Consider the following 62,314-nt stretch of genomic DNA (forward strand, 5'->3'; position numbering starts at 1 on the left):
GAGAATGGTAACAATGTCAAATATGCGAAACTGGAACCACATCCGTGAACTACGGTGGAGACTACAAGTATCGACTATTCTCCGAGGTTCAACTAGGGCTTTCCTCGCAAAATCTGTGTTATTAGATATTTTAGTACCCTTTATATTATTCCCTTACCTCCCTCGCCAGCTTCCCTTAAATCAGTAATCTCGATTCTTTCTGAGGGATCTAAAAATTATTATTTTTTGTGCCACAAGTAAGGCTGCCATACGTCCTGAAAACTGCAGAGTTGCCCTGAAATTTTGCAATGCTAATAGTTTTCCGAATAATTTAAAATACATATGAACATTTCCTGACTATAAAATTATTTTAACTTTCATCATCAACATCATATGAAATATCACCATATCGTGGTCTTGAGGTCAGTTGCTAATGTTTACAACGTTTGTAATATACTATGCTATTTTTTTCCAGATAAGCAAGTGACGACCGATGGAGAGCGATATCACTGCTTCCAGCGTCTGTTGTTTACAAACTTACCTCAATTAGCATGATAGAACGTGGTCACGTCGGTATTAAACTCTGTGATAAAAAATTTGAATCCTTAGAAATAGCATGCAAAATAGAAACCGAAATCAGTCGCTTTTAATATTATTTGATTGCACTGCGTTATGGATATTATAGCTATTAAAAATATCTATAAGCTATGCATAACAGCACGTCTCAATGTCCTGAATTCATTCTTCAACACTATGCAACTGTACTGAATTCAGTTAAACCCTTACGGCCAGCCTTAGTGGCCACAGGGTATGAAGCGAAGAGGGAAACGGGAAGGCAGCAGAGTTAAAATGCCTACAACGGTATGTACCAATCCTCCCGCATCTCTTAGGACCTCCCGTATTTCAGCTCCTTTTCTACAATTTCCAGTTTCCAGTATTTACATGGTCACTGGAACACTTTCTAACTATTTTTTTGGAGTACGTAATGATCTTCAAATTATACATTTAAGTTTGCCACCACAGTAGAGGCACTTGTTAAAAGCTCTAGGGGAGTGCAACTTGGTCAAGAAATCATTCATGATTTGTGAAAATTATTCAATAAAAATGGATGTAATGGTAAAAAATAATATCATATTTTTAAATTTTTAATGGCAAAATGTCTAATTCAAAGAAATCACGGAAGACGACAAGATAGTAACTTTAAACGGGGTCATCCCATAATAAGCAGTGAAATGCAACCATTTCTAGTTTTAAATTCACTGCCTTTCTTGCGCAGTTTAACTATGCTAGATTCTTCATCCACTCCATTAACAGCAAACAAAAGTCGGTACTGCTAGTCCTCAACTAAATCAGGTTGTTTGAAATATTGACAACTGACCAGCCAGTCTTCTCCTTATTTTCGATGTATTTCCTAGATTTCCTTTTGACCGCCATCGCTACCCCTTTGTGGTTTCCTTCCTTTATTATTTTTATTCCAAAAGAGGAGTTTCTCCTAATATGGGGTTCCCGTTATGTAATGTTATTCCATTCAGAGTTTATATTCTTCTATCCACCATGTACTTTGTCATTGCGGAAATAGAAATCTTGAAATCGAAGCTAGATTTCTTCCTTCGTCCAACCTTCGAAGTTATTATTAGACAAATCGATCTACTACTCATAATTTGCAGTAGTGGGGATTGCACAAATTCCGATGTTTTGAGCATTGAACATTCGTCGCAGCATTCTGCTATCCAAACCAAGTTCCACCTACCTAAGAAGGCAAATCAATGAGCCTAGTATCATTTAATTTGCTCAATGATGAGTTTCAATTAGTAAATAGCAACCCACTATTTAAAAGTAATTTTCACCTTTGCCTTAATGTCATATCTTATGATGGCATATCTATTGATGGATATTTGTGCTTGATAGCAAATTTTCAATCCTTCGAGTTTCACTTTATTTGAGTTTTTCCATCTGAATTGGTGAAGTGTCCTATTTTTAATGTGTAAACCCAAACACTCGAGCAAATAAACTTCGTATTTAATTTATCTACTACCATCTATTGCCATTCATATAAAAAAATTGAATTACCATTAAATTTTAGCATTATCATCACATTTACGCATCCATGTTTTTATGAATCATAGAAAATCACTTCAATCTTATGTAATATACCGACACAAAATAAATCGTTACAATTTAATTAAAATATTTCGAATCATGGCTGTAGGCGCAGATAGGGCGATCTAGATCCATTAAAGGATAAAGATCAAGCCAAAGTTCATGAAGTGCTTTTGCAGCGTATTAATTATCATATTGAATTCCCGAGCAAATGTTTCTTATCATTTAATAAACGCCTGTGATGTTTCCGGGGGAAACAATTTCATCAGTTCCACATTTTATCCGTCGAAATTTCCTGAATCAATCATGTATCATACACACTAACTAAGCATTGACAATTATATCATTTTTGGTTAGCACGGATCAAAAATTAATATTTTTTCTTTTCCCTGAGTTCAGGAATTCTAAGGGCTGCTTGTAGTTGAATGATAACAAGGGTATCGCCTTCTCCAGAATTCCATTTGAAAAAATTCCTACTTGTTCCCACAGAGTTTTCTCGTCTCTCGAATTATATTAACATAGAATCGGTTCAGGATTTTTCATAAAAGTTGTTCTTGATTATTTAGGAAACATTCGACACGCCTGAAAAGAATGATTAAGGCGTCTCTCGGCGTCAGGATGTCTCTTGGGGAACGCCCGAATGCCTTAATCATAGTGGATAAACGACGAGAAAACCTCAGATTCCATTCTACCTTGAAAAATATTCGCGAAATGATATAAGTAAAAGGAAAAGTACGGTAAATTACTTGAATGGGGAAATTACTTTGTGCGCTTCGATGGAAAGGTATTCCTAAAGCAAACGCTGAGAACTCTGCATTTTCCCATCGCAAAAAAACCATTTAAAATCAAACAAAAAACTATATATATATTAATCCAAAAGGTTTAAGTTTGGTTTAATAGCAAGGATCTCATTTGAAATCCACATGTCCAGGATTGGTGACGAGTGTCTCTTTGAGACCGTCTGAGGTTGCCCACAACTCAAAGACTTTTGTTGTCATTTGCAAATGAAGCCACGTGAATTTTAAACCCAGGACCTTCATTTCAGCACTCGAATGCTCAATCTCTAAGGCTACAGGCTCAACACCTATGCAAATCTATACAATTGATGTCGACAGAATCCAATTGTTTCAAGCCCCTCAAAATGATTCTCGTCTTTAACTATGAACGTTACAGTTGCAAAGCAAAAGACATCGGTCAGTATCTGCATTATTCCTAACAAATGAATTAAAAATCCCTTAGTATAAATCAAAATCTTTACGTAAGCTGAAGTTTTTACATGCTGAAACATTTCAAACGTAGGTCAAGGAACAGCAGGGTATTTCGAGGATTCATCACTCTCTCTAATCATGATTTTATACAGGGTACATGTTAATGTTAGGTTTAAAAAAGGAAACTCGTGGAAAGCGTCGACTACTCTGAAGCAATTCAGCACTATGCAACGACGCTCAGCTTTCTCGTGGAGAAATCTAGTAAACGAATAATCATATTTTATTCCAGAGCAATCTAAACTTATTTGAATATCCATCCGGATGGACGGTGAGCTTCTAAGATTGTGAGAGGCTCAAGCTTGAATGAATTTTGCATAAGGTAATGCCCAATTTTTCAAATCGCTTCTGCGTGATTCGCCATGAATTCCAAAATAACCAGTATTTCCCGATTCATTGGAATTCGAGGTAAAAATAAAAGGTTCGGCTGGAAAAGTACCACTTCCACATATACTTTTCAAAAGCCTCTTGTAAGAGCAAAATTCAGTTAAAAGCATTTTGCAGATTCCTGAAACGCATAGCATGTAGTACAGAATTCCTATTAAAAACTAAAAAAAACATACAATATGAGTGCCAAATTTGTAATTTATGTTGCACGATCAGAAGTAAACACTGGTTTCATGTAATTGATGACTTACATTATTGGGATTACAACCAACATACGAGAAGAATTTAGAGTGGGTTAGTACTCCAGTCAGTCAGGTCAGTTCGGCAGGTGATGCCAGAGTTTATCCAGCCCAACGGCTAGTGAAATTCACACATCAGGGCTGGGGGGTCAATTTCCTTGAAATATAAAACCTTATATATACAGGTATATATATATATATATATATATATATATATATATATATATATATATATATATATATATATATATATATATATATATATATATATATATTATAATACATGGGTCGCGGTATTCCAGTGGGTAGAGCGTTGGACTGCTGACCAGAGGGTCCCGGGTTCGATTCCCGGGCAAGGCACTCTGGGCACCTGCAGCTCCACCCAAGCTAAAATGTGATTTTTCGGGTACCAGGTCTTCCTGGGAAACCATAACCGGCACAGGGAAAGGAACTGGCCCCCCTACCCTGATGTGTGAATTTCACACGCCGAATAGGGCTTAGTACTGGGTGAACTCTACCATCACCTACCAAACCGACCTTCGGGTTGATTACTGTGTTTATGGCTTTATACATATCTTGTACTATTTATAAGACTTAATTATATTGACATTAGGAACAAGAGTCGGGAACAATTCCTGAACATATTTAATCCACATGTGTTGTATTGAAATATATAGGCAGATGATCATTCGTAGAAATAACTGCAGCATCCTTAGAAAAAGAACCGGAAATCAATTTGCAAACTATAAATATTTTCACCTTGTTGCTGCAATATTCTTCGTCTATTGAGAAAGGTCATTTTCGAGTGAGAAAACGTGAACGCTTCCTCGGTCGTTCTTCTCTTTCAGCGCTTGATCTTTCTCCCAATTTCTAGCATCTTTACGTCCCCGGAAACAGCTATCAATGGAAAAAAATTATCTGTTTGAGCTGAACGGCTATCATAATGTCGCACGAGATAAATCGTGATGTAGTCACGTTGCGAAGGCGCATGCTCTAAAATTTCTTACTTTCTAGAATAGGACATAGAGGGCTGAAACGAGTCTATGCAGTCACCATGGCTCGCACGAAGTTAACTCACCGTGCGTGTGTGTGGGCGATCTCTTCGGATACCTCTCCGAAGCTTTCAAGGAAGTTGCCCCGGGTTACTTGTCTGTCGTTATGCATGTGGCATCTGGAGCAATATTAAGGGCTTTCAGGTATCCTCTCTCATGCCTAATATTTTTCTTTCATGAATCTGGCCCAACTACAGGAGAGGATTGAAATCATTTCCTTTGATCAAAAAACTAAGCGGTAGGTTTTCTGGGACGGAGATATGTCTACCTGAATTGTGTCGTCAGTGCGCATGAAGCCTCTTTTACTAAGGGCGCATACCTGATTCTGACCATGCTAACACTTTCTACAAGGATATGTTTCAATACGGAAACCAAAATCGATGGACTATTGAAAACAATAAACACACGTTCTGCTTCATTTGGAGATGTGGTGAGGGTGGTTTCAGAGAATTTATTCAATGTTAGTAATCATGTGTAAAAAGTTTGCAAAGAAGCGATGTCGGTATCAAAGTTTAAAACAATTCATTTGTGGTGAATTTACAGTTTTTTTGCAAACACGATTTGCAATTTGAACATATTTTTAGAATAAAACCTAGTTTAAAATAAAAATACTTCATTAAAGCCTAATAACGATGATTTCTATATGATTATAAATTTAAAATTAATGCTTCTAGTAGTTTTATTTTTTTACAAAATTTTTAAATTGCGTCGGTGGAAAAATGACAGCTCATGCAAGTAAGAATGAATAAACTCGCCACTAAAATCTTGCCTTAAAAAATATCTTGAAGTGTTTTTCATAACTGTTCACCAACCGAAAAGAAATATTATTGATAAACTGATAATCACAAAGTTTGTTTGATAGGAATAATAAAAAATTCGAAAAACGTTTGCCGAGTTTTGAGGGTCGTGAAATAAGGTATCAAGTCTTGGGATATTGAGAGCCACATTTCTTGTGTGTCCTACACGGTTGTCATCCAGAGGACGCAAGTGATAATGAAAGGGACACTGTATGAAAAAGAGTTTAAAGATTGGATTACGTGCGCTTTAGCTATTCCTATCACGTTTTGCTCGTGAAAAAAGTTCCTTTGCATAATAGACGTAGATACTCAAATTCTATTTTGTACTAGCGGCCCTGCGAGCAAGTTGGGCTACGAAAATTTGGTTGATCTTAAATGGTTAATCAACACTCTCTAATTTATAAATATCTTGAGCATTGAAGCGTTTTAACTATAAATGCCCCTCCAGGCCAGCAAATATTTTAGTTGCGGATTTAAATTTTTCAACCTATACTAGTAAGTCGCATTGCTCAACTTGGAACCCCTTCGGTCGGTGGAAAGAAATCTCTCCCGAGGGATGATCATGAAAGTGTAACCTCAATGACCCTTGACAAAGTCAACGTAAGCAACGCTCTCAAATCTTAAAACGCCTCTGCCGACAATAAGGTTAACAAAAGTTCATCTTGTGCCATTTAATGGGGAAGACCGATCGGAGGAAGAGAAGACCCGGGACTCGCCGTGCGCTGAAGACGACTGCAGGGCAGGGAGAATGCACCGGCAGACACGGTAAGGGGAGTGTTGCGGGAGTCCCAGGTATCCGTCCATCCATCCATGTCCTCCTTCGGGCGGGGGAAGATGGGAAGGGAGGAGAGACGGAAGAGTCGGCCATTCGCCGCACGAGGCGCTGCCCTCCGCCTCACGCAACGTGGAAATCGGTGGAGGGGGCGGTTGCACAGCAACGGGTAAATTGATGGGAGGAAGGAGCAGGCGGGAGGGTGGGTAAGGAAGGAAGGAGTGGGGCTTTCTCGGCACTTTCGTGTGTGTGTGTGCGCGAAGGAGAGGGAATGGAGAGGGGGAGGAAGAAAGTGGGGGCGGGAGGGAGGGAGAGGGTCAGGGGAGGGGCGCAAGCGAGGGTGAGTTGCGGCGGACCCTCTCGGACGGTGACGCAAGACTAGGCGAAAGAGCGGCGGGGGAGGGAGGGAGGGGGGTGGCGTGGAAAAAACGTGCAGGGGAAGGGAGGGAAAGAGGGGGGTGGGTGGGAGTGAGGGGAGTACATTTTTGATAACTGGTTTCCGTCGGGGAGGCGAAAAGGGGGAAAAAAACCCCTTACGCTCGCGCCTTCCCCACATCTCTCTCTCTCTCTCGCTAGCCTCACGAATTTTCCCCGACTCTCCCCCCTCCCCACGCTCACACACCCTTCCTTCCTTCCTTCTTTCTCCTCCTTCACGATGCACTTCCACCACTGCTCCTTCGCGAGAGCTCTCCTCTCCCTCGCCTTCCTTCCTACCCTTCGTTCGGGATGTCGGTTCCCACAGAAAGCACCCCAAAGTCGCAGGCCCCGCACGATTCGGCTTCTCGTGGCCGTACCATTTGGGAGTCATTTTCATAATTTTGAAGAACGAAGCCCCAGATTTTTATCGGAGGACCTTGGACCGGTTCCAATATGCCATTCACTGGGCAGCAGTCACGAGAAAATCTTCGACGCCTCTTAGGTTTTTGACTCGTCCGTTCCTCTCTCCTTCATGCTACACCCCCCGCCACGACTACTACCCACACCCAACTGCATTCCCGACAATACCCGCGCGGCGATCATGCATTCATTCCTGGCTTGCCACATGGTGACTGCGACGAAATTTGAGAACAAAACCTCCGTAAATGATGTGAAAGTGACAAAATCCTTTTTCGCCGACTGGCTTCCACACCTTTTTATATTTAAAATTAGGATTCCAATATCTTAAGTGTGTTTATCAGGGTGAAAACTGAAACTAGAACCAAATGAGTACGGTGAGCACACAAATGAAAAAAACTGCAACGGTTTTTTTTATCATTAAATGCGGGCCATGCAAAAAAAGTGTTTCTCTATACTTAAAAGTACAGAAATATGCCGACTGACATCAAAAACAAACACAGAGACGGAACACCATGCATTAAAGAGATGTGAGGGTTCAGTTTCAGGTGAGTCATTCGCCTTTCGATTTAAGATCAGTAAATTTGGCATGAGAAAAGTATGCCGTGTTTTCTGATAACGTCCCACACAATAATGGGGTGGAAGAATAATGGAGACAAGGAGGAGGAAATTAACAGGGCTAATTTTCCATTCCTGATTTTTAATCTACTAGTGAGGCGGATTTCAAAAATCTAGTATGAATCACCTGACCCTAGAGGAACACGACCTTGACGACTGTGACAAACTCGGAATTATTCTAGTGCCCCGCCGCTGAGCACTTGTGAGAACATGATTGAAGTAGACCAGTAGATAAATCCTAGGGAAAAATTAATCGCCGGGTTGTTGAACCAAGCTCTTTCGCTTTACGCCCTCGTACTAACTTCTTTCCTAGGCTTGCCGTCCACAAAAAAGTGTACATATGTCACTCGTGCGTCGAGAATCTCCGGCAAATGCTGAAAAGGATCTATTCTCTTTCCCAGGGCGGTACGAATATGATTTTTCGTTTCTTATTCAATGAAGGATGAGGTGACCAGTGAATGCACTACATGGCGCAGAAGAAAACAATGGAATCGGTGGTGAAAATTTTGAAAAAACACTCAAGAGGAGACGGGTGGGAGGAGTCAAGGGATAAAAAACCTAGTTAGGGTCTCTCCGCGACAGGTGGAGTATTAGTATGGGAATAATATTGCATCTCAAATATATGTCTTCTTTCTTCCGACTCCCACGGCATTCAAACCCAGACTTTCGGAATGGGAATCCATTGACTAAGTCATAAAAACCCAACAAAAGGTGGATTGCAGCATTAGAGGTAAAAGAAAAAATAGAACCTCTCGTATTGAAATACAATGCCCTCTCAATTAATGTATGAAAATGGTCCGCAATGATTACAAATCCTATTAATAAAAACCGGAATTATTAAAAATTACTGACCGCATGTGACAGTTTAGACGAACGTTAGAATCGTTCCTGGCTGGAGTTTGGCAACTTATGACGAGTTCATCCAAAGAGATGACCGCAGTTTCCAGGAGATTATCTTGGAAGTTAAGCTTGATTTGGATATGTCGCGAAACATCCTATTAGCGAAAAAGCACAACTCGAAAATCATCACTCGAAACATTCACTTCGATCTTCATTTCAGCGGAATTGGAATATAAGAAATAAATACAATGTTTGGTAGATCAATCGATAACATTTCCAAATCCTCATCGTAGTTTTGCGGTTTTCGAGATTGACCGCTAAAATCATTCTCACATACTTTACGAAGCTCAGCATGCTAACAAAAAGTTAAAGAAAACTGCTTCAAACTAGGAGTCGCAAGAATGTTAAGATTTTCACCATATCCCAGAAGTCAATGGCGCGGAACCGGAACGACTCGCAGACCATGGCATTATATATATATATATATATATATATATATATATATATATATATATATATATATATATATATATATATATATATATATATATATATATATAATATTTGGACGGCACATTAGAACACAAATAAAATAGTAACACTTAGAAGGACGCACACTGTAAATTGTTCTACTGTGCCGTCCAAATATTATACTGCTCGAGTGAGTGGTTCTATATCATCGATATATATATATATATATATATATATATATATATATATATATATATATATATATATATATACACGTTCAAGTAAGCGAAAATATTTTGCGTCACTGTGAATTAAAACTGGAAAACGCGAATTCAAATTCTGCGAGAAACGGGTTTTCCGAAATGAATTTTTCAGATCCTCATGGTGAGAAATGAAAACTGTTGAAGAACGTTATTTCCTGTCATGTAGATAGTCAAACGTGATTTAGGAAAAAATAGATGAAATAAAGGTGGCTGAACAGTGAATGTTAAGGAAATATATTTGTTAAATGGTGAGACCGATTGTGCATGTGATGGTGATTGCCGGAGGCATTTGTGCAAGTAAGATGATAATAGGCAGATATTAGCGGAGAGTATATATTCGTACGTAATTGATAATAATGCACACGAGGCTGAATTTCAAGTCATCTAGTGGGCTCACCAAGACGCAAGATATAGATATGGCGGTTGGGTATAAAATAGATGAGTTAACTCTTAGAATAAACCACCGTGAACAAAAACCTTCGGTACTGGGAAGACGTAGGAGTTCATCCTCTGGTAAGATCTCTAAAAAACTCTGCGAATTCTCACTAAGGTGCCGTGGCTTGGCGAGGGGCGCCACAGAACAATAGGCTGCCAATTTCCCAGAGGATGCTGCTGCAGCCCTCTTTTATGTGCCTTTATACGAGTAAAGGTGGAGATCACAATGGTCGGCACATCAATATACATTACACTGCAGGCGTGGTCATCATTTTGCAGACAACTGTGTGTATTTTATGTAGCCAGAAACCGCCATATTACCATCCTGAGGACCAGCAGTAACTAATGCTTCTTCTCAACTGTTATTTGACTTTAACAAAAACGTGACGGAAGCCTTTCGAGTAAAACATTCCGAAGGTAAACCAGTCCCCCAATCGGATTTCTCGAGAGAGAGAGTACATCATTCAAATGTGTCAATCATTTAAGAATTGGGACTTGGGATGTTCGGTCACTCCGAGCATCCGGTAGGTTAGAGAATGTGAAGGACATCTTAGGTGTAGATGAAAGGCTCTGAGGAATGAGACTTTTCGATCGGTTTCTACAGAATACTTCGCTCAAGCTCCATGAATGGTAATGCGGGGACGATAATGCGGAAGAGTGCTGCAATACAACGTAAGAATCATCCCATTAGAATGGACATTAGGAAGTTTTTTATCAAAACTTATGCATGGGTTTTCTCTTCAATGAATGTGAGGCGTGTGCACTAGAAGCAGTAGGGAAAAAAAAGACGTAGTCAATAGAAATTTGGTATTACCGAATAATGACAAAATTAAAATAGATAGATAAAGTAACATATGAAGAAGCACATCGAAGAGTGAGTGAAAAATAATTCCAAGGAGGGCACTTAAAATAAGAAAAGTGAAACTAAGTGGACAAAAACTGGGGCACGAAAGTTTATTGAAGATTGTAAATAAAAGGAACGAAGAGGAGAGGGATTACACACAAAGTAGGGCCAAGGATGAACTACGAAAAGCAGGTGATGACCGATGTCAGCGGAAGGAGCTACGAGTAAATGAAAAGTGATAGGCAGATTGGAAGAGGATAGTCGATACAACTAGTCCTCGGCTGATGAATCCATAATTATGATGATGAAAAACGTCAATCTGAACCTTCGACCGAGGTATATCTACGTTATTTGCGAGACAATAATGAATAATTGTGGGTCTTAGCCTACAGTTCAATAGATACGCTGGGCATTTTAAACATTGCAAAGTTAGTCTTCTTATTAGTCTTCATGGGGTAGACCTCACTTTGAAGATGACGAACGCAATGTCTTGTAATTATTTCATTGACAGAATGTTTAATTTTTCTCGTTTCCGAAATTCTAGCACCTAAAAATGTCATCATATAAAAGGGGCACCGATACAAACTTGAAAGGCTTAAAGGAAGATGGTCCTCTGCGGCAAAATTTAAACTTGAGAATCATCCTACGCCCTTTCATATGGGCATTGTATGGGGTCGCATTCTTCGTTGGCATGTATATTGAAGATGTAAAATGCCCTCAGCTGTCTTTGGGAGTACCAAGTACTTCGATTTCAGCACTCCCAGGGCATTTTATGCTTCAATCATCACTACCATTAGAACTATTATCACAATGATAACTACTATTTTAAGTATCCACTTTGACATATAGCGATCATTTTTATTTAATTTAGGGATACTTACTATATATATTAAAAATATTTATATATCTTAGGAACAGGGAGGGTTGCAGATAGAGGAGCTCTGGAGGGAATATCTTCGTCGCTATTTGTCTCCTCTTGACGGATCATTCAAAGAACTTCAGTTTAGCGTCCCATCTGACAGACTGCCCATTGCGATTGAAGTGCCCATCAGGCAGCACCTTAAACTAGGTATCAGAATTCCACTACAGGAATCGCCACGGGACGTGGAGGTGCTGTAGATCGCAATAGAAGCGGGCAAAAATTTTGCTTAACCTCGCATGGGTCATGGCTATTGAACTACATTTCCATATTCAATCGTTTGTATCATATGACTTAACGCTTCTAAAAAAAGAAACTCAACGCAGAAGAAATGAGAAAGCAAGGTCGTGCATTTTGGACATTTCCAGAGAAATATGCTAAATACACCTCGTGTTTTGCCCTTTTCGGAATATTACCAGATGAGCCGGATGGCGATACGTTGTAAATTAATACTCGCTACCGAATATATTTCATAAATATTATTTTTTTATTTTGCAGTAATTTTAAAACAACCATGTGTTGGCAATTTTACATCGGAAGATAAACATAACACTGACGACTAGGATAACCGCAAACACCAAGCAATTGATGGATGAAAACCCACCTTGGCGGGAATCGAAACGGCGACATCTAAGGTAGCAGGCAAGGACGTTACACCACCGCCACCCGGGCCGGCACACCCAAAATAAATTCTACATAAAAAGGGGTGACATCAGATTAATAGGATTCATGTCGTCATATAGTTTCGTGCATTCCAAATGGGTGCATAAATTTATAATCAGTTGATGGCGGATTTTCCTTTTTGCGTTATCGTATCGTTACGCGCCATACGATTTCCCCCCTGTCGATCACGCATCTTACGACATAGCCTCAAAGATTCAAGGTATCTCGAGGACATTTTTACAGGTATGTAAGGTTCCGTGGGATATAATGAGGAGAAAGGTGATAGCGTTAGTTATCCAATACGTTAATACAGTAAGATGCGCTCTATGCGCTCGTTAGGAATATCTACATGCATCTGAATGATCGCACCCAAGAGTTGCCACCACTTACCGACTGATCCCGAGTCTCCGGGTCGAAAAATATTTTTCGTTTTTGAACACCGAAAGAATGTAGGTGCAATCAACGAATCAAATTAACCATAATTGTCGGCCAATTTCGCGATTCGTTATTCACTGCCGATACTTTTTCAGCCAATCAGGGAAAGCATTCAAGTCAAATAACTGTAGGATGTTTCCAATTCGATTCGTGGCGGCGTATGCTACAAATAGTGAAGATAATGCCTAATTTATGTTCTGGATAGAAGCAGATCCTTCGGTGAAATTTATTTATACACGTATTTCACACCCAGGTGGCAGCGAAAATTTCAAAGAAGTTCAGATTACTTTGTTGCCACACAAAACCTCTCGAGATACTAAAAAATTGCGGAGAGCTCATTTAATTACAAATCCATTACGGGTAGGCTAATTTTTCGTAGCATTTAGTTGTCAATGGAAAAAGGTCCTTTAATATGTTTCAATCCAAAACCTACCTTGAACGGAAGACCAAATAATAATATACTTCACCTCCTCACGCCGAAACCAATGCCGTCCGATATAACTAAAATGGTTTGGCTCCTTTGTAAAGATTTGTTGAGCTCTGCAATCAATGAGATAATTTGTATCATTCAATATGGGCAGATCATTATGGCAGGGCAAAAGTCATAAGTAATAGGAATTGTGTCGGTAAAAATCCGTTATCGTCTTCAGATCATTAGAGCGACAAACCACTCAATGGGTTCCAGGATTTGCCACCTCATTCGACGAAAGAAATACTGTGTAACGAATGCTCTCCAAAAACGGAACTGGAGTTTTTCAGAGCAATCCTTCATCCCCGAGAGTTGAATCCGGACCCTTGGTATGGGAGTACAGTACAATAACATTAGATGCATTCATTGCCTTTAGTATATCGTTGTTGGCAATTGAAACAGGCGCATCTTCCAAGTCAAATATAGACGATAAGAGCAGTACTTCTGGAGTATCCATTTTATTACAATTCATCCGCTAGCCAAATTTGAATGAAGAGTTCATCCTATTTATCGTAGAAAAATATGAGCGTTCAATGGCTTAGTTTCATTTGACGGGAGGGACTTTTTTATAATTTCATGAATATTGCTAAAGTTGCTATTTTGCATTTTGAATAGGCGATAAGCATTTGAAGCCCATCGTGGTAAATTTTAATGAAGGGAAGAGACAAAGTTCAAAAGGCATTGAATTTTTTTTAGTCTCTCGCTCTGATGGTGGCGATGACGCATTCAATAAACGATGGAAAACAAATCGATAAGGATGGAGTTTTTTGTCATGGGAATATTTTCCACGAAAGTATGAAAGTCCAACACTTTAATTCCCTGTTTATTTTGCATGTGATGCATCAAGTGCTTCGGAAGCATTCCTACCTCCTAACTTTCATATGAAGCAAATGGGCGAAGGGCATACAGCATCCTCCAGGCAATCGTTGAGTTTTGTATCAATTTACTCTCCGAAAGTTGGTGCTCTGGCCAGCCGCCCATTTCACCATTATGGTACAGCCGGCCCTGGTCGTGCGATCCAAATCGACTCTCCGGATATAGACTGGGAATCGTACGATTTACGAGCGTATCCACAGCCAGCGTAAGGTGACGCGAATACGTTCTCCGCTTTGAATCGTCCACAACTCAAGTCTGAGCCCCTCTTCCCATCTCGCCGACCGGATTTCTTCGAGACATCATTATCGGAAACGGATGAGCGGAAATGAGGAGGCGACGCGGCAATGCAAAGCCCGCTTGCGGAAATGCAGTGAAGAGCGCAGGGAACACCGTTCAATTCCATGCGAGGTGGCGTCAGCTGGCTCTCCGCTTTCGGGGACCTGCACACCCCCCGCCGTCTGGCAGGCAGCCTACCTTCCTGCCCTGCCACCCTTCTCCTTCCCTCTCCCACTCTCCCCTCATCAGCTCGGGGGAATTGGATCACTTCACTCCCGGCCATGATTTTATTCCATTTGAACTACGTAGCACACGAGTGAGCTGAAAATCTAAGATCGCGCTGACCGGGGCAATGCTTCGCCTACGAAATACTATTACCATTACGATTTGGATAAATGTATTAATAGACTTATTTTACGAACATAGATAGCAAACTTTATTAATAGACTTATTTTACGATAGCAAACTTTACCAAAAGACTTTGAAAACTGAACGCTTAGCAAGCTGGAATACGTGTACAATATGCTATTATGCTGAAACGTGAAGGAAGCGAAAAAATTAATGTGTGTTTCTGCAACATATTCAAACTCTACAAACGTTCCCCAACCGACAATATGGGGTAAAGCCTTTCAAGGTGAGATCCTATGACAACATTTCTTGATTTCAAGTACCCCACAAAAACGCCTGCTGACATGGGTCTTTCGAAATGTACACTCCTACATACAATTGCTTTCGATTGTAGCACTATCAAAGTACAGAGTTTATAATATTAAAGTTATTCAAAGTCATACTAATGCTAAAATAATAGTTGAAGGATATAAGGAATGTTAATTGCGTATAAAATCTTCAGCTGTTCTAAAAATACGAGTACTTACAATTATGTACTTTGAAAAATTTCTCACAATTTAAAATCATAATTGCCGTCACTTCCTCTTCCGGGGTAAATGTTATAAAATATAGACAAACATGAATAAAAAAAGTAGCATCTGCAATGTTACCGCTCATTTTTCCAAAGAAACTTTCGTCCGATGTGCCAAATGCAATTGCCATTTCGTAATATGCTGTTTCCCATAGTTAGATCATTTCTATTGGTTAACTTTCTTTATTCCTCATCACGAAACAGAGTTCACATACTCCGTGTTGCGGCTGTCTACTCAGACCGACTGCTCTGCGTAGATCGGCCAATAAAACATGAGATCTGACAAATAGAAGATATCGGAATGACATATATCCATATGACTTATGAAAATCAAATTAATAATGTAAATGAGATTACAAGGCTTCCATCCACATAAATAAAGGTCTGATCTTATTTGAAATGGAATGAAACTGAAGAACTAAAATGAATAGTCTAAGTAAAACGAAAAAGATTTTGAGAAACTTTATGCTCAGTTAAGCGGTCAACCACCAACACAGGCCCCTTAATTCCATCCCTCGTATTTTCATTTAATTTCTTGATTAGAATCGCCGAAACTCGAACTCGAGAAAGCTCAGAATAAGCAGTGTCATCGGATTTTTTGAGTCAAAACAACTTGATTAAGAGTAGCGTGAAGGATGTTGGACAGTATACGACATGGCCCTGATGAAAGACGAAAAACAGGAAGACATAAAGGAGAAGAAGCGGCAACAAATGAGTTTAGCAGCACGGGCAATCGACTGGGAAGCTGTAGCAAATCACTCATAGTATTTATGAATGATGATTTCACTTGAATTACAATGTCCCCATATTTAGGCAAAGGATTTACAAGATATTAAAGAAAATAACTAGTTAAAAAGCTCTGCAAAAAAATATGAATGAATAATGCGCAAACACCGCGTATTATCTCAATATAAATTGCGTATGACCACAAACTCGATGAATCAGGACTCCGGCGAATAATTAATCAATGAGAAGATTCGTCTACGGAACCGGAACTCCACCCAATGTGTCCTAAGGGTTCCGGATACTCCGGCGGCAAGCACCATGCAAGCCAGGTGGTCCAGTCGAACCCGCCTGGTAATCACGGTGCAACGCGGCGTGCGACCTATACCACGAAACCACAACTGACCCTGTGAAGTAAACTAAGCGGTCGGCGAGTATTTATTTATTTATCGACTTAATTGGGCGAGGTTGAGGCCTTTACTCCCTTCTTCCACCTAACCCTTACATTACAGACATTACATTGAAGACAATCACATATAACCAAGCCCTAGATGGAGGAAAATCCACCTAGGTGAGAATCGAACCGACCTCTGAGTTGGTAGGCGAGGACGTTACCCCGCCACCACCGAGGCCAGCCAGTACGTTGGTGTATGTAAAGTGAGGCGCAATCTATATGTGACAGCGGAAGCGATTTTGAGTATTTCCCTCCATACGGACGTAAGACGGAGATTTGGCAACGCAAACATTCAATTGAACACTTCTAACGCTTACCTCGAGTATGATACACGCAATACGTAGTGCAGCGTGACACATTCATGTAAAACGGCAGGATACATTATTTTTAGCAAATCAAAAATTTGCATCCCTCTAGAATTACTAGTACTTTTCTCTTCACTATTCGTATGTTACAAACTGATATCCCTTTCGTCCGATGTTTTAAGTCCATTTTTAAGATTTTTAGTCTCTCACATAGTGTCCTGAAAACACTGTCCTATTGTTATTTCCTTTGAGACGGCTTTATTAGTGTTCTCATAATGCATACATCCTTTTAATATTAGTTATCATACTTGTGTATAGATTGGAATTATTTTAACTTGTCCTAGATCTCGATATTGGGTTTTCCAGAAATAGTATTTATTCCCAGTGGGTCAGATCCTACTTGATGCCAGTTTGAGGGGGCCGAACACCACGTTTTTGCTTATCCCCCGTTCCAGCAGGTTAAAATGAGAGACCAATTGCCTGAATTTCGCAGGCGGGAAATCATTGTTCGGCTGTGGGCGGAAGCGAGCGGCTGGAGCCTTCTGGTAGATGCATACGAAGAGCCCGCCGTTTCCACCCTCAAGTTTTCAGCCCTTGGCGCAGACGCAACAAAGAAGATAGGAAAAAAAAATAAGTTGTCTTTTCGTTCATTTTTTTGTGTGCGTGGAACGCGAAGTGTGGGGTGGAGAGGCGGTTGGTTGGTGGAGGGGAAGGAACTCTCGGTTAGGGGTTATAAGGTTGGGAAGTGAGTGGGAGGGAGGGAAGAGGAAAATGGGGGTGTGTGTTCGTATTTCCACCTACCCACCCCTGCCTCCTCCGCTTCGCCTGCCCTTCGGCCGCCGACGCACAAATCGTGCATGCATGCATCTCGGCGACGTGGTGTGGTAGTGCACAGCCCCGCCGAGGGCGGCGCTTAGTCTCGGATGAGTGATCGGCTGCGCGGGCGTTCTCTACCGTACGAATCCAGATATCACGCTACAAAGAATGATTTTTGTTTAATAAAACTATCTCTCAACAGAAGCATTGGATGGTAGAGAAGTGTGAACTTCATGTTTTGATTTGTTACACATCCTCGAGACTCTTTCGGGACAAGGCTAGTTTCTAGTCAGTGGATTAGTTATCATGTGACACAGTAATTCCCTCACTATTGTTCCTTATTGTTTGATGTTTTCTGAAACTTTCCTGGAGAAATATTTTTTAGAGTGCTCAGTGACCAATATGAATCCCAGTGTGAGAATCGAGTTTCCTTTGCCTCTCAGGCGAAAAAAAACAGCTGGCCAGCTACCCTTTTTATCTGTTGTTCAATTCCATGGGGGTAAGTTTCCAGGAAGGGAACAAGGTTGCAGAGAACCCACAATATATGGGAAAACTTTCCCACTCCATAACACCTGATGCTATTGATGAAATTTTTCCGCATTAGAAAAAAACAGATAATTTAGTATTGAGGGTGTCAATAGTTAAGTAATGAAGAGGGGGGTGGTTAAAGGTTTTTCAAGAGATGTAGAAATCTTTGACGACCCTGTCTTCTTTGAGGAAACAAAGACTTCAAAGGGGAACAAATGTATGAAAATTTCATTCAAAGCAAAGGATGGGGGAAAGGACTCCACTGTGGATGGAGTGAGTTTAATCTTCCACTTGGTGATAAACTGAGGTGATACTGATCTTCCTGTCTAGTTGGGTAAGATTAGAAAAAAACGGCTGCTCAAAACAGCTACAAGTTACCTAAGAAATTCAGTGGAAGATACACTTACAGCTAGTTCATAAAAAATATTGTATGGCATGCCTATGGCAAAACCAGTAGTGAAGCTGGCTACTGTACAACCCTGGTGAGATTATAGCTTACCTAATAGAAGCTAAGCCCTCCAGTGCGTGAAATTTACACATCAGAGTATGGGGGCCAATCACTTTCCCTGTGCAAAATTCCGTATCCCAGAAAGTTCTGATAACAGGAAAAATCACTCATAGCTGAAGGTGAGGGGACCCAGAGGCATCATTCAAAATTAAACCCTGGCTCTTTCATTAACAGCCAAATTTTCAAAACAAAAATTTCAATCCCCACATGATTGTACCCTATATATTCATTATAATTTTCAAGAGATAATGCCAAAAAATTTTGAATCTATCCTTCCAGATCAAAATATTAGTAAGAGATATTTTACTCACATACACATAATACATATGCACTGTATATTAGTATTTAATATATGTTCTTATTTGGATAAAACTCGAGATTCTATTAAATGCATGGGCATCACATCATATTAATGCTTGTTTGACAGCTATCAGCTTCTGTATAGAGCACCAATATTTCCACACAAGCCTTTTCACTGTTAATGAATTTCTTCAGACTAACACTAGTGACTTGATAGTAACATAAAATGTACATAAAAATATATATAGGTACTCTTTTTTGTGTTTTTAATATTTTTTAAGATATCTATTTTACTATGTAACCATCTAATGATAAATAAAGATTATGAATGTTTGTCTCAGGAAGCAAACATGGCAGTATATTACAATATATGCTCCCTGCAGTACATGAAAGTAATAGTTTGATAGGCTGACCAGGATATGTAAAAATTTTGATTTCCTACATCATTGTGATAAAAATGAGGAGGATATTTAGTATAAAGAGGATAATTCCACACCTGAATATTGGTGATTTTCATTCAACTGCTTTCAGTTGCACCACCATTGGATCATAATTTATTAAAGACGCCAACAGTTTTAAGCTACATTTGAGCACACTATCTTCCTGACTAACTGCACCTAATTCATATTTAACATGAACCCCTAAAAATAAGTCTAATCTGCAACAACCTTCATTCTCAAATGCCTACCTTCAATCTTATTTTTGCTTTTTTCCAGAAATATTATTTTGATATGCCCTCTTATATTTGATGAAGTGCCAACCTAACAGCGTTGACTCTAATGCCGCAATATAAGAGATGCAGAAACAAAACAGAGTCAATGGCATCATCTAGCAGCTCCAGTTGCATATTAATCAGTTCAACATCTGTTAGGTTCAGGAACATAGCTTAGTACTTTCTTGTTTATTCCATAAAAATCATCAAAAAATATTATTTAATTGACTAAATACTGTAAATGATTAACTATGCTATCCCACTCCTTAACCATAAAATACATATGCCTTTTCTCAATAGCCTTCAATTTATCATAGCTCCTATTTTTTTAAAAAGGTTTACAATTGAATACATAAGACCTCACTGACCATGTGAGTTAGAAGCTTAAAACTGTACCCAATCAGTGTAGAGAGGCAAGATTTTTAAAGCACCATTAGTGCATATTTACAATATACTTGCATAGGCTTGGTCATGCACATGCATAGAAATAAAGGTATGATATGAAATTGAACCTCCTAGCAAACTTTGGATGAGACTAATTTTTAGAAGATTTAAAATGTAACATGATAAGTCCTTGAGTCCTTTGAAATGCATAGATGGTTGCATCCGAAAAACAATATAAAATATGTCTGAGTGGCAAATAGAATGTATGTATTTGTTTGTCAAATCTTAGGGATCTAATTGAGGAGGCAAAAACACAGATATTCACTTATGCCATACACTGAGCATAGTTAGCATATACTTTTCATAGTATTATGGAATGATGTAATATTTTTGCCTCATGATTTCAGCATATAGATGAAACTAATCCAGCAATGCAAATGAAGTCGGAAGGTTGGAAGGCAGAAGGGAGAGGAGGAGCCAAAGTCAAATGGAACTTTCTTCCCAGCCATTATCTTCCAGCATAGGTGCTTAGTATTTTTAGCATATACTTTTCATAGTATTATGGAATGATGTAATATTTTTGCCTCATGATTTCAGCATATAGATGAAACTAATCCAGCAATGCAAATGAAGTCGGAAGGTTGGAAGGCAGAAGGGAGAGGAGGAGCCAAAGTCAAATGGAACTTTCTTCCCAGCCATTATCTTCCAGCATAGGTGCTTAGTATTTAAATAGTTTGGTTGAGAAAATAAATCATTGTGCCCCTGAAATTTGTAAGAGTACCAAATATCTACAAGGGGTTCTCTCAAACACTTCCATGGTGCTTAACGTTGAGAGCTGTAGACTTTTCCAGGAGTTCCCTGTATTAATAGTCTTCAAATTATAACATGTTTTTCTATCAATCCAGATAATTCCTTCAGGAATGGCAGACCTGGTCTGAGGATGGCAATAAAATCACCTTGACGAAAAACCACTAATGCTGGAGATACCCATAAAAACCTTTGATTCCCTTCACTCAGCATCCCCTCATAGATAGCTAGGGGTTATGCCCCCTTTTAATTTTCTCATTATTCTCCCTCTCTTATATACACTTGCCAGTCTGTTTAATTCCTTCTTTCCTCATTTCCTGTATTCAATTCATTCAATTATTTCCATACAATGCCTCAAACACTGCAGTCTCATGGCAAACTTACTTTACACAGACAACTGAGTTTTGTCTCGATTACCATAGACAATATTTGTTTTAAGGAGCAGCCATGTTGCTCAAATAAGATAGAAAATTACCCTACTCACCAATCAGTTGAAATTATTTTCACTTAGATGTGATGCCTCTCTTGGGATGCCAAAACCACTAGTTTGATTCAAAATTATTTCACCAAGATCTTGCACCAATGAAGAATATTGCAGCATGTCAGGGCTGACTTGTGGAGGAGTATATAGTTTTCAAGGTCAGGTTTATGAAAAGACTGAATATTTACTGTAATGAAAATCAATATCCAAACTATGAGATGAGTTAAAACATTCCACACTTGATTGTGCAGTCATCATATACTATATAAAAATATAACTTTTATTACTGTGAAAATGAAAATAGTAATCAGCATTTAATTTAAAGCTAACATCCATATTTAATATAACAGTGACATCAACTGTACCCATTACAGTGAGACCTTTTAAAATGCCACTGCTTAACATGCTATTCCATGACAGATGCTTATATACCACTGAATTTTTTGAATTAGCATTGTCTATCACTAGTACAACTCATTTTTCCGTCTCTGATAGATTTACAAAGGAAAGTTGAAAAAATAAATTAGCATAGATAAACTTCAACACAATCCTTCGTCTCTGACCCAATGGTATCTTGTTTAGTAAGTTATTAAAGAAATATATTCATTCATTATATCATGCCCATCCAGATACTACATTTCACAGTTACAAACATTAATTCCAAGTAACTCAGAGGAAGAAATATATTGGGTACATGATCAAATCAATTAGAGGAAATAATTTGGGAGGAAACATTTGTAAACGATTGGGGATAAGGACACAATGGCAGTTGAAGGGAGGGACAGGGGTGTTGTAGGGTACTATGATTTAGGTATAAGCAACGACTGTGAGGAGAAAGTAATAGAGTTATGTAGGGGATAGGGTTTAATCATTATGACAATTTGGTTTGAATGCCACAATAGACATATGTATTGTTGGAGAACACCTACAGATTCAGAGGGATCTCACTTAGACTATATTATGGCTAGGCCAAGATTTTGGAGCAGTATCATCAATTTGCCGTTTCCTAAGAGCAGTTATGGATTCAGATCATAATTTAGAACTACTGAAGTATAATATCAGATTAAAGAAGATAAATTAGAGAAGATAATGATGAAACTGAATTTAGAAAATGATATTGAAAACCACAAACAAAACTAGGAATAATAACTAAGAAAAGAACAAGGGAACCATGGATTGTAGATGTGATGACTAGGATAATAGAGAGAGAGGTAAATGGAAGAGTGTAAAGACAACATGGCACGGAGGAGAAATATGTAATACACTGAGGTTGGGAACTAATAGGTTAAAAGATGCATGGTCAAGGAGATTGCATAGTTTACAAAGGGAGAAATGGGTGCATTGTACAGAAAGGTGAAAACTCTATCAGGGTATTTGAAGGAAAAATGATGAATACCATCAAAGATAAGGTAGGAATATTATTATTCAACTCAGAAAATATTCAAGAGAGATGGAAAGAATGGGATAAGCCAGCAAGTTCAGAGCTAGAAAGAGAATATATCGTAGATGAGGTAGCTTACAACCAGACATTATTGATTGTCAGATAGAAAAGGTTTAAGAGAATTGAAATCAAATAAAGCTATGTGGATAGATTGAATTCTTGCTGAATTATGGAAGATTCAGGAAAACATGGAAGAAAGAGTTTTCATGGGCTAATTCATGGTATCAATGAGGGAGGAATTTGGCCAGATGATTTTGTTAGAGGGGATCGAGATGGTGCGGGGGCTAACGTACTGGCTTCCCACCCTGAGGGCGCGGGTTCAAATCCCGGCGGTGTTGAATATTTTTCAGAGGTATCTCGATCCCTACTTGAGGTGCTTTGTGGAGGGCACTTTGAGTGAGTACGGCGTCCGTCGGATGGGACGTTAAGCTGCGGACCCCTTGGTGCCTTTCGTAAAGAGTAGGCTAATGCCGACGCCGGGTTTCTCTCCACCCTTTCCTGTCCATCCCCTATGGCGCAAATGACCTTAGCTGTCGGTCGCCTCCCCTCAAAACTACTACTGATTTTGTTAGATCAATGCTAGTTCCCATCCCAAAAACAAGAAATACAGCCATTGTAAGGGTAATGGAATAATAAATTTGATTTCAAAGACAGCCAAAGTGGTACTCAGGATCATCCATTAGAGAACGGAGAGAAGGGCAACTTAGGGGATGATCATTTTGGGTTCCCGGAGGGGATTGTGCGATCCCATAATAGTAATGAGGTCATTATTAGAAAGAAACGTGGTATAATAAGAATGCATTGGCATTTTGTGGATTTTGAGAAGGCATTTCAAAGAGTTAATTGGGTGGAATTAATGGATGTATGACAAGAGAAAGGACTAGATTGAAGGAATGGATGACTTATCTAGAACCTTCACAACTCAGACATCTCAGTTGGGTGAAGTGGATGGGCAAGTGTCGAGAAGATTAGTAAGACAGAGGCAATCATAATCATTCCTGCTTTTTGAATTAGGAAAAAGAGACAGGATTGCTGGAGATAGAAATGAAAGTCAGTGGGAAATCTGTGAAATCAATTAGGTTTACGAATGTTCAAGCTTTGATTTGTCAGTGATCTAAATGGTTGCAAGCATTGCTCAGCCTATTGAAAAATCAATGGAATAGGTATGGGATGAGTATAAAGGTTTACAAAGCAAAGGTCAAGATAAATATGAGAAGAAGGACAGATAAATCAAACTGGCAGCAGGAGTACCAGTTTACCTATCTCAATAGCATTTGGACCAAAATGGTCAAAATAGTATGATGTAAGAACAAGAATTGCATTAGCCAAAGAAGCTTTCACATGGAGGGAAATCATGAAATTGATATTGAGTAAGGATGTTAAGAAATGGCTAGTCAAAACTTTGATATGGAGCATGGTTTTGTATGGAATGGACATGAGGTCATTGAAGCAGGATAATATGAATAGATTGGAGGCATTTGAAATATGGGTGTGGAGAAGGATGGAGAAAGGGAAAATTACAGAAAAGAAAACAAACAAGGAAGTGCTAGTCATGGTGTGGGAGGATGGGGACTGTCGCAGGAAATCCTCAAGCCTCATGTGCAGTGGTAAATGGTTCAGTGGAAAATGAATTTTGCCTCAAGTTTAATAAGTAATACCACAAAGCCATTAGTACATCTTAAAAACTTATTTACTACTACTCATGTGATATGTACCAAAAGATACTCATAAACTGGCAATCAAAATTTAGTACTCAGAGCTTAGTGGTGATACCAAGATAGAGACAACAAAACCTGTCTTGGAAACAGTAATTATTGGATTCCTGGTACACATGCCTCGTTAATGTACTTCTTTTCTATCAATTGGACTAGGACTGATCTAGAGGACAAGGCATTTACACTTTTCATTTTCAAGGCATCATAAGGCCAAAATTTTAAAATGTCTTTTTTCTTCATTGAATTAATGTTCATGAAGGACTTGAATGGCTCTAGTTAGATCACAATTTGAATATGTATCGGTTGTTTAACACTCATATTATAATTCGCATATAACATCCTTATTATGTGAAATGCAAACGTTCATTAAGTGTATATCACATAGGCAATTGATAATGGCTTACATAATACTATGCTTCAAAATTAGTCAAATACCTGTTTAGATAAATTCAGACAAAAATGCAGGCTTTTTTTCCCACAAAAAATGAAACTACTCATAAATTTGGTAGATTAAGCAAACTTTAAAAAAGTTTTTGCTTTTGTGTCTTGTGTGATAGAGTCGTGAAATATGTTTTATTCATAACCATAAAAATTCTTGCATTTCACATGAGTATATGTGTATCTTTGTATTTTATAAGGTTAAACATTTATTCTGGATGTTTGTTGCATTTTAAATGCATCACCAATAGTATCTTAATACCGAAAATAGGATATTTCAAAATAGTAACAGTTTAATAAAATAAATAAATAATTAGATCATGGCTTACTTTTTGTTCGATCATCACTGAATTGATAGAATCGGATGAACTCCAAAAAATTAAATTGCAAAAGTATAATTAAATTCACTTTGATTAAGTTATTTGCGGTTTATGCTTGCTAATTCTAGCTAAACAGATTCTATGTAAGGTACTTTATACGGTAAAATGTCTGCACACAACAAATTTTCGCGCGAATTCCGGAGAGTAGATTTATCTAGTGATTGAGCAAAAACATTTACTTTGTTAGAATATTTTTCGCTCAATATGGCTATATATCAAAGTCTTTCATTGATCACTTTCAGAAAAGGATTAGAACATGGCATTTAAATTCAATACACATGATGAAAATGGTGGAAATAGGTCCTGCTCGTAGGAAATGCCACTTTTACAATTTATTATTTTAATTTTGAACTTTTTTCGAAATGTAAGTAATACCGAGTTTTTTCTCAAATAATTCAATTAAAAAATATATTATCTAAACATTTAATTTTTCGCGCATTATCTACTTACGTGATAATAGCAGGCTAACAATTACTTTTATATCATCCGCTGGTTTTGGCCTTGATGATGTAACAAACACGAAGCAATTTTCACCACATCGGTGTCATTTGCCGCGTATTTTAAGTGAAGGTTACCGCTAATTATAACTTGGTAAACATTGGTTAACTTTGAATTTTACGATTATGCGCATTTTCAATTTAAAAAAACTTGACCCAGGATCAGAAAATTCATTTTTACTACACTTTTAATTATTTCGAAAGACATTACGTTTGAAGCCGTCATGTGTTTCATAAAACAATGGCTTCGGCAATTTCCAATACCAATCTATATTTTATGCATATCGACTTCTGTTAGTATTCATTTGCTTATTAAGTATTTTATACGTCCATAAAACATTATTATGATATAACTCTTTAAAAATACCTTAAAACACGTGAATTTTAAAGCCTAACCTTAATACAGTAAGGCTTTCAAAGCCCATGGCGTATTCATGAGATGATGGGTAAAAGCGAACCGAAGAATTAAGATACTACTCAACAATCGTTTATTAGAGCAATTTACAAATAAAAATTCAATAAACTATGATAGTTAACAAAGTTCAGCCATTAATATTGAACTTAAAAGTACAAATCCTTAACTCTATTCCTAAGTCCAGGGTCCATACATGTAACGTATTTATTTCTTTGACACCAAGCTAAAAGAAAGCATTATGTGCACGGAAATTCCTATTTTTAATTTCTCCACACAGTAAAAGGATATTGTTTGAATGGAAAAAATTTACCTTGGGACTACGGAAACATATTTTCGAAGATCCCTGAGCACATTTTGACCATTTTCCGAATTATATCTGTATAAATGCCAATAAGCAAGGTTATTGTTAGTACGACAACTCGAAAACTATTATCATGAGCAGGCAAATTATCTACTTAACATATTCATCAAGAGGAAATGATACGCACTGCACCAACATTTGCCACTGTACACAGCTGAAATTAAGTATTTCGTTTTTCTATCCTCATAGAATGATGATAGCCTTAAGCATTATTTATGAGTGCAATAGGAAAGTTTTTGCAAGAACATTCAATAGTGGCTTATTGTTTGAATTGCATTCTTACCTTATTGAAATAAGATTATTACAAAATACATGTGCTACTTTGCCTTCTGAAAAATAACAAAAAGGACACATTGAAATATTATAAATTACAATGGAACAATTTCAGAGTGTAAAAATCATTTGCCTTGACCGGGATCAGCACCCGGATGCCTCGATGTCTGGGTGAGTGCTTTAGCAGGTTTATGCTATCAAGGCGTCCTCTTAAACTCTGAAATTTTCCCGGCCAAGGGGAATGATTTTTACACGGAAATTGTTGCATTGAAATGCACATTAGCAGATGTCTCTGTTTAAAGTTACTGTTGCAGAATCTCCCGCATTTTCTTGGAACTATTAATTACACTGGAGTGAACCTTTAATTATGGTCAAAGGGCAAGGGTGACCATGGAAATTAAAACCACAGTGATCAGCCCAAGTTCTGAGGAATGGGGTGACATTTTCCATGTAAGTGCGGAGTAAATCCGCTGATAAAATACATGAATGTTATTTGTGAGAATTCATCTGAAGGGATGGGCTGGGTACCTTGTTATGTTATACATAGAGAGGAATGGCTAATAAATTTAGTCTGCAAAATTTTAATGTAGGCAAAGATAAACTTTGTTCAACTAAAACAGGAAGTTCTAATAATTGTGATTGTTAAATAACACCCTTTCCATTATATTTAGTGTTTTCAGGTCTTAAATAACAATAATCCTCCTATATATTTATTTTAAAGAGGAAAAGAGCAAATGCGTATAAAGTGCAACTAGATGAAAAGAAATCAAATGGAGAATAACCTTTCAACTAGAAAATAATTTTTCTTAGACAAACCTTTAATTGCGTCATTAATAGAAAGGAAAACATTTGCAAAAATTTACAAATGTTTTTGACTATGTTTCAAATGAGAGTCCTTCACACACATCTGCAGGAAACAGATGTAGATATAAAGTTAATTACTTTGAAGTTATATGCATATGCAATTCTTAATGGGTGAGTGGATCGTTATACCATTTGCTTCATTATGAGAAAAAGTTAATTAACATGCTTCTACACGGTCCCTCAGGTGGAAACAATGATATTAGCAAGGCTATTTGTTTTGCAATGATACCAATATCAAGAATTTTCCTTACCTAGAAAGTGTGAAAATATTTTATGCTTGCTAAGTGACACAATTTTGATGAAACCACCTTTGATTTATTGACCTATATGCCATCATCAATGGCAATGAAATTACACTGACTCTGATAAAATTTGCTGCTATGATAATGAATGAACTGATATTGTTCATTGTTATTGATATCTTCAATTCTCTAAAATGGCGGATGTACCTAGGTACTTCTAAAAAAAAAGTCTGCAGTCAGAGAGCACGGTATCATCAATAGAAATTATTTGATCTGTGTTCAGTTGATCATTAGAGCAGTTTTATTCATTAAAACCCAATTCTCCAATAATGAATTTGAATAATTTATAACTATGACATTCAAAACATTCTTAGCCATGCGTCTCACTGAAGAAGCAATGAAGCAGCAGAGGAGATTGTGAGAGAAACCATACTCTGCCTATGAATAGGTACAAGTAGAAAAAATGATGTACATCTTTAAAACATTTTGAGTGGTAATAAGTGCTGTGGTGTGATTTTGTAGCCAAGGGACATGGTGAAGCCTCCAAACAAACTTCCTCTTTTCAACTTGAGGATTTATTGTCATTTTACAACATAGTCTAGATAAAATCAGTTACCAATCATATAGCATAAATTTGAGTTGAGAACAAATATTTTCCATATAATGTCTTCGTGTTTAAAGTAAAATTATCAAGTTGTATGAATTATCCAATACAATTATTAGAATTACTTACTTCTGTTCACATAAACTTCTCTCCTTATCTTCTGAACATTCATTTTAAAGCCACTAGTTTTCCTTTAGCAGAATGCAATGTTAACCATTTTTCCCTAAGCATTATTTATAATAAAATGACAGAATGAGAGAGCAAAGCAAAACTGAACAACAATGGAAAAAAATGAATCAAACTTGTTTATGAAAGGATTGGATTCAGTAGTTCTCAAGCCAAAGCAACAGTTTTGTGATCTCAATCTACAATCTTATTTATAGAAAACCTTTTCAGTTGTGAATGACTGATCGTAGCACTTTTCCACTTGATTAAATTTTTATTTTACGACTGGGTTTTGATGCAAAACATCATCATCAGGTCCTGATGATGATGACGTATTGATGAGCTACATTGAGCTACATGAGTCTGAAGTCACTGGAAAAGTGAAGTTTATTTATTTTAAAATTGTCAAAACATCTGCGGATGATGGAAGAAGGAGCTGGATAAACAGACAAGAGGATTGAAAAGAATGCTCTTAGGAGTGCAGAAGCCCCCCATCCACCAGTTTGTAACAGTTTTCCTCAGTTGTATTAACATGACTCAAACACCTTCCTACCTTCTCGCTTCCTTGTTCAAAGCCATTATTAAAGATTGGATCCAATATTGACACAATCCTTCAATTGAGAGAAACTGGTGAAAGTGAGTAGATGTTCCTATGTCTGTTTGTTCCCCCCAAGGGGCACAAAACACTGTGAATAAATATTACTTGCATTTTATCAGGAAGGACAGAATTTCATAATCTACTATTATTAGGAGAGAACTAACTCAATTTCATTAACCTCAAGGGACACTTGAGATCTTTCTTCAAGAAGCTGCATGCCCTATATAGTCTTAGTTCTATTACATCCATACTCTACTGAAGGGGAATATTAGGCTGTCCTTTATTTGAAGGTGACTTCTGTGGGAGGCTTTACCATGCTCAGGCTTCACTGAGGCGAAACTGCAAAACCAATAATAAGAAAGCCAAAGATTTTACCAAATAAAAATGTTTAAATCCAGAACATTTTTATTTTTTACAACACATACAAGCCTTAAATCTCAGTCAGCTTCTAGATAGCCCCAGAGCAGACATATATTTGGAGCAAAAATGATCATTCATATCATTATATAGTTATATAATCAATATGTCATTTTATTTATGGAGAATCTTAATCATATTTCCTTCTTCTTTAGAGTTGGATGCATGCAATATGTGGTACTTTCCTATGGAAAGAGAAAAATATGTTATCCCCAGAAAGCATTTGGACCACTTACTTTATCTTAGGTATGTTTGTGTTTAGCTGAGCAAAACACTTAGTTTAGTGGCCAAATGAAAAGTATTTCCAGTTACATTGCTTCCAAAGATATAAATACCAATTTAAAATCAGCTGCCATCTCCAATAGACAAGATATTGGCAAATTAATTTACAAAAAGAGTAAAAACCATTTGACAGTTGTAGATAAATTAACTGCTACTTGATAAAAATTGATTATCATAAATGATACAGGCTGAAATTTCCTCTTTCCATATCACACATACATTTTGGTGTTGAGTATGTATGGCTTTACTTTGGTTGGTTAATGCATGGGTACTTTTTCACAAAGTTAACAATTTCATTAATCCTGGATAAATTTAGTTTTACAATTTACTGTCTGCAAAATGATTTTTATGACCATTTTATGGCTTCCAATTACATTAATTTACTTTTTGATCATGAACTTGATGAATGCACTTCCCATCATTTTTTTATCCCAAAGTTGGATAAAAATTTGGTTTCTAATTTGACTAATGTTGCAAATAAGTAACATTTTTTAAAGTAAGGAAAAATAACCCTTAACTCAGCTATACTACAAGTAGCTGTATATGTCATCATTCACACTACCTCAATACACGTATACTTTTATTAATGCAAGAGATTATTGCTAATAAATTCACTTACGAGCACCCTAATTGCATTTCCCTGGCATAATCTGTTTGTCCATATGGAAGATGTGCCTTCCAGGCAATCCATTTCCACAACCATGACTTGTCAGGTCCCATATCTTTGGTGACTGGGAATATGGTTTGTATTCAAAACTCTGGGTTCCATTTCCAGCATTGAAACCAATCTGTTAGTTTTGTGGAAAGAAAATAAAAGCCACAATTATCCAAGTGGTTATTAAAGTTGAAGAATTTTATGATTTCACATTTCCATTATGAAAGGAAAATTACAGACAGGAAGGGAGATGAGAAACAACAGTGAAAGGAGAAATGTAACCACCAAAAAAGGTAGCTGCGACTTCTGGCAAGTTGGCTGAAGGCACAGGTCATAGATGGGTTGATAGAGAACATTCCTTTCCAATCTCTAACCTCTCCCCGCACCAATATGACTGCCCATCACCCCATTACCCTTTGGCTATGTAATATAAAATTACATTTCTTAATACTAGTGTGATACACTTGTCACTCAGAGTAACTCTCCTTATGGATTTCAATGGACATCATTCAGAATGGACTTTGCACAAAATTTCCCCTTTCTGGTCAACCGCCTACCTTATTTACCGCTGCTTACTACTGCCATCTTCCATACATAAGCATTCCAACAATCATTCCAATTCTGTCACTCAGTCCATGAACCATACAATAATTGGGCATGTACACACTATGCATCTTTACAGCCCTCATCAAAATTTTAACTATAAGTACCCCCAATCTCCTCTTCAATGTTGAAAATATTCTAGAGAGAGCACTTTTCTCCCTTGAAAGTTTCCGCAAAAAATCTCTAATAAAGCTTTCTACTCTTTACAGCCCCCATCTTCTGTATGGTCTGCCAATACCACGGTGTATCTTGATCCCCAACCCTCCTCTTCCATCGCTACATTTGTCCGAAGTCTTAAATCTTTCTTCAATTCCATTAACCCCAAGTGAAATATCATACCTAAGCAAAGGTGTTTCCTTCTCACCAATCCCCAAAATCAGCTATGTCACAATTGTAACTGATACCTCGATTCCATTATTTAAGATTGAAGGCTTTATGGAATACTCAACCTATATGTTATTAAGAGGCTAGGAGTGTCAATATCACAATACTTCAATTCTGAGACCCATCACCCTACGATCTGAAACCTTTTCTTCCCAATCATCCAGAAGAGATCTTTATCAAAATGCAAATGCTCCTATGCAAAATCTCTAGTCCTTCCTTTTTCAATTGCTTAAAACCCAAGACAACCTTTCCACATTTGAATCATATGCTCTGAAAAATTCATCAACAATCCCAACACTATCATCAGATAAAGGCTCCTCTTGATGGCACCACCTCATACACAGCCACCCTGACTGACCTAAACCCTATCTTTCAAAAAGAAGTCATAACCTTTCTTTGACAGAAATCCTTGTGAAGGTCTATCTGACGAAGACATCTGAACTCGCCCCGCATCTAATCCTAGGACCCCTCTGTTCTACATTCTTCCAAAAAACATTCCTGGCTGATCCATTGTTTCTTCCAGTAATTCCCCTTAGGAATGCATCTCTGCATTTGTTGACTACCAACTCCAGTCCCTTGTCCAATCCCTGTTACCATACATAAGACACAATTTCCTAGCTAAACTTAATTCTATCTGCTTTCACCAGAATATGGGCATGATAATGACCCCTATTGATGTGACCTCCCTATCTATACATCTATCCCCCATGAAGAAGGTCTATCCCCTCTACAACATTTCCTTTCCAAGCACCCAACTTCACAAGTTCCTAGCACAGATTTCCTTTTACAACTTACACAATTCATTTTCACATGAAATTATTTCACATTAATTAATATTCACCACATTCATATCAAAGTTTGTACCATGGGAAGTAGATTCAGTTCTTCATATGCCATTGGACAGAATTTTCTTTCCCAACACATCCTGAAACCCTTATTCTGGCTAAGATACATTTGTGATATTTTTCTCATCTGGCAACATGGTATGGACATCCCTAAAGCCTTTATCTCTTCCCTCAATACAAAACCCTTTTGTTTCCTTCACATCCACCATTTCCTCCACTCAAATCACAATTTTAGACGTCCAAATCTCCCTCCTAAACAACATATTCCAGGCAGCAGTCCACATCAAACCCACTAATAAACAACTGCATCTTCACTTCAATAGTGGTCATCCTCTCCATGGTAAGAAGTCAATCAAATGTTCTCTTCCTCTCTAAGGCCACTGCATCTGCTATAATTGTGAATCAATACGATAACTCCCTAAAAAAATTCCTGTCTAGGCATCATGCCTCTCTTATCCGACGTGGTTATCTGAACTTCCTCCAGCACAAAATATCCAAAAACATACATGCAGCCCTAAAATTTATGGGGAAAATGACACTTTGTAAATTTGCAAACCTTCTTCATGCAGCTCCTAAAGATTATTCTTAGAGATCTTTACTTGATCCTCTCCAACAATAAAACCACTGCTAACCTTTACAAATACCCTTCTGTAACATTTAAACATCTAGGAAATCTTTCAAATGTTCTTAAAACCACCGGCCCCTCCCTAAATCCACTCCACTTCCTAAAAGTTCTCAGACTCCATACAATTGTGTCAGGTGCAAAACCTGCTCCATCCTTGTCACAAATTCGCTCCCTCAAGGACACCTTCCTAAATATCTCCCATCCCTTCTGGCTTCTTTGTGAATTTCAAAAGGTGACATTTACCTCCTACATGGTAAACTCTGCCTAGTTTTTTGTACTGGCCAATTCGCCCCCTCAATATTAGCATTAACAATCACAGAGCATACTGTGACCCATCCACCTCCCTCCCAGTTCCCCAACATACAGTAACCCATGGTCAAAGTTTTGCTTATTGCTACAATGTATCTTTTATTTCCTACCTCCTGTCAACAGCCCGACCTATCCAATTAAATCCTAACAAATAATGCTAGAATTGTATGCACATTTTAATTTACAGGGACAACAATTTGAGCTTGAAGTGGAATTCAAATAAATGACTCGGAAATTGTAGTCCTATGAGTGAAGAACAACTTCTTGCGGTAACATATCTTGACGTTTACACTGAATTTAAAAAACGATTCAAATGTTTTAATTTATAATAATGAGAGAACAACCAGCACCAGATCAAGAGCAAATATATTCATCTTTCATTTATTGAATGCAAATGTTTCTGAAAACAAATATGTAAATATTACCTAATGTTATGGAAACTGTAATTATATTCTGTAAAAACTTTTGATTCATTCCCTAAGTTCAGAAAAGTAAGCCTTCTGGCTGATATTCATAGAAATCAAATGTAAAGTGTGTATCACGAATTATAAGTGTGTTAGCAATTACTGAGAGAGCAATTACTAACAAATAAAGCTTCTTGAACCTCATTTATTGAAAGGAAAATATGTGAGGAAAATGCCCATTTTGTCCATTCAACATTTGTATGCATAGTTTTACAATACTAAATGAGATAACTGCATCTAAGTGACACAAGCTGGGGCTGCTGAATGCAGATTTTAAAATGCAATATTCTATCATATTTCAACCCAGCCTGAAAGAACCTGCAAAGGTTTGTGGGTATATTTGTAATTTTTTAACCCTCTTAGTGCTGTCCTTCCAGTGGTACTAGTGAAAAGTGTGGAGGGTAATTTATACAAATGGATCATCTGAGGAGGAAATATTTTGAAGTCATTTTTAAAGATATCCTTATGTAGTTCTTTTACTGCATATTAACTGAATAAGTTAATATTTATTTATGACTTTTACATTGTCTTACAAAATAATTGTTATTGTTTAGGTCTACTAATCATGAACATTGGCTTACGACAATATATTGATTGACCCACCGCACTTTTCACCTGATATGCAAAAGCCATTATATCAACCTGTCACACTAAAAGGGTTAATAAATTTATAAAAATTTCCCCAAAAATCACTTACAAAAGCTGGAAAACCACCGAGGCCTGTTGCAGTGTCACCACCAGCCTCTGTGTGAGTAGTCCATGTGATCAGTTCATAGTTGAATATGGCATAGGAAGTCACTTCGTCTGTTGTTACAACCATTTGAAAGGTATTAGTCTAGAAAACATTAAATTTTGTCATTATTATTTTCTCAATACCATTTAAAATTGGGACAAATTTAAAATTACTTCAGGGATTTACTGTCCCAACTAGATATACCCAAATAAACGAACCTTGTGGAGACTTGAGGCAATACCTCCAGCAAATGACACATTCTTCCATGTCACAATCACCACGTGCTTGGGGATAAATGTCTCAGCACCAACATTTCCTTCTCGAATGTCCCGCAATACTCTCTCTCGTACCTCAACTCCAAATTGGTCAGTCCTGTGCTCCAGATTACTCTCTACTCGATAGTACACACCTGGCATCCGCTGATCAGCATCTGTGGGGCTTAATAGCCCTAAAAAATAGTGTATCAGCATCATGCACCCTTCATGTTCAAACTACATGTGACAGAACAAAGGAAAATGGGAGATTAACTTCAAAAGGCAAACATTTAAAAAAATACTGAAACAAACAGCTAAAACATGGTCATTTTTTTTCATTGTAAGGTTGTATAGACTGTTCCCACAAGTTCTGAGGAAGGTTGCCAGTGATCCCTCAGCCTTTTCTTGAAATCTTAATAGTCACAAACATAGCAAAGACAAGAATAGGCACTTTTAATTTTCCAAAATTTCAATTAATTTACCTTAAATGTGTTGTTTAAAGAATGAAAAAATTCCAACTGCCATTTTTTAAATAATTTTTGGGAATGTTCCTTTTTTTCCAATGATCACATGTTTCCAATATTACAAAATAAAAATAATCTAGTAAGCAAGAAATAGGATAGTAGATGCTAGGATAAAAAATAAAATACAACATTTTTTGTAAAAAATGAACAGTTTTTAAGTAATGAATTGCTTCTGTTTCCACTTTCATATTTTAATATCCAAATTCATAATTACATTTTTGTAAGTTTTTGGCTTGATTTTTAATTCCAGCCCATTTTTTTATTCTTATGAAATAGATTATTACTTCGAATAACATAATAATAGATGCACAGACATTCATAATAATATAATAATAAGATACTTGTACCAAAAATTACAAATTGCACTTCCCTTCCTCCCACATTGTACTCAAAACCTTCTGGATACTGGGAAGGCCCTCAGCTTATAAATTACTTATTTTTTGCAGTGGCCTCAGCATATTTCTTCCACTCACAGTATCCCTTCTTTTCCTTCTCACTTCTCCCTTACCATTTCTTCTTAACCATTTCCTTTGGTGAACAGATATCCTGTCACTTCTTGGTATTCATTGTTCCCTATGAAGTATCATTTAATTCTCTTTCATACTTATCAAATCCCCACCTTATGTGTCAAACTAAATTCCTAAAAATAACAAGTAGACGAGACATAGTGAGTGGTGGGCATCTAAGGACTCTCACGACACCAATCCTTGGCTCTCTCTCTCTCTCCTTTTTCTTCATCCCGTCTCCACTCAACTTCCATGTATGAAAGCAAAGCTTAGAATAAAACTCCCAAGGCTCAAACCCTGTAAATTGCCATGACACACTTTTCCACCTAAATAGGCAAAACATATTTAGGTGGGCCTTATCCTCTTTTCTCAAACCAATTATTACCTTTCAAATTATATGTCATAATATGTCCATGTTGCAGAATGACTAATGGACAGTGATGTGAGGGTACTGTTAAAGTTCTTTGTTGGATAGCTGAGATATTGGATTTTGGAAATCAAACAGACACTATATCACGTGGTGCTATTAGTCTAAATGGGTGCCTGATTAAAATGCTATAATCGTCATAATTTCATAATTGACCTCATTAATTTCATAATTTACACCATTACCTTAAGTCTCCTGTCTTAAACTGTAGCAACAAAGGCTTCTAAGTGAGTAACCACTTCTTCATGGTCAATCAATTTTTCTTCAGCACCATCACTCCCTACTACAACACTTTTTCCAACAAACTTTTTTGAAATTCATTTGGGGCTAGAACGAGGTTTCCAACAAAATGGGAAAATATGGTTTCATCTCATGTTTTGTTCATGTGTGACCTTCTTGGAGAAGGTAGAGAGCTTCTCTCTATTGAGAGCTTCTCTCTTCTCTCTAATATTTTCCACCAATTGATATGATAGATTTCAAAATGACCAAGTATTCAATGAAGTTACAATCATTTTCAATACTTACCATATACCCTTGAAATTTGAAAAAATGTGGCTTGAAAGTTCTGTTGCACCAAACTAACTCTTAGTACATTTCAAAATTCAATGGTACTTCTAATTCATACTTCCATCATTATTCACCGAGGGAATATTGACAGTGAATATTTTGCATTAATTAAAATCTATAAATGAATACCTATGGGTATGGCATTACATCTAGTCTATAGCAACTCTCAAGAAAACATGAGTTCAACCAACAATTTTTTCATGCCAGCAATTTGAGAATCAAATATGGGAAAAAATATTGTAAATGATGAAAGCTTTAGAAATTTGTATGCTGCTACTAGAAATATAAAAAGGTATAAGTGTATGGGAGGAGAGAAAAATCGGTAGCTGATGAAAACCTTCATACATGTATAGGTAGGAAGAAAAATAAGTCAAAGGAAATATTATTTTGATCCACAATCAATACAATTGGAGGCTTATTTTTCCTTGGTAGTCATATCAAATTTGTGTTTAGGCTATCGTTTGATTGGATTAATATTATAAAATGAAAAACCATCACAGCTAAGAAATAACTTTTATTACCAATGTAATTCGAAAATATACATTTTATGATTTATCAGCTAGTTCTATGAAAGGATTCCCAAGCAAAGCAACAAAGAAATACCATGTAAAAAGTTTTGATTGATCTTTATGCTGAGTACGTAAACAAAAACATTCCCATTCAATTGAAGATTCTTTTACTAGTTGCATAAGTGATGTTTGGAAAACAGGAGGTCACCTTATTTAGTTCAAATGTTGAACATGTAAACAATTTTAATTCCCAGCCCTATATACTTAACAACATTATTGAAAATGTAAAACAAATACTTGATGAGCTTACCTATTCTGCATTTGCTGAAGAAAACTCCAATGAATGATGGATCATTCTTATTTGGCCATTCCTTGATTGGGAATACAAGTGGATAGGTGTAGTGTTCAGGGGGATCACTGAATTCCAGGTATCCATTTAGGTTCACCTAAAAAAATTGAATTTATGTTTATGAAAACCAAAATATAAATTCCAGGGTTAAAAGTTAACTATGTATGATTTTATGATGAAAAAATTGTCCCTACCTCCCACAAATCCTTTATATTTAATATGTACACATAGTTATGGTCAATACCATTATGTATTAAGAATATCCACAAACATGCTTCTAAATTTTAAATATGGAAATTGAATAACTGAATACTTTTTCATTAGTGCTCTCTTCCATACAAGTTAAAATGAAAATAGGCGGCTCATGATATCATAAAAGTTTTATAATTGTAAGAATTTAAACAAGAAATTTTAGTATTTAAAATTGTAATTAACATCAATATTTTTTAATAATATTTGCTATATATATATATATATATATATATATATATATATATATATATATATATATATATATATATATATATAATTATAATCAGCATGCAAATAAATGTTGTTACTATGTTAATGACATATTTAAAAATGTTGTTGAATGAATCTGCACTTCTGTGAGGAGTTGGGAGTAATTTATCTCAAAAGTAAAATAAATTATGTATGACAAAAATCATAATGAAATATATTAATAATATTTTCGATATACCTTAGTCCTTCTGGAAAAACCTCTCTCCTCAAACCTTATTTCAATTTCTGATAGACCAGTATCCCTGTTGAATCAGTTGCGGAAAACAAGGTCCACTACAACAGCCACATATGACAAGGTGAACCAAATCTTTTTAGGATTGGATGATAGAACTGAAACTTATGAATTATTTTTTGATTTCACTACAGATTTTGACTGCATCAATCATCAGCTACTCTTGTATACACTGAAACGCATAAGAGGCACATCCTACAAATGAATTGGATCATATCTAAGTGAACGGCATCCGCATGTGGAGCTCTCAAGAAATGGCTCCAAATTTGTTTCTCCTGGTAGAGAAGTAACACTGTGTGTTGTTCCCTAGGATTCTGCATTTGGCCCTAATTTATTTTTAATTTATATTAATGATCTACCTGATAGGTTTAAGTCCATTAAGGGAATAAACCCGTTACTGTATGCTGACAATGCAAATATTATTGTGTCAGCCTCCTCAGTGGACAGTTTGACAGAAAGAGCAGCTGTAGTTGCTCAGATTTTCAATGAATGGTGTCTTCTTTACTTCCTAAAACCTAATTTAAACAGGCCCAGCCTGATTTATTTTACTAAGAAAAACAAAGTTTCCACGGCAATCTCAGTAGATGCAGCTGGCTCAGTAGATGATGCTGGTGCAGCATTCCCCAAATTTCCAGTATCCAATTCCTGGGAGTTATTCTGCATAGAAACATGTCTTGGGAGGAACACATTTTCAAATTACGTAGAAAGTTAAGTTCTCTTTGCTTCCCCATTAGAAATATTAGATATTCTGTAAATTTAGAGGTCCTTCCTTCATTTACAATGGTGAATTTTATTATCATGTTACTTTTAGTATCCTCTTCTGGTGTGCCTATCCCCGTGAGGGCATAATCTTCAAAATCCAAAAGAGGATTATACGTATTATGAGCAATGCTCCTTGCGATGCACCATGTAAAACTCTCTTCAGAAGACTTGGTTTATTACCAGTACCTTGCACATATACATTTTATGTCATCTTGCATGTAAAGGGTAATATTTCTCAGTACAAGGTCAACCACAATTACCATAGCCACTATACAGGGACCTGCACCAGCCATTTATCAGAACACCCAATACTGCTCATGGGCCCAAAGCAATGGGCTCAAGGTTATTCAATAAACTTTCCCATGAAATCAAATATGAAAAAAAGTACCCATTTTCAAGGAAAAGCTGTTCAACCTATCAAAAAATAATATGTTCTATTCTGCAAATGAATACCTGGAATTGTCGCTACCCATCAATTCCGGCTTAACCGAATAAAATATGCAATTATACTAGTGTATTGGTGTGTGTGTGTGTGTGTGGTGTGTGTATATATATATAGTATTTTCTCTAAAATTGTGAAGTTTAAATCTGACGTGTCCTATATTTGTGTATGGATGAATACAGGTATACAAAAAATTTCTGCACATATTAATACATTATTATTATTATTATTATTATTAATATGCCTCATTATCTGCTACAGATGGCAGACCAATGTTCAAGACCTTCCAAGCCAAAATCAAGGATTACAACTCAGTCATCAAGCCCAAAGCTACATATGGACCAGAATTCTTAATGATGAAGAAGAAAGGATATCTATGAGAACTGGAGACAAAAGAAAAGGAAATTCTGGGGAAAATCTTAGGGCCATTGAAAGAAACAAAAAACATTTGGATTGAGAGAGAAAAAATAGTATTTATATAGAACTACCAAGAAAATCACAGATACAATGAGAAAAGAGAGATTAATTCCATGCACACCTAAAGTAATTAAATGAAAATATATTAACCAAAGAAATTTTACCTATTTTAAAGAATTAAAAAAATGTAACACGATGAATGGAAGAGACCAAAAAGGATTGGAATAACAGAGGAAGTAATCAACAACAGGGAGAAATGTAGAGAACTGATACATGTAGCACAAGATTTACTGTAGACAAACCAGAACAAAGAGGTTGCGGACTGAAGAACAGAGACGAAAAGTAGGGGAGAATATGAGATATTTCTGAGGAGATAAAAAGAAGGAAAGTCTTCAGTTGATTGTGGTCCATAGTTGGCCAAATTTCATTTCAATAAATAAACATATATATTTACATTATATACTGAAATTTGAGGTCTAAATTTGGGCAATTTCCCATGGTTCAAACTTGCATTTGGATATAGATCGAGAGGATTTTCCACATGAAGATTAACTTACCCGTGTGTAGTTGAAACTGAAACCAAAGAAAGGTAGCTTGAAGGTAAAATTCTTATTGCCTTGAGGAGAAGAGCTATGAATGGTAGTCTGATAATCTCCATGGTTATTGTCACCTCCTTGGTCGAAATACCAATACATTAGCTCATTCTGAATCTCCTTCAACCTTTTCTCTGTGATCACATACCCCTCATCACGAGGAGCTATATGTCCTGGAGGAGCTACTCGGCTATGTAGATAATCTAAACATGAAGACAGAAAACATGGGGATTCTGTATCACTTGATACTTTATTATTATTAATAATAATTAATATTATTGATAATTAATGATGACTGATTTTTAAACCAGAATTACTTCAATATTATCAAGACATGAAAAACTATGGGGATAACCAAACATTGAATATCACATTCATTCTTCAAACTTTTCAATTGCATCCTGACATGAATTTCATAATTTCAGGCATGATATGGTAGAGTTGGAGTATGTTAATGACAAAATAGTAATTACACTTTTTCACTAGTTAAATTTTTTGTAATGAGCTTAAAGATATGCTTTCTTGGTGGAATTGCACTACCTACAAGTATAACTTAAATAAGTTTCAGAGTGACTTTTCACTAAGCCGTCAACAGATGTCATAAAATGACTCTTTGAATAACATTAAGCTTTCATAATAGAGCTAAATAGTCTCTATTTTTTAAAATTAGATTCTTTTCTAAATCCTAAAATTTTGTTAGCTCGTCCGCATATTTCCCTTATGTTTCACCCGAGAGAGGTCATCAGTGAGGGTAACACCTAAGTATCTAATCAAATCTTCAGTTTCTGGTTTGTTATACCTGTGCTCCAGTATTCCGTTCACTTTCTCTTTTGGTTATGATGATGATAATGTAAAAAATCATCGAATTAATACCACAAATTTTACATGACTTAACAGCGTGAAGGCTTCAGCTGTGACGAGAAAACCATTGCGGACCCCTGTGCTACTGTCCAGGGTTACATCTTTGGAGCGTGAGTGGTTGCTGGAATTCGAGGGGCAATGGCAACTGACGCATGACCATTCTGAAGACAAATCCGAAAACATTGAAATGTGAAAAACTGAAGAATTGAGGGAAAGTTCCTTAGGCTACTTCTAAAGGAACTCAACATGGCAAGATCCGCCCCGTGTGAAAATACGTGTACTGTAAAACACTGAACAATGTGTCAATCAGTCAAATTGGCCATCATGCAATCTTTCCTGGCAACCTTTCGTGAAGATTTTCTTCTTCCTCTTTAGTTCCCGCATACTATTTGATAGTTAACGCCTGCAAAGGGCTCTAAGTATTAAACATAGTCCTGTGCGAGTGGAAGTTATCCATCATTCTGTCAGCGGTGGCATTGTATCACATCAGATTTCTCACTAGGTAAGAAAAATGCAATTTGTGTAATGTTTAATTGGAATTGCTTTTAATGGGGGCCTCATTGGCAATCAATGAAAATAACGCTTTAATTGTGTGATAGTAGAAATATTTATTTTCGGTTACCAACTTATTTTAACCCTAGAGACTCTACGGGTCGAATGGAAACTTTGTCGAGTCCAGTGCGGTACGGTGGCTATCGTACTGGCTTTCCACCTAGAGGTCCCGAGTTCAAATCCCGGCGGTGTTGAATATTTTTCAGTGATTCATTTCAAAGATTCCTGCTTGAGTTGCTTTGGGGAGGGCATTTTGAGTGAGTACGCCGTCCGTCGGTTGCGACGTTAAGCTGCGGACCCCTTGGCGACTTTCGTAAAGAGCAGGCAGGCAGGCCGGTCTCTCTCCACCCTTCATCCTTTTCCATCCATCCCTAAAGGCGCAAATGGCCTTAGCTTTTGGTCGCCTCCCCTAAATACTACTACTACGAAAGTGTCTTTTGGTCATCTGCTTCATCAGTTGCTGTTATCAGTGAGTCAAGCGCCGCTATCGTGCACAGGTGTTATCGTTGAATGTGAGTCATCCTAATCGTGGTTTCAACGATGATAAAACGTCGCCGTCAACACTTCAAGGAATAATCTCACTTTTGGTTAGGAAAAAATTCTTCAGTCGACGAAATACTGATTTTCATTCGCAAATTTGTGAATTGACACTGAACGCATGTATTGTTGCCCGCGGATAAAATTGCACTTTGATCTCACGAAAAACAGCTTGAGAGGAAATAAATATCGCATGAAAACAGGAGGCCTTACTTTCCCTGCAACTGAGACGGTTTTTCTGTTCCAATCCAGTTCCATCGACTCATTATTAAGATGACCTTTTGAAATAGTAAATGAAAAATACAACAGATTTTGCTATTATTTGGAGCTGAGGGTGCAAAGAGGCTCGGCGGAACTAGAATTGAGATGAAAACCGGTTTTCATTTACCATCAGGCGAAAAATCTTACGGAGGACTACTATTAAATGCTTAAAACAAACAGATTTTCTGCATGAGCTGTTGATAGAACCTTTGCTTTCGTTAGGGAGCCACTCCCTTACCCTTGAACTCCTTGACCTTCGCAGCAGGTACTTTCTCAGTAGGGGATGGTTTGACCTCATCCGCCACCACCGCCTGGATCAGCATGGCAAGCAGAAGGCAAACTACGCCGACGCCGTTCCACCGCAACATTGTTCACTTTGACAGAGCACACTACCGAATCAATGAAAGACAGGCAACCTTTCAACGATCCACGTTGTCATCAACTGCGATATCTCTCTTATATACGCTCTGGGGAAGTTGAAAAGGCGGGGAAATGGAAGGTGTGTCCACAGAGTCACCGCAGCGAGGATGGGGGAAAGGAGAGATACGAAGTCTTCGTTGATAAAATTGACTTCGGGGGTCAGGAATGCTCCCTAAAATCTCCAGGTATTAGGTATTTTAGAGCGTTTTTAAACTACAGTCGCTCGCGGAAATTATTTGCACTCGAAATTTACCATCGGAAATCATTCCTGATTGCTTAGTATCTAATTTCAGTGCCGCTTTAATCGACTTCCCGAGCAGTCCCATACGATCCTACCGTAATCTCCCAGGGGATCGAGATGGTGCGGGGGCTAACGTACTGGCTTCCCACCCTGAGGGCGCGGGTTCAAATCCCGGCGGTGTTGAATATTTTTCAGAGGTATCTCGATCCCTACTTGAGGGGCTTTGTGGAGGGCACTTTGAGTGAGTACGCCGTCCGTCGGATGGGACGTTAAGCCGCGGACCCCTTGGCGCCTTTCGTAAAGAGTAGGCTAATGCCGACGCCGGGTTTCTCTCCACCCTTCATCCTTTCCTGTCCTTACCCTATGGCGCAAATGACCTTAGCTGTCGGTCGCCTCCCCTCAAAACTACTACTACCCGTAATCTCATGGGTACTCGAAGTGTTTCCAAGTAATACGGCAAAGGGGAACCGAGATTGGTTATAATTTTTAGTTACACAAGATTAATGATTGATCGGAAGGTCAACTCAAAGTTCCAGGTTATATTTACACCTTTGAGCTTTTGATACCTGAAAATTGCTTTTCTTTTTGCGAAATGACGAATTTAAATTTTGCATGGTTCCTGTGCAATGATCGACGAAAGAAAGATATGTCCGGAAACGAACCGTGTAATAGGATATACTTTACACTCTCATACTTCATTTCGTGGGATTATTTGATGTCCATATTGAAAGAGTTTGTAATTTTCCACAGATCTTTTTTGATTCAGAGGGTTAACTTCTTAGACCTGACAATAACCATAAAAGAAAATAGACATGAATTCTTTGTTTTCAGGAAACCCACATATACGGATTATATAATTCCCAATAATTTCGCCCACCATTTTTCACACAAATATGCAGCCCTTCACTCGATGATACAGCGGCTCCTGCATACCCCCATTTCCCCTACGAACTTCAATAAGGAACTCAGAACAATTTCAAATATAGCCACCAGCAATGGATACAACCTAAACCTGGTCGGAAAAATAATGCAAAAAAAAGCGGAAAACAATGGCCTTTAGTCAAATTTCCCCCTCTCAGCCCTCCACTTCTTTCGACTTCAAGTGGTGTTCGATCCCTTTCCTAGGAGATATCTCCTATAAAATCTCAAAGCGCCTTCTAACTACACTCCAATAAATATATAAATATATAAAAAAAAATAAATCAGGCATCTACAACCTTAAATGCGATAATTGCGACACTTATTATGTCGGTCAAACTGGGAAGAATTTCAAAACACGTGGCCAATAACACGCCAGGGGTCACAAAAAGGAACACCGCAATTCCCTCTTTGCAAAAAACCTCTTAGATTGTAATCATAATTGCAATTTTATCCCAGAAATACTATATGTTCTCCCTAAAGGATTGAAAATGGACGATCTAGAGCTAATCGAGATTCGAAGGCACTTGGCAGATCCCAATATTACACTTTGTAATGAGCAATTATACGCCCATCCCTTCCCTCTACTTTACGAAAAATTGACCTCGAGGCTAAACAAACCCAACGGTTCAACGTACTCAGTCGCATCTACGCCATGACCAGACCGTACGGCACGACATAACCCAAACAACACCGTTCTTCCGTTTTGTTTTCTCTTTCCTCGACCACCGACTTTCACTTCCGAAAAATTACCCGACCCTACACAGCCACCCCTCTCCCCGAGGGTAAACAAATCCAACGGTTCTAAGCAGCCGTTCGCTCCTAGCCCCCCCCCCCCACCAATAAACCTGGACCAGACCCAATGCTTAGTCATTACCAAGGCGCCACCACCGCTTATTCCTTTAACCGAAAAAGCCATGACCACCGTCCCAGAAAACCCGCCCTCCCCGAACCAACTTCCCCCCTCCCTCCTCTGTACGATGGGTATATATTTTAACAGCTGTGTGTCACTTGTACCTGATGATTCCGCAAGTCGGTGAAACGCGTTGCACTGTGAAATTAAGTCTGTGGAAAATTACGAACTCCTGTAATATGGTTTCATAGAAGTTTCTACTTTGGAAAATTCAGAAATAATACTTGAAAAAAAAAAAAAGAAAACGGTGATAGACAAAACTGAATGCGTATAGGTGTTTTTTACATTCCATTCTACTCTAGGCACATTACTTAAACGTGTCGACAATATTAATCGTAGTATTGTGAAGGATGATATTTTTGAGGATTCAATTTATGTTAATATCAATATTTCCAATGGACTCAGGTTTATTTTGATATTCCCTGTGAGACACCATGATGTTGTCTTCTTTTGTTGAATACCCTGGAGTAAAAAGACTTTCCTCTCGGTTGCATCAAGAGAAAAGTTGAATTACACATAAAAGAGTTCGTATGGGAACATGAGCTGTTAAAACTATATTAGAGGCTGGAAAGAAGACACATTATAAGTTTATATTGAATGCATATAAATTAAATGCGGCAAGAGTAGGTACATCATGACAAATGACATGTGATGTGACGAGTACGAAAATACGTACATGTCAACCTGATACTATTCAGGATAGGGATTTTATCAAAAGGTCTAATCAGGATGCAAGTACTTATAGCATGTATGCCTCATCAACGCACTAGAAAGGATGTATGAAGAAGGAAATTTAAAAGGGATGTATGATAAGGATGAAAAGGTATATGAAGGAGGTTAGGATTGCTGAAGGATAATTCATGGGTCACTGAAATGCCGTTATCGAAGAGGGAGGAGGAATGGAAGAGTGGTTGGAATATCTGGATTAGGTGAAATAAATGAAAGGGGAAGAGGCTGGTCAAATTTAAAGGGAAAGAAATGTTCAAAACAAAAATCTGGTTTAAAAATCACAAAAGAAGGAGATACATATGGTCACCGGGATATCATACTTACAAAATATACCATATTTTGCTTGAGGACAGTTATAGAAATTCTGTGAAGAAAGCAAATGTATTATTGTCAGCACTGGTATGCAGTAGCACTTGCTGGTGATTCCGTACTACTCCTGAATATTTTCCAAGGGATTTGCCGTCCTGAACTGCGTTACGACATCATCATTAGTCAAGAAGCTAATGAGCATTAAACCAAGAGAAATCGATTGTGGAATATAGTTCTGGCTCTTTTACACCGCATTACTACAGTTTTGTAATAGGATTCATTTCTGCATTATAGTTAGCGATAGCTATGGACGTGCAGTAAAAAACAAGCAAGTTATTTCTGATCAGAACCGATAGCACCACTTTCAGATGTTGATACTCTTTTCCCAATCATCATGCGACTTTATCTTATCCACCCACGTAACTTAAAGCTTCGGCGGATTTCTTAATTGCAACAGGTCAGTATGACGGCGTCATCGACTCACACAGAGCTCAATGTTCCTTTTGGATAGCAAATGAGGTGATTATCAGTCATACAGAGTAAAAATAAATTTGAAGATTGTTCACGATTGAGGTATAGGTGTAGGCTACTTCAAGTAAGGACTACAGAGCGATAAGTTTGACATCCCACGCAGCTAAAGTTGTTCTCAGGACCATCAACAAGAGGATGGAGAGTAGGGCAAATGATTACTTAGGGGATGATCAGTTTGGGTCCTGGAAAGGGGGAGTCACGCGTGATACCATTGCAGTAATGAGAGTAATCATTACTAGTAATTGCAGTAATGGAGGGGAATATAGAATACAATCAGGACGTATTTGCCTGTTTCGTAAATTTCGAAAAGGCGCTTGATAGAGTGAATTGGGAAAAACTAATGAGTATTCTGCAGAAAATAGGAATAGATTGGAGGGAAGGGAGGCTAATCCGCAACCTGTACATGTCTCAGACTGCTCAGGCGCGAGTGGGGAACGGGGAGTCCGGATGGACAGGGTTAGGAAGAGGAGTAAGGCAGGGTTGCCCATTATCACCGGTTCTGTTCAATGTATATGTGGAGGACTTGATTAAATAGGCATGGGAGGAACAGGATATAGGAATGAAAATCGATGGGGCATTCGTAAAATCAGTTAGGTTTTTGTGGATGACCGAGCCTTAGTTTGTCAGTCGTCCAAGGAATTGCAATCTCTGTATTTTTAGCATTAGTATATTTAGTACCCTGCAAGTAACTGCTAAGGTGTGTGGCAGGGGGTGAATACACATTAGACTAACTTTAACCCGAATATTTTTACCCCTACTCGGACAGTGTTACTCTGATCCCTTATTGTTCGTGAAAAAAATGACAATTTATATCTTTCTGCACAGAAGCACAATCTATCTGTGCTTTAAACTCTGCTGAGCGCATTGAACACTCAGTACGATAGGTATGGGATGAGAATAAATGTAAATAAAACAAAGTTTATGCGATTTTTAGGAAGAGGAAGGATAAGCCGAATAGGAAGGCAAAAACTAGTAGAAATAGTTTACCTATCTGGGAAGTGTCATGTACCAAAATGGTCGAAGTAGTTGGGACATAAGGATAAGAATTGCGTTCGGCAAAGAAATTTTCTCAAGGAGGAGGTTGATTACAGGGACTTTAAGTAAGAATATTAATAAAAGGCTCGTCAAAATCTTGATATGAAGCGTAGTTGTGTATGGTGCGGAAACATTAAAGCAGGATGATAGGTGTAGCTTGGAGGCTTTAGAAATGTGTGGAGAAGGATGGAGAAGGTGAAGTGGACTGAATGGAAAACAAATGAAGACGTAGTAGGTATGGTTGGGGGAGAAGAGGGGATTGTTGGGATAAATCCAAAGGATGCAGGAAAAATGAATGCAGAGTATTCTAATCGACAGTGGGATGTTGTAGACTGGTAGCGGGGAGAATGTTAGGCCAGCGGGGATGGGCCAGGCATAGGATAAACTGCACTCCAATCAATTGTTGACAAACTTGAAGAACTAATCACGAAATAGAAGTCACTCCTAAAATTTATATGTGTTAATACATTAATAAAGCATATTATCGGAAGTATAGTTCTAAAACATTTTAGCGTGAGCACAATATTTCATCAGTGCGCAATATTGGGTTTGATTCTAACCCCCATTCCTTAGACCGCTCCAATACCTAGTATAAATCTATTTATTTATTAATTTTAGTACCCCGCAAGCCCCGTAAGGTGTGTGGAAAGGGTGAATACCCATCAGACTAATTTTGACCCGAATATGATCCTACCGCGGTCAGACAATATTATTCTGATCTCTTATCGTTCGGCGAAATAATGACATCTTTAATCTGTCTGTTCTACAATTAATATCTCTAAATTTACTAACATGATCTCTTCTACCGTAATACAATGGAGGTAATAATACATTTTCAACATCACTGCTAAAGAGACGTCCTTCCAATTTATGCAAGAGATTTAATCTGTAATTTAACCTTCGCTCCACGAGTGATTGCCAGCCTGGCTGCTCTAATATTTTGGATATGCTGCTAATCGCTTGAGAACAGCCCGCAATCTTCCAGTGTCATAGTTCTCCGTAAACCACTGTCTTATACAAAAAATTTAAGGCTCCTGCAAACGTGATAACTTAGGTCGTCAATGTATATATTTGTGTCAAAAGTACTTAGCCTCATGTAATCACCCCCTGCCACACACCCTAGCTGTGGCCTGCAGGATTTCATGTATAGTACACACACACATATACATATATAATATTGTATCTAAGCGTGATAACATTGTATCTAAGCGATGTAACAAAAAAAGCATCTTTAAGAAAAAGTTCTCTTCTTCCTAAAACGCAATATAGAGGAAATCAAAATATCTAGTCCCAAAATGAGCCGCATGAAATGAAATTAAGTTTGTCCTCAGCGTATTCCAGTAGTTGAAAATCAAGTCCCCGCGGAACTGCACTTTTTCTCTTTATTGAACGAGAGGAGCCGGGGCACAGACGAACAATTGGCTGCGTTAGCAAGGGTGCAGCTTCTGTACGATAAATATATGTGAAATATAAACACCTATGCAGTGGTTCAACCAGGCATAAGAACATATTTCATAGATTTCCTTTGGGTCTAATACTAAGTAGCAAGTGAAGGCCAATGCCAGGATACTCGCGAAGAGATTTCGTCAAACGAAGAATTTCATGCCGCCTTGTCCTCTGTGCAATGGGAAGGAGACATTGATAATTTAGATCGACACGTCAACAAAGCAGACTCGAGTGATAAATAGATGAGTGGAGATGGTGATAAATTACTCAGTTTTTAATTGCGAACGTCAGCTCAGGTGCGTATAAAGTAAGATGAAGAGCTAAAAAAACAAATATAAAGTGAGAATAAAGCTTATTTCTACATTGTCGTTTGAAGAACTATTACACCTAACTCTTTCGTAGATTTTTTCATTTAATCTTCTCATCGCGCATAATCCTCAGCAATATATACAAGCATTAATTCATTACGCATCATTCCGTATCAATTCCAAAATATTTTTCTTGAATTGTGTTGGAATGACCTTTAACTTGACAACTGACAATGCTGAGGACCTGGTGAAACCATGAAGAATAATGTACATTAGTAAAAATAAAAGAAAATAAATAAAAACGAGGGCCGATTAACAAAAAAGTTCAAAAGATTATTTACATTTCCAGAATCAATTACGGTGCAGAGCTCAATACGATGAAAATGATTACCAGAGTTTTAAATCAAAAGAAACTGCGGGAAATGCCGCCACAGTAACTTTAATATTTTACTAGAGCTATAATTAGAAATAGTAAACCACGATATGAAAGTCATTTGAATTTCAGCAAGTAAGTTGGATTACTGAGGTAATGCCCGTAAGGTACATGGCAATCACTCCATCCAGCTCCTAGTCATTCATTCTGCAAAAAAGTATGCGGGGCATCTATGTACTAAGGAGCTTTTCAATTTATAACTGACGAGTGACATGAAATTTTGCTATCAAGCTACGTTTATCGTGGCCTTAGGCTCGAGAAGTAGATAAGTGTTCACGAGAGAAATGAGACTGTAACGTAGGTAAGCCATTTTACTCAATACCCACACTTTAAAAATTCCGTAAATAGATGGCCAGATAATCTTGACAATGGCTTCACACTCGGAACTGTTCCACAAATAAATATTTTTCTCATTAAATGCGCCTATGAAGTATATTAATTACTATTTACACAACCATGTCGGAGAAAATTGTTGAGGATTGTTTATCTTAAGATAGACCAATGACGCCAAATGAAATCACGTGTTATTGCTGTTGGAAGGCCTGCCTTCATAAATGCAACTGCAGATAAACTAGAATGATAGCGGAGTTCAGTGGCATTCAAAAGTACGCACTTTAGAATCCGTCGTCGATGCAATAAAATCCCTACCCCTCATCAGCACTCATCTTTGCAAGTCGAAAAATGTCCTGCGGTATCAATGGAATTCCCCGAAAGAGGCGGAGATGTTGATTCGTTGCTAATGAGAATTCCGGGATCGTTTAAGTCCCTGGAATATAAATAGATCGAACAATTAACTTCTCTATTCACATTTCGGCAGTTAAAAATAAACCCATGTCCCTCTTAGGCCTTATATACCGCTAAATCAGAGAGAATTGTTGTCATATTTTTCAACAATTGTTCTGTCACGCATCACTAATGGCTCCACCGCGTTTGGTCGATACCAATTACGTTTAATCGCTAAAATCTCACTAGAGTCATTTATTTATTAAGGAATCTTTTGAAACATTTGAGTCACATACTTCCAAAATGCGTCCATCTATGTCAGTTTATCTATTCTCACCATTGTAATCTCCCCAATCAAAGACTGAAAAATAGTCAAAATATTTTATATACCACTCCTGACTCCATCAATGGCTGTCTTGAACTCCTTTCTGTCATAAATTTCAGATTGCCATCACTACCCACCCATACATACCACACTACACATACTACATATCACTACACCCGTGGCATTTCTCCGTGTGCCCGCTCCCAGGTAAGCCTTCGCCAAACGTTCGCTTCTCTTCCGCCTCACCTCTTCACCCCTGAATTCACTTTCAGATAGCACTAATCCATTTTCACTGTGCTCAAACAACCCACTAGCCTCGTCCCATTTACTCATCGAAAAACTCATTGCATCAACTTCTCACTTCACCAACAACGGGCGATAATATTCTTGATTTGTTAGCAACGAATATTCCCGAAAAAGGCTTAACTATAGAAACTATAAATGGAATTAGTGACTAAAGGACAGTAAATGCTAAATTTTCGCTGTATGGGGTCCGAAATAAGAAGCATAAAAGGAAAATTTACTTGTTTTAAGAAGGGGACTATAATGGTCTAAAGTGCGTGCTACAGAATCAATTTGCTAGTTTTAAGAATATAGTAATTACCGAAATACTGGGGATACGTGGAATCACTTCCTTGAGATTACGCGCTCAGCAGTCAACAAGTTCATTCCCAGTTAATTTATAAAAGATAGCAAAGAACCTAGATGGTACAATGCGGATACTAGATAGGCATTACGACGTCAAAGGCCATGTCATGCCAAGATGAAAAATAGTAGGGATATCAAAAACAATGAGATCGCTTATGGTTCTGAGGTGTCCAGGGCGAATGCCAAGAATGAATTTCGGAAAGCGTTAAGTTAATTCAAAAGGAAAAGGTTAGCGCAAAATTTGAAAGAGAATCCAAAAACATTTTGGTCTTACGTCAGAGAAGTACAGGGAAATAAGTCAATTGTTGAATCACTCAAAAATAATAAGGGCGAAAGAGTAACCAGCAGTTTGGAAAAGACTAACTTATTAAATTCCTTCTTTCAAAGCCTCTTCATAAATATCCCACCGAAAGCCTCCGATAGCTTACCAAATCGCGCCGGTCAACCGATGCCCAAAATTGAAATCTCATATAATGGAATAGAACGTTTGCGGAAAAATATTAAGCCTAATAAATCCTCCGGACGCGATGAAATACCCAATCGTATATTTAAGGACCTAGCTTAGGAAATTGCGCCGTATCTATAAATAATATTTAAGAAGTCGCTGGTAGATCTCTAGGTTCCCAGAGATTGGAAAACGGCTAACGTAACACAAATAATTGAAAACGGAGAAGAGGGGGCACCGAACACTTACAGACATATTTCTCTCACATCCATTTCGTGCAAGGTTATGGAACATATGGTTGCTAGTTCGATCGTGAGACAACTCGATAGTCAGAAGTTATAAATGAAAAATCAGGATGGGTTCCGAAAAGGTAGATTCTGCAAGATGAAACTTGCCCTTTTTGTTCATGATACTCTTATTCCGGGAGAGAGCAATGCTCCAGTGGACGCGATTTTTCTAGATTTTAAGGAAGCCTTCGACAAAGCACCTCATATTAAACTACTCGCAAAGCTAGAAGCATATGGCATGGATAAAAATATTCGAGTTTGGATTAAAGACTTCTTAAATGGTCGGGTTTAAAGAGAAGTGATAGATGGAAGCAGCTCAAATGCAGTAGAAGTTACTTCAGGTGCTCCCCAGGGAAGTGTCTTCGGACCTCTTTTATTCATACTTTACGTTAACGACATTGACTCCGCAGTCACTAGTCATCATCATTAGTATTTCAATCCTAGGATTGGTTTACTGCAGCTTCTACATTCAGCTTTATGCGAATGCAAGTATACATTTTCTTAAGAGAATAATGTGGTAGTCCCCGTCGCCTGCCACATCGCAATACTGCGGCCGATACTGTGTACTTCACTCTCGCCCCCAGCTGTTGTAGCTAATGCCGGGTCGACCCACTCGGTCTGCGCCACTTGTGCCTGATGGTGAAACTACTACCTTTCATCATGGGTTCAGAGATCTATTTTTCTCGTTGCCTCATTCCGAAAAACCATTAAATTTTTTTTCTGAACTGAAAAACGTTCATCGGTCCCGGGAATCGAAGTAGCGACCTCCAGAACCAGCTCTACAGGCAGACACTACCTTAGGTCTACTCCCGCCCCACAATTATGAGTAAGATACGTTTATTTGCCGATTATGCAGTGGTTTACCGTGATATACATGGTCCTGAGGACAGCAGCTTTGTCAGATGACCTTCATGCTATACGACGCTGGGGCGAAACTTGGCAATTAGAATTAAACTTAGAAAATAATTTATTAATAATTTTTTGGAAAAAGAGCAATTCCCTCCCGAACGCCTACTGCATTGGGAACACCGAAATGGACCGTGTAGACTCAACTAAATACCTAGGCGTTACCCTCACTCACGATCTCTCCTGAGTGAAACATGCGGGGAATATGTGGACAAGCTAACAAAAAATTAGGATTTATTAGAAGAGTACTAGGTTAATGTGATGAAAAGTTCAAAGAGAAATGTTATCTGTCGTTGGTTAGGCCAAATTTAGAATATGCTGCAAGTATATGGGATCCTCACGAAGTTGGATTAATTGTCGAATTGGATCGCGTGCAGCGTAGAGGAGCTAGATTTGTAAAACATAGTAGCGTATCCAAAATTTTGGAGCGGCTAGGCTGCGAATCATTCACGGGGTGAAGGTTAAATTACAGACTGAAGCTCTTGCATAAATTGGGAGTCTCTTTAGCAGTGATGTTGAAAATATATTATTTCCCCATCGCATCGTAGGGGTGATCATGTTGATGAAATTAGGTAGATTAAGTGAAGAACAGATTCATTTAAGATGCCATTTTTTCCACGAACGATAGGGGATCATAATAAGACCGCGGTAGGGTCATGTTCGGGTAAAATTATTCTGGTGTGTATTCGCCCTCTGCAACACACCCTAGCGGTGGCTTGCAGGGTATATAAATATAAAAAGCTCCCTCCCAGTCTACCCTTTCGCACTTTCCGATCCTGTACAACCCTTGTTGTTATTTTAATTCATGCGACTACTTTTTTCTGTTCCCTTCCTGTATGTTTCCGTTATTATTAATTATTTGGTATTCTACCGATTAAGGTAGGTTTCGGATGGACACAGGTCACACAACGGTACAACGACGATCCTCTTGCCTTTCCTAATAAAACACAACCTGATATTCAAACCTAAAATAAGCCCCTCTTCAATTCCGCATACTTTCTTCCCCCCTTTATGCCGTCCAATATGTCGAACCTATTCCTGCACCTTCCTCGTCTGCGTAACGTTCACCCCTCTATCACATTCTTCAATATGCCAATGCAGTGCCTAGTATTTCCTACCTACTTAACATTTCTTACAACAAATCCCGTTCCTCTTCACGATTCCTAGCACTTTCTCGTTTGTTTCCCTTTTTCCATACTCGTGTATCTTTTCCATCCTTCTCCACTCCCGCATTCCAAAGGTCTCCAATCTACGCCTACCATCTTTCTTCGAAGTCTATGGTCCCCTGCAGCACAAAACTATGCTCCTCATCAAATTTTTTGCTAAAATTTCCTTAAAATTCTTACTCAGCGTTCCTGTCGACAATTCCTTCCTCCTTGTGAAAGCTCCGTTACTTAACGCAATTCTTCTCTTTGTATCCCTACTACTTTGACCATTTTGGTCCAAAACATTTCCGAGAAACAAGTATGTGACCTGTGCCACCTGCTCTAGTTTTTTCAATCTTATTTTAACGTTTAACTTAGTCTTTCTCGCCCATTTTTTAATAAATTATCATTAAATTTTGTCCATTGTTGTGTAATTCGAGAGGGCTCCGCTTATATTTCACAAAACTTTTACAGCCCCCGCGGCAGCAGCCCGCTAACTGGTATTTGCGAATGCAGAGCAGTCATAACTGAAGCGACTCATTATTAAGATGAATTTTTGAAATAGTAAATGAAAAATACAACATATTTCGCTAGTATTTGGAGCTGAGGGTACAAGGAGGCTGGGCGGAAATAGAGTTGAGATGAAAACCGGTTTTCATTTGCCATCAGGCGAAAAATCTTACGGAGAACTACTACTAAATGCTTAAAACATGGGTTACTACCGGTGCTATGTGAAAATACCTAATATTATTGCCCTCGATCCCAGTTCCTAGTATTCTTGACGATTACATCTCACCGCCCGACGATGCTTCGAGATTGGAGCTGCGAAGGGTTGCTGTATTTTCGGGGTGACACTTTCGCATATTCGTCTTTCAGCGGGTTGTGGTTCTGAATTAGCACTCCTCCTATCTTTCTGCCAGCTCAAGCAGAGTCGTGAAAAGGCTAGGTGATCCCCTCCTCAGTTGCCGTGGGGGCGTCTGCTTATAGGAACAATACTTTCCTTCCCAACGTGCGGCACTGCGAATTTGCAACTCCGCGGTACGGTGCAGAGGGGTGCGGTAGTACTGAAAGCATTGGTCATATTGAGTAAGAGGTGAATGAGAGATTTGCATGCAATTTTGCCTGGATTTTCTCGGTCGCTGGTTACATACGTGGGCTCAGAATTATTGAGAAAATTGTTTTTGCCAAAAAATGCAGAATTGAATAGATTATTTAGCAAATTCAATAAAAATTTCCCTAATTGCTAACTCGGAATATCTTTTTGCTTTCGTTGATAAGAAATCTACGATCGGGATTCCGGAAAAATATTTTTGCGGAAAAAACATGCAAAAGTGATGAAATTATTCAGTGAATTCAATAAAAATGTAAATTTTTGTAACTAATCGCCGATTAGCATTTTATTCAGAAAGGTTTAGATTATCCATAGAATTTTATGGGGCTTATAAATAAAAAGATAGACTGAAATAAATTCACGAAAACATAACTATCGGACAAGACGCTTGAACAATTAAATCAATTTGTCGTGATATTCACGAAGTAATAAGGTTTTTTTGCATTTATTTGAGTATGATGCCCATATCGTTATACACACCAAGTACGAAAACTAAACTCTACACAATTCTATTACTTCTTTTAAGAATAACTAATTGTCTAAGGAAAATTTATGTTTTCTGCAAACACTGTTCACGCGATTAGCAAAAAAGTGGCTCGTCAATTTAAAAACATAAATATATTAATTTCTTCTACGTATCTTCCTGCTGCGAATGCATTTTGCAGAATCAAAACATCTTGTAATATCCAAGTTTGGCATGGATATCAGTGTACTACACTGCTACTTCCACGTCGGGCGCTTTCACAACGATTTATGCGAATAGGTTCACATTTATCTACCTCCTTGCAGTGTCCTCGTGCACTCTGATCCTTACTGGTGCCAACTTCCATCATAAAATTTTGTTTCGTAAGGAATTTAAATTTTCTTCCATGATGAATGCTTTCAGTATTGTTGTGCCACTGTGTTGCGCTACAGAAGGAACCGGCTTGGCCGAACCGATTGCATCTATTATGCATCTGTGAATCGAGATAATGACACAACCAGATTAATAAAAATTATAAAACGGATGGACGCACGTTTTCGCTCAATTTTGAATCCATCTGTGCTATTCACGAGTCACTAGCATAGGAGGAATCCTTGTAAACTCTTAGCGAGTGAGTGAGTGCAATTCACAACAGTTTAATACACCAGAGTGATTGCGAACGTGAACTGGATCTTTTTATTTTTTACTTTTAATTCAATTTGTTTTTCATCCATGTGTAAGTGCAACGGGTCCCTGGCATAGGATATATCCTTGCAAACCCTGAGTGTGGTTATGAATGCGATTCACGAAAGTGACTGTTATATCTTAACACACCCTTGTGATCGAGTGGTTTTAAGTTCGTTTCCTTATTTATTTAGTTTGCATGTGATTGAGTCACTGTTTCCAAAACACACTCTAGTGGCCTAGTGAGTGTTTCCTATCTCCCCCTTACTTGTAACTTCGTTTTTACCTACCCCTCTTAAACAAACCTAGTGCCAATCAAGTTTACGGTGGCTATTTCGTTTTCCAATACATTGATTTAGAAAATTTGTCAATCTCGCAGTCATGAAGAATAAAAGGTGTCAGTATGTGCCTTTGTATAATAATGCATTCAAGTTTAGAAGGCGTGGATTCAGGAGACGACTCATAAATGTCTCATGTGTACATATTTACACCGTTTACCGTTGTTTAACAGAAAATTTTTCATACATTTAAAGTGTATAACAACAGTGTACACTCGCAAATGTCATTCTCAGTTCAACAGACATCCGCTTGTTCCACCAACCTTTTCACCCTTAAACACAGGCTAATGAAACTCCCATTTAATTAGAAAGAGCAGACATACATATTATAAAATCAGCAGTTAACAAAAGAGTTTTGAAGTAAAACTGTACTAAACTTGTGAGAGGCAACATTTTTACCCGAATGTTTCCAAAAAGAAACCAAATTGAACAAGGTCCTTGCTCAACCTTCCATGTTGATTATTGCGCCAAAGTTGTTCCCGTATTTTCGCGTAAAGCCTAATAACTTTGAACATCTATCATATACGCCCTCATTAACGTGTAAAATACCAATTAACATGTGATAAAACGGTAGTTTTTGTAAAGTGATGAGAAATGAAGAAAATACTGTACCTAATTTGTAGTTGCTGCATGGTGGTTAACAAAATTTCCTCCTGCAAGTTATCATTCAATTGTTGATACGATAATGCAATATCAGTGTCATTAAATCTTTATCAAAGTACTAAAAATCAGTTGAATTAAAAAATATTTTCTTCTTTTATGGACCATTTAGTGGCACAATAACCGCAGTCGTCACATGTACTTTCAAATATCCTGCTAGATATGGCGGCTATATGGACAAAAGCCAAGCGAATTTCGTTACATAGATGTCACCAGCTTCGCTCTTTTTCCGTGAAGAACGTGTACTGAGGTAACGTTAGCAAGTAAGTGAATGTTTAAAATCCTTTGTCATCCATCACAAATTCTTGTTTTCTCTATATGTTTTGTTGTGTCTCAATAAGAATATGTGTATACCTTTTTCTTTTCACGATATTTGTTGATATTATGACTAATTATAGTTGTTGTATCCATTGTTATTAGTGGCATGGACTTCCACGTTGTGTTTACTTACATTTGGATTATTGCTTTTGAATTCTAGCATGACGAAGCCTAAAGGTGATAAAAAGGGCAAATCTGCCATAAATGAGGTTGTTACAAGAGAGTACACCATAAATCTTCATAAGAGGTTGCACGGCGTTGGCTTTAAGAAGCGGGCCCCTCGAGCCATTAAAGAAATAAGGAAGTTTGCCGTGAAGCAGATGGGCACCCCTGATGTTCGAGTAGATACTAGGCTGAATAAACAAGTTTGGTCTAAGGGTATCAGGTAAGATATTTGCCTAATAAGATACATTCTGTTCGTAAGATGGTTACTTTGAGTAACCAAAACTGATGTTCATGAAGAAGTCATTCGCTCGTTCTGGATGTTGATAATAAAATCAGGTTTTCCGATTTGCTAACTTCGTAAAGAACGGGTTTGGTTCAGATATTAATTTTATTATCATTTTTCATTTCATTTGCCCATAAATCCTTAGTATGATTGGCTTCAGTCTTTGTAGCAATACTAGCCTTTGAAACTCTGATAGTTTCACCCTCATCAAGGCATAAGGCGAACGTCAAAATCAATATTTCTTAGTAGCTTGGAGTTTTGGCAAATACTTAGGGTTTTGGTAGTTTTCCGTACAACCTCCCTACAGTCTTCATTTCATTTTCTTTATTTTTCCTGCAATTGAATCTGATGTTGAAAAGGAAAGGTACGATGAAAGAAAAGTTGCGTGGAGCCCAAATGAAAGTAATAATGAAACCTCTTTATTTGTTTCGTACCCCTAACCTCGTACATGTATTATCATTAACTGCTAGGTGACTGGCGAACGTAGGATTTTGGTTGATACAAGCACTGCTATTTGGCAAGTTCTTAAACAGCCGAATTAACAACGACACCACTTTTAGCTGCTCGTTCTCATTCCACCCAAAATACTTAATTTTTCCTCCCCGTACCACGGATAAATGTAATATCGTAGTGTTTAATGTTCCATGGCATACATTTACTCTAGCTCAAAAGGGTAATCGGGTCCTTAGTGACCCGTGTTGATTCATTCCCCTCTATCCCAAACGCTCAGGATCTGTTAAATATCGACGAAGAGTAGCTGTATCGTAAATGGCTATCCATTTGGATGTGTGAATTGTATCTTAAAAATTGCATTGGAATTTTTCCCGTTTCCAGGTACATTGCATCAGTTGTAAATTACGTTGGTAAATCGAATCTGTGGGTTATGATCTTATATAATTAAAACATTTTTCACAAATTAGTTAAATGTTATACAGGTTCAAGATATTGGAATCAAAATTTATCTGAAGTCAATAGCTTATTCTTTGTGCAGTAAAACATTCCTTGGTTCAGCAACTGTTAAGAGTTAACATTTCGAGGTACAACTAAGCCTGTATATATTGAAAACTATGTAATCTGATTGCTTGAGGGTGATATTTCCTTCTCTTTCCATAGGAACGTACCTTTCCGAATGCGTGTCAGACTCTCAAGGAGGAGGAATGATGATGAAGATTCTCCCAACAAACTGTACACACTGGTCACCTTTGTTCCAGTTGCATCTTTTAAGGGTCTTCAGACTGAAAATGTAGATGCTAGCCAAGATTAATAATTGTATGTATTCCAAGAAATAAATAAAAATATTGAATATTCATGTCTCATTTGGCCAACCTTCTTTTTCAACTCATGATGATCTACACATCTGGTATATTTCTTACACATAATAAAGTGCCGTATTGGATGTCTTTCATGGCACTGTGCGGTAGCTATGTACCCAGCAATGTCTTGGAAGTGTAGCCTTGGAGATATGATTACCCACTGTAAAGTGTCAACAGTGGCACAACTGTAGTGGCTATTGACAGCAAATGGACGAGTTGATTTTTGTCCAGGAGGGTCGCTATTGTGGGGATATGACAGTCAACCTGATGGCAATTAATTCGTTTAACCCTTTAAATTCTTACAATTTTTTGTAACTAGGTAATCAAAATGACCAACATAACATTTAAATTCCATCATTCTCATTGACCAAGTAGTGATTTATAGAAGGAAACTATTTAAATTATTATAACCCAAGATTATATTACATTATATGCTGAACATGCATTATTGAATTGAAGATATACATTGAAATACGTTTTATTGTTCGAAGGTAAACTTGCACCTTAAAGGAAATTGGAGATGTGGATTAGCATAAACTGTGAAGTTACAGAGTTAAGAAAATTAGCATGGTAATATGAAGTCTCATTTTGAGCAATATTAGGAGACTAAATTAAAACATTTATCTTAAGCGCTGTTCATAAATATCCTAATTGTTATTAAACTCGGGAATTCATCAGTGGTGAGAATATCTTGAGAGCGACTAATGCTATTAATTTTTTTATATATATTGAGTAAGTAGAGTCCAGTGAAATTTAATCTTAAGGCTTAAAAGTTATTGAATTATTTAACGAATTTTAAGGTATTAATTTCATGGTATGAAAAAATAATTTTATTTGGAATATGAGAGCGAAATAAGATGAAAAAATATGGCTGGATCCCATTAAAACTATGCTTTCAGTCCAGTCTGCTTTTAATGATTTTTTCTCATTTTATGCCAAGGGTCTTTCCCTCATGTAGCAAATAAAATTATTTGGCCCAGAGATGGTTCAGATAGGCTATATTAGGGTTCGCCTAGTACTAAATTGCAACTCGGGGTGGAAGGCCAGTTTTTTTCCAATTGCTGCCCATGACTTCCCCAGGAAGATGTGGTAAAGAACCTGAAATACAACCCAGCAGGTGAAGTTAAGGATGTCCAGGGAACTGAACCTAGTCTAGCATTTTGGTACACTTGGCTACTACACCCTCGCTAAAATTATGGTGAGGAAATATTTTAATCTCAAGACATTCTCTGTAGTATCCTTCATTGGACTTGTTTTCTTAGCCACATTCACCAATCACTGCATTGAGTAAGTATGCAAAAGGAAATCATTTGAAATTAAATTAATACGAGGGTCATCCGGAAAGTAGTACCCGTTCGTGAAATAAAGACACAAAAGTAAATATTAACAAACATAAAAAATTTTATTTGAAAGAGGATACTTTAAACTACTTCTCAACATAATCTCCAAGCAAATTAAGGCATTTGTCATAACGTGTGACAAGTTTCTGTATTCCTGCTGCATAGTCCTTCGCCGCCAGCTCATTGAGATACGCGAGGGACCCATCTTGCACAAATTTTTGCATAATGCAGATGCTGTTTAACAATTTCATGAACAATTGTTCGAGAAACATTGGGAAAATGCTCACAGATGTCATCAATTGTGACGCGCCGATCGTTCCTCACGAATTCGTCAACTGAGCTCACCAGTTGGTCTGTAATGACAGACGGTCTCCCCGAACGCTCATCGTCGTGTGTGTTCCCCCTCCCCATGTTGAAGTTGCGACACCACCGCCGAACAGACGACTCGTCCATTACATTGTCTCCATACACCTCCTTTAATTGGCGATGAATATCACATGGGCGAACGTTTCTTGCATTGAGGAATTTAATCACTGCCCTCACTTCACAACTGGCGGCGTTCTCAATTTTTTTAAACATTGTAAACAATCACAGAAACAACACAGGCAATGCTAGCGTCACGCAACTTGGCTCAGAGAAGGCAGACAAGCCACTGAAGCTATCTGACCTCGTCCAGCGGCTACTCGCGTCGTCAGCACTTCATGCGGCACGAACGGGTACTACTTTCCGGATGACCCTCGTATTTCCATGGAATAGAATATTGGTATTAGTAGCTGTTACA

General features: G+C 37.8%; 2 protein-coding genes across 2 annotated transcripts; one reads left to right on the top strand and one right to left on the bottom strand.

The window, feature by feature from the left end:
• Positions 1-29,862: 29,862 nt before the first annotated feature.
• LOC139697799 (protein mesh-like) lies at positions 29,863-43,776 on the bottom strand. The gene is made up of 7 exons (XM_071596644.1): positions 43,335-43,776; positions 40,850-41,088; positions 37,879-38,014; positions 35,000-35,229; positions 34,746-34,883; positions 30,783-30,951; positions 29,863-30,066 (listed from the first exon to the last, which is right to left on the bottom strand). The coding sequence occupies exons 1-6, from the start codon at positions 43,462-43,464 to the stop codon at positions 30,790-30,792; spliced, it is 1,035 nt and encodes a 344-aa protein (XP_071452745.1). The 5' UTR covers positions 43,465-43,776; the 3' UTR covers positions 29,863-30,066; positions 30,783-30,789.
• Positions 43,777-58,315: 14,539 nt separating this feature from the next.
• Positions 58,316-60,196, top strand: RpL31 (ribosomal protein L31). Its single transcript, XM_071596505.1, has 3 exons — positions 58,316-58,377; positions 58,593-58,817; positions 59,994-60,196. The coding sequence occupies exons 2-3, from the start codon at positions 58,594-58,596 to the stop codon at positions 60,142-60,144; spliced, it is 375 nt and encodes a 124-aa protein (XP_071452606.1). The 5' UTR covers positions 58,316-58,377; position 58,593; the 3' UTR covers positions 60,145-60,196.
• Positions 60,197-62,314: the final 2,118 nt, after the last annotated feature.

The sequence above is a fragment of the Hetaerina americana genome, unplaced genomic scaffold (genome assembly GCF_022747635.1).
Source record: "Hetaerina americana unplaced genomic scaffold, ioHetAmer1.1.p SCAF_8, whole genome shotgun sequence".
Taxonomy (NCBI): domain Eukaryota; kingdom Metazoa; phylum Arthropoda; class Insecta; order Odonata; family Calopterygidae; genus Hetaerina; species Hetaerina americana.

Excerpts from the sequence above, each read along its gene's own strand:
- RpL31 (XM_071596505.1), top strand. The coding sequence starts at position 58,594 with ATGACGAAGCCTAAAGGTGATAAAAAGGGCAAATCTGCCATAAATGAG. Across the intron at positions 58,818-59,993 it reads GTTTGGTCTAAGGGTATCAG|GAACGTACCTTTCCGAATGC; the intron begins GTAAGATATTTG and ends CTCTTTCCATAG.
- LOC139697799 (XM_071596644.1), bottom strand. The coding sequence starts at position 43,464 with ATGTTGCGGTGGAACGGCGTCGGCGTAGTTTGCCTTCTGCTTGCCATG. Across the intron at positions 41,089-43,334 it reads GAAGGTCAAGGAGTTCAAGG|ATTATCTACATAGCCGAGTA; the intron begins GTAAGGGAGTGG and ends CTTCATGTTTAG. Across the intron at positions 34,884-34,999 it reads TTGCCTCAAGTCTCCACAAG|ACTAATACCTTTCAAATGGT; the intron begins GTTCGTTTATTT and ends AATGTTTTCTAG.